This window comes from Hyla sarda, chromosome 1, assembly GCF_029499605.1.
Source record: "Hyla sarda isolate aHylSar1 chromosome 1, aHylSar1.hap1, whole genome shotgun sequence".
NCBI lineage: Eukaryota > Metazoa > Chordata > Amphibia > Anura > Hylidae > Hyla > Hyla sarda.
Genome location: NC_079189.1, coordinates 341,510,937 through 341,583,025, shown reverse-complemented (window position 1 = coordinate 341,583,025; position 72,089 = coordinate 341,510,937). Strand labels below are relative to the sequence as shown.

At 44.0% G+C, this 72,089-nt stretch overlaps 1 long non-coding RNA gene across 1 annotated transcript; it reads right to left on the bottom strand.

The window, feature by feature from the left end:
* Positions 1 to 16,640: 16,640 nt before the first annotated feature.
* LOC130307281 (uncharacterized) lies at positions 16,641 to 45,730 on the bottom strand. The gene is made up of 3 exons (XR_008856477.1): positions 45,536 to 45,730; positions 42,870 to 43,021; positions 16,641 to 16,973 (listed from the first exon to the last, which is right to left on the bottom strand). It is a non-coding gene; the product is annotated as an uncharacterized LOC130307281 (long non-coding RNA).
* Positions 45,731 to 72,089: the final 26,359 nt, after the last annotated feature.

The window sequence follows — 72,089 nt, the reverse complement described above, 5'->3', positions numbered from 1 at the left end:
GTTAAACATATTTGTAAATTACTTCTATTAAAAAATCCTAATCCTTCCAGTACTTATTAGCTGCTGAATGCTATAGAGGAAATTCCTTTCTTTTTTGAACACTGATGACATCACGAGCACAGTGCTCTCTGCTGACATCTCTGTCTATTTTAGCAACCATGCATAGCAGATGTTTGCTAAGGGCAGCATGGTGGCTCAGTGGTTGTCACTGCTGCCTTACAGTGCTGGGGACTTGGGTTCAAATCCCACTGACAACAATAAATAAAGTGTTATTATTATTATAATAATGTCAGCAGAGAGAACTGTGCTCGTGATGTCATCAGAGAGCATTCCAAAAAGAAAATAATTTCCTCTGTAGTATTCAGCAGCTAATAAGTACAGGAAGGATTAAGTAATTTACAAATATGTTTAACTTTCTGCCACCAGTTGATTTAAAAGAAAAAAGGTTTTCACTGGAGTACCCCTTTAAATGGAGTTTAACCCCTTAAGGACCCAGCCTAAATATACCTTAAGGACCCGGCCATTTTTTGAACATCTGACCACTGTCACTTTAAGCATTAATAACTCTGGGATGCTTTTACCTTTCATTCTCATTCCGAGACTGTTTTTTCATGCCATATTCTAGTTTATGTTAGTGGTAAAATTTTGTCGATACTTGCATCATTTCTTGGTGAAAAATTCCAAAATTTGATGAAAAACATGAAAATGTTACATTTTTTTTTAACTTTGAAGCTCTCTGCTTATAAGGAAAAGTGATATTCCAAATAAATTATATATTGATTCACATATACAATATGTCTACTTTTATGTTTCCATCATAAAGTTGACATGTTTTTACTTTTGGAAGACACCAGAGGGCTTCAAAATATAGCAGCAATTTTCCAGTTTTTCACAAAATTTTCAAAATCGGAATTTTTCAGGGACCACTTCAGTTTTGAAGTGAATTTCAAGGGCTTTCTTATTAAAAATACCCCATAAATGACCCCATTATAAAAACTGCACCCTCAAAGTATTCAAAAGGACCCTTTAGGTGTTTCAAAGGAATAGCAGCAAAGTGAAAGAGAAAATTTAAAATCTTCATTTTTTACACTCACATGTTCTTGTAGACCCAGTTTTTTAAGTTTTACAAGGGGTAATAGATGAAAAATCCCCCCAAAATTTGTAACCCAATTTCTCTCGAGTAAGGAAATGCCTCATATGTGGATGTCAAGTGTTCGGCGGGCGCAGTAGAGGGCTCAGAAGGGAAGGAGCGACAATAGGATTTTGGAGAGTGAATTTTGCTGAAATGGTTTTTGGGGGGCATGTCACATTTAGGAAGCCCCTATGGTGCCAGAACAGCAGAAAACCCCCACATGGCATACCATTTTGGAAACTACACCCCTCAAGGCACGTAACAAGGGGTCCAGTGAGCCTTAACACCCCACAGGTGTTTGACGACTTTTCGTTAAAGTCGGATGTGTAAATGAAAAAAAAAAATTTTTCACGAAAGTGCAGTTTTTTCCCCAAATTTATCATTTTTACAAAGGGTAATGGGAGGAAATGCCCCCCAAAATTTGTAACCCCATCTCTTCTGAGTATATTAATACCCCATGTTAGGATGTAAAATGCTCTGCGAGCAAACTACAATGCTCAGAAGAGAAGGAGTCACATTTAGCTTTTGGAAAGCAAATTTTGCTGAAATGGTGTTTGGGGGGCATGTCGCATTTAGGAAGCACCTAGGGTGCCAGAACAGCAAAAAAAAAAAAACACATGGCATACCATTTTGGAAACTACACCCATCAAAGAACGTAACAAGGGCTACCGTGAGCCTTAACACCTCACTGGTATTTCACGACTTTTTGTGAAAGTTGGATGTGTAAATGAAAAAATATTATTTTTTCACAAAAATGCTGTGTTTTCCCCAAATTTTACATTTTTACAAGGGGTAATAGGAGAAAATGACCACCAACATTTTTAACCCTATTTCTTCTGAGTATGGAAATACCCCATGTTTGGACGTCAATTGCTCTGCTGGCGCACTACAATGCTCAGAAGAGATGGAGCGCCATTGAGCTTTTTGAAAGAGAATTTGTTTGGAATGGAAGTTGGGGGGCATGTGCGTTTACAAAGCCCCCCGTGGTGCCAGAACAGTCGATCCCCGCACATGTGACCCCATTTTGGAAACTACACCCCTCACAGAATTCAATAAGTGGTGCAGTGAGTATTTACACCTCACTGGCGTTTGACAGATCTTTGGAACAGTGGGCTGTGCAAATTAAAAAAGTAATTTTTCATTTTCAAGGATCACTGTTCCAAAAATCTGTCAGACACCTGTGGGGCGTAAATGCTCACTGTACCCCTTATTACATTACGTGAGGGATGTAGTCTCCAAAATGGGATCACATGTGGGGGGGGTCCATTGTTCTGGCACTATTGGGGCTTTGTAAACACATGTGGCCTTAAATTCCAGACAAATTTTCTCTTCAAAATCCCAATGGCGCTCACTCTCTTCTGAGCATTGTAGTTTGCCCGTAGAGCACTTTACATGCACATATGGGGTATGTTCTTACTCAGAAGAAATGGGATTACAAATTTTGGGGGGCTTTTTCCTTTTTTCCCTTGTGAAAATGAAAAATTTAGGGTAACACCAGCATTTTAGCAAATTTTTTTTTTCTAATTTTCCCATCCAACTATTTTGTCAAACACCTGTGGGGTATTAAGGCGCACTATACCCCTTGTTACGTTCCGTGAGGGGTGTAGTTTCCAAAATGGGGTCACATGTGGGTATTTCTTTTTTTGTGTTTATGTCAGAACTGCTGTAAAATCAGCCACCCCTGTGCAAATCACCAATTTAGGCCTCAAATGTACACAGTGCGCTCTCACTCCTGAGCCTTGTTGTGCGTCCGCATTACATTTTACGCCCACATCTGGGGTATTTCCGTACTCAGGAGAAATTGCGTTACAAATTTTGGGGGTCTTTTTTTTGCTTTTACCGCTTGTGAAAATAAAAAGTATGGGGTAACACCAGCATGCTAGTTTAAAAAATAAAAAAAATGTTACACTAACAGGCTTGTGTAGACCCCAACTTTTCCTTTTCATAAGGGGTAAAAGGAAAAGGAGCCCCCCAAATTTGTAGTGCAATTTCTACCAAGTACGGCGATACCCCATATGTGACCCTAAACTGTTTCCTTGAAATACGACAGGGCTCTGAAGTGAGAGAGCACCATGCGCATTTGAGGACTAAATTAGGGATTGCATAGGGGTGGACATAGGGGTATTCTACGCCAGTGATTCCCAAACAGGGTGCCTCCAGCTGTTGCTAAACTCCCAGCATGCCTGGACAGTCAGTGGCTGTCCGGAAATGCTGGGAGTTGGTGATTTGCAACAGCTGGAGGCTCCATTTTGGAAATACTGCCTTACAATACGTTTTTCATTTTTATTGGGGGGGACAGTGTAAGGGGGTGTATATGTAGTGTTTTACCCTTTATTATATGTTAGTGTAGTGTAGTGTTTTTAGGATACATTCACACTGGCGAGCGTTTACAGTGAGTTTACCGCTAGGAGTTTGTGCTGCGGCGAAAAATTTGCCGCAGCCCAAACTTGAAGCAGAAAACTAACTGTAAACCTGCCCGTGGGGGGGCAAACCTCCAGCTGTTTCAAAACTACAACTCCCAGCATGTACTGACAGACCGTGCATGCTGGGAGTTGTACTTTTCCAACAGCTGGAGGCACACTGGTTGGAAAACCTTCAGTTACCTAACTCAGTATTTTACAACCAGTATGCCTCCAGCTGTTGCAAAACTACAACTCCCAGCATGTACTGATCGCCAAAGGGCATGCTGGGAGATGTAGTTATGCAACAGATGGAGGTACACAACTTCAACTCCCAGCATGCCCACATAGCAGTTTGCTGTTTGAGCATGCTGGGATTTGCAGTTTTGCAACATCTGGAGAGCTATAGTTTAGAGACCACTGCACAGTGATCTCCAAACTGTGGACCTCCAGATGTTGCAAAACTCCAAATCCCAGCATGCTCAGACAGCAAACTTTTATGTTGGCATGCTGGGAGTTGTAGTTTTGCAAGATCTGGAGAGCGACAGTATAGAGATCATTGTGCAGTGGTCTCAAACTGTAGCTCTCCAGCTGTTGCAAAACTACAAATCCCAGAATGCCTAAACAGCTCTTTGGGCATGCTGGGAGTTGTAGTTTTTCAACATCTGGAGGGCTGCATTTTAGAGACCACTCTATAGTGGTCTCAGACTGTAGCCCTCCAGATGTTACTAAGCAACTCACCGGCTTCCATAGGATCCACGGAGCTGCGTCGCCATCCTCTTCTTCCGTCGATCGTTGCCTGCTGCCGCTGTTCATCGTCGCCCACTGCCATCGCCGGTGGGTGAGTGGATCTTCGGCGCCGGTCCTGTGTCGTTTCCCCGTTCTGCCCCGCCTATTGTGGGTGGGCAGGACGGGGAAACAGAAAGTAAAGCCCCCCGCCCCCAATCTGCTATTGGTCATCGCGTCTTGATGACCAATAGCAGGGATAGGAGGGGTGGCACCCCTGCCACCTCACTCCTATCGGTTCAGGGGGATCGTGGGTGTCATGGACACCCGCGATCCCTCTTCTATTCCGGGTCATCGGGTCACCATAGACACGAATCGGCGCAAATCGTAAGTGTGAATTCACTTGCGATTTGCGCCAATTGCCGACATGGGGGGGGTCTGATGACCCCCTGGGCATTTGCGCGGGGTGCCTGCTGATCGATAGCAGCAGGCACCCCGGTCCGGTCCCCGCCCGGCGCGCGGGCGTATGGATACGTCCTGGGTCCTTAAGTACCAGAAAGCTAGGGCGTATCCATACGCCCTAGGTCCTTAACCCCTTAAGGACGCAGGACGTAAATGTACGTCCTGGTGAGGTGGTACTTAACGCACCAGGACGTACATTTACGTCCTAAGCATAACCGCGGGCATCGGAGCGATGCCCGTGTCATGCGCGGCTGATCCCGGCTGCTGATCGCAGCCAGGGACCCGCCGGCAATGGCCGACGCCCGCGATCTCGCGGGCGTCCGCCATTAACCCCTCAGGTGCCGGGATCAATACAGATCCCGGCATCTGCGGCAGTTCGCGATTAAAATGAACGATCGGATCGCCCGCAGCGCTGCTGCGGGCATCCGATCATTCATAACGCCGCACGGAGGTCCCCTCACCTTCCTCCGTGCGGCTCCCGGCGTCTCCTGCTCTGGTCTGTGATCGAGCAGACCAGAGCAGGAAATGACCGAAAACACTGATCTGTTCTATGTCCTATACATAGAACAGATCAGTATTAGCAATCATGGTATTGCTATGAATAGTCCCCTATGGGGACTATTCAAGTGTAAAAAAAAATGTAAAAAAATGTAAAAGTAAAAGTAAAAAAAAAGTGAAAAATACCCTCCCCCAATAAAAAAGTAAAACGTCCGTTTTTTCCTATTTTACCCCCAAAAAGCGTAAAAAACATTTTTTATAGACATATTTGGTATCGCCGCGTGCGTAAATGTCCGAACTATTAAAATAAAATGTTAATGATCCTGTACGGTGAACGGCGTGAACGAAAAAAAATTTAAAAAGTCCAAAATTCCTACTTTTTTAATACATTTTATTAAAAAAATAATTATAAAAAATGTATTAAAAGTTTTTTATATGCAAATGTGGTATAAAAAAAAAGTACAGATCATGGCGCAAAAAATGAGCCCCCATACCGCCGCTTATACGGAAAAATAAAAAAGTTATAGGTCATCAAAATAAAGGGATTATAAACGTACTAATTTGGTTAAAAAGTTTGTGATTTTTTTTAAGCGCAACAATAATATAAAAGTATATAATAATGGGTATCATTTTAATCGTATTGACCCTCAGAATAAAGAACACATGTCATTTTTACCAGAAATTGTACGGCGTGAAAACAAAATCTTCCAAAATTAGCAAAATTGCGTTTTTCGTTTTAATTTCCCCACAAAAATAGTATTTTTTGGTTGCGCAATACATTTTATGATATAATGAGTGATGTCATTACAAAGGACAACTGTTCGCGCAAAAAACAAGCCCTCATACTAGTCTGTGGATGGAAATATAAAAGAGTTATGATTTTTAGAAGGCGAGGAGGAAAAAATGAAAACGTAAAAATTAAATTGTCTGAGTCCTTAAGGCCAAAATGGGCTGAGTCCTTAAAGGGTTAAGGGGTTAAAGGGGTATTCCAGTTAAAACCTTTTTTTTATATATATCAACTGGCTCCGGAAAGTTAAACAGATTTGTAAATGACTTCTATTAAAAAATCTTAATCCTTCCAATAGTTATTAGCTTCTGAAGTTTTCTGTCTAACTGCTCAAAGATGATGTCACGTCCCGGGAACTGCACAGCTCCCGGGACGTGAGTCATCAGAGAGCAGTTAGGCAGAAAACAACAACTCAACTTCAGAAGCTAATAACTATTGGAAGGATTAAGATTTTTTTTATAGAAGTAATTTACAAATCTGTTTAACTTTCCGGAGCCAGTTGATATATATATAAAAAAGTTTTGGCCTGGAATACCCCTTTAATGAAACGATTTACATGATCAAATCCCACCGATACTCGCATTTGTTGCGAATCAAATTTTTCCTGAAATTCGTAACAAATTCGGATTTGGCAGATTCGATTCGCTCATCCCTATATATAGCAAGGGGGAAAGAAGTCAGCACCTGATCTAGACGTTCGGAAGTCCATCCAGACTGCCAGTCCTGATATAATACAAAAGAAGGAATAAGGCCACAGCACCAATCTGGAGACTCAGGGAGAGATTTATCAACACCTGTGCAACTTTTCCTCTGCATAGGTTGTGATAAATCTCCCCTTTATTGTCTTGTGCAAAAAGAGCTTTGAATTTTATTGGTTCCCAAAAAATACAAGCAACATTTCGGCTACATGTTAGTCTTTATCAAGCTTGTTAAAGGCTAACGTGTAGCTTATCAAGAGTACAAAGAGCATTTTCCATGTATTAGGGGTCATTATCTGGTGATTATTAGCTTATATTGTTGTTTTGTAAGAAATAGAAAGCTTTGCCTGACCAATAAGTTGTAAATTTTTTTTATGGTTTTCAATGGGTCATTCAATGTCTTTTTGAAATTAGAGTTTATCAAGCTAAACAAAAGCCATATTCAGAATCAATGCCTTGAAGTTACCCTATAAATGCTATAATGTAAATGCCAATAAAAGGGGTGTTGAGCAGTGTTATCAATTAATTTGTCTTTCTAACTTTTATGTATCATGCAAAGAGCAGATATGTCAGATACATTGCGGAAAGAGGAGTAGATAAAAACATTTACCACTAATGTTTCAATGGTGAAATTTGATCACAACACATAACAATGGTAGCTAAGTGTTCTGTAGTTTTTCAATTAACTGTATTTTGGATGTGGAGGTATACAGATACAGATCTTTTTCTCATTTAATGCCATGTGTGTCTATTATTATTTCAAGTTTGTACTGTTCACTTGGCTTTTTATCTATATATTATTCTCTTATTCTATAATGCTATATGATGTTTGACCCTGACCTCAACTTGTACATGTTCTATTTCATGAATGTTAATTCAACTTTGTGATCTTGATTTTTGCCTTCTATTTGACTATGTGCCTTGGTATGTTCTCTTGGTTTTCTAAAGTGTACTATTCACCACTAGTCATTAATGACGACTTTGACAAGATATTTCTGCAGTGTAAAAATATATAGCCTAGATTTGAACAGGGGTGGTTCTATAAACCTCATTTACCTGTATGGCACAGTCACAGAAGTCTCTGCTGCAAATGTGCGGTATAAACGCATATCCTAATATGCATAAGTACATCATGTACATGTGAAGAATCTTGACTTTTTAATATGTGTTCAGAACCGCTTCCAAATGTTGTTTCCATGGTTCTCATTGTTGCTTAATGTTTGTGAATAATAGGCCATACAATCTGTATAAACTGTGCCATTTAAAAGCAATCCCTTCTAAATAAAACCATTCATCTAATTCCCGGATTTTCTGTTTTGGATAAAAGTTCACAATACATTTCAATTGTCTTAAGTTCAAAGGCATGTCATTATTATATACTATTTTTGATCCATCAATACAATGGGGGAGATTTGTCAAAACTTGTCCAGAGTAAAAGTTGCTGAGTGGCCCATAGCAACCAATCAGATCACTTCTTTCATTTTTGAAAAGGCCTCTGAAAAATGAAAGAAGCGATCTGATTGGTTGCTATGGGCAACTCAGCAACTTTTGCTCTGGACAGGTTTTGATAAATCTCCCCCAATGTGTTTATACAGAAGAGGCAAAGAGACAAAGATATATCAAATTCATCACATTGTCCTTCTCCTTACCAAACTTAAAAGGGTTATCCAACATCCCTCTTTTCTGAGATAAGGCATATGGTGCTCCCTTACGCAGTGTGGCTAACCAGGAGGTGGGTAGGAGAATAAAGGAAGTTGACATCCAACAGCAGTATTAAGAAAGAGCAGATAAAGCACCTTGCTTGTATGCATATCCTGGAAGCCAGCCCTTTTTGTATTAACAGGGGGGGGGGGGGGGGGGGTTTAGCACTATCCCGTTTATGGGTTAATGCTAAGCCCCGGCTCAGTAATGGATGACATCTGTTAAAGGGCTTTCACTACTAAGCCAAAAATAAATGCAAAAAACATAAACCAGATACACACCAGGTTAAAGGGGTATTCCGGAGGAAAATGTTTTTTTATTTTTTTAAATCAACTGGTGCCAGAAAGTTAACTCCTTAACGACGCAGGACGTATATTTAATTCCTCCGCCAGCTCCCGCTATATGCCGCGGGATCACATGGTGTCCCCGCGTCATATCGGGTCAGTCCTGGCGGCTATCAACGGCCGGGACCCGCGGCTAATACAGGACATCACCGATCGTGGTGATGCCCTGTATTAACCCTTCAGACACGGCGATCAAAGCTGACCGCCGCGTCTGAAGTGAAAATGAAAGTATCCCGGCTGCTCAGTCGGGCTGTTCGGGACCGCCGCAGTGAAATCGCGGCGTCCCGAACAGCTTACAGGACACCGGGAGGGCCCTTACCTGCCTCCTAGGTGTCCGATCGACGAATGACTGCTCCGTGCCTGAGATCCAGGCAGGAGCAGTCAAGCGCCGATAACACTGATCACAGGCGTGTTAATATACGCCAGTGATCAGCATGAGATATCAGTGTGTGCAGTGTTATAGGTCCCTATGGGACCTATAACACTGCAAAAAAAAAGTGTTAATAAAGGTAATTTAACCCCTTCCCTAATAAAAGTTTGAATCACCCCCCTTTTCCCATAAAAAAATAAAACAGTGTAGATAAAAAAAAAAATAAACATATGTGGTATCGCCGCGTGCGTAAATGTCCGAACTATAAAAATATATAATTAATTAAACCGCACGGTCAATGGCGTACACGCAAAAAAAATTCCAAAGTCCAAAAATGTGTATTTTTGGTCACTTTTTATACCATTAAAAAATGAATAAAAAGTGATCAAAAAGTCCGATCAAAACAAAAATGGTACCGATAAAAACTTCAGATCACGGCGCAAAAAAATGATTCCGCCCTGTACGTGGAAAAATAAAAAAGTTATAGGGGTCAGAAGATGACATTTTTAAACGTATACATTTTCCTGCATGTAGTTATGATTTTTTCCAGAAGTACGACAAAATCAAACCTATATAAGTAGGGTATCATTTTAACCGTATGGACCTACAGAATAAAGATAAGGTGTCATTTTTATCGAAATATGCACTGCGTAGAAACGGAAGCCCCCAAAAGTTACAAAATGGCGTTTTTTCTTCGATTTTGTCGCACAATGATTTTTTTTTCCGTTCCGCCGTGAATTTTTGGGTAAAATTACTAATGTCACTGCAAAGTAGAATTGGTGATGCAAAAAAATAAGCCATAATATGGATTTTTAGGTGGAAAATTGAAAGGGTTATGATTTTTAAAAGGTAAGGAGGAAAAAACTAAAGTGCAAAAACTGAAAAACCCTGAGTCCTTAAGGGGTTAAACAGATTTGTAAATTAATGTACAAGTGTGGGAGCTCTACGTAAAATATAAGAGACCTAAACCGAGCAGCGTCCCCTTTTTCAATGGTGGATATGCAAAGATACAGTCTTTGCATATCCACCATTGAAAAAGGGGACGCTGCTCCCCAAAATGCGTCTGGTCCAAGACTGCCTTTGCACAAGAAGTCGGGACTGTTTGGATTATTTGTCCACCACTATTGGTCTTTTACTGCCCTCTCAGCTTCTCCCCGCGCCGTCGGGGTAGAGAGGGATCCCACACCAAAGACCTCCAGCGCTGCCATACGCTCCAGCGGACTACGCAATAACCATCTGTACCAGACATCTTCACCTCTCCTACACCTTCCCTGTGCTGCCGGGGCTGAGAGGCATCAATCCGTATCATCGTTAAGCGCTGCTATGTGCATATAACTGCTTTCGCCAGAGCCGGTAAGAGGCACTAAGTGCCTGACTTTGATCTATGTTCCCTCTTGTACTCTGTCCCCGTGCCGTCGGGGTATAGAGGATAGATCTTTAGCGCTATTGCACATACAAGTATTCTCAGTGGGCTCGTAACTGCGAGCCTCCAGCGCTGCAAAAACTGTTCATTGGACATATCCTATTACATACATTGGACTATAAACCCCCACCATTGTCCCACCGTTTAAGTGTAATACTATTTTAACTTCATGTTTTAAATGTTTATAACTAACTTTTACCATTCTATTTTAGTGAGCTGTCTGCGGCAAGGGCCCTGCCCCAGACCTCACAGTATTATTCAATAAATGTAATTGTATTTTATATCTTATTATCCTTTCCTTTCTTTCTTATTTATCTCTATTTATTCTGCCTTAAGCTACATTTTCTAAATTTTCTTCCTAGCCACTATAGTAGGACTGCTATTTTTCCATTTTTTTTATTAGATTTGTAAATTACTTCTATTAAAAAAAATCTTAATCCTTCCAGTACTTATTAGCGTTTGTATACTACAGAGGTAATTCTTTTCTTTTTGGATTTCTTTTCTGTCATGAACACAGTTACTCTCTGCTGACACTTCTGTTCATTTCAGGAGCAGTTAAGTGGCGATAACACTGATCAATGCCATGCTTTTGCATGGCAGTGATCAGTGTAGGAAATCAGTGGGGGCTATAACATTGCAAAATAAAGTGTTAATAAATGTGATTTAATCCCTAATAAAAGTTAGAATCACCCCCCCTTTTCCCATTAAAAAAAACAATGTAAATAAAAATAAATAAATAAAAATATGTGGTATTGCCGCATGCATAAATGTCCGTACTATAAAAATATAACAATAATTAAAAATTAAAAGTAAAAAAAATAATCCCAAAGTCCAAAATAGCGTATTTGTGATAACTTTTTATATCATAAAAAAGTCATATCAAAACAACATGGTACCGATAAAAACTTCAGATCACGGGCGCAAAAAATTAGTCCTCATATAGCCCCATATGTGGAAAAATAAAAAGTTATAGGCGTCAGAAGAGGACATTTTTAAACACATTAGTTTTTGTGCATGTAGTTTGTAAGTAGGGTACATTTTAAAACGTATGGACCTAGAGAATAAAGAGAAGGTGTCATTTTTACCAAAAAATGTACTGCTTAGAAACGGAAGTCCCAAAAGTTACAAAATGGCGTCTTTTTTTCAATTTTGTCGCACAATGATTTTTTTTGTTTCACTGTAGATTTTTTGGTAAAATGACTGATGTAATTACAAAGTAGATGATCCATCATATGGATTTTTAGGTGGAAATTGAAAGGGTTATGATTTTTAACCCCTTAAGGACCAGGCCATTTTACACCTTAAGGACCAGAGCGTTTTTTGCAAATCTGACCACTGTCACTTTAAACATTAATAACTCTGGAATGCTTTTTGTTATCATTCTAAATGCGAGATTGTTTTTTCGTGACATATTCTACTTTAACTTAGTGGTAAAATTTTATGGTAACTTGCATCCTTTCTTGGTGAAAAATCCCCAAATTTGATGAAAAAAATAAAAATTTAGCATTTTTCTAACTTTGAAGCTCTCTGCTTGTAAGGAAAATGGATATTCAAAATATTTTTATTTTAGGTTCACATATACAATATGTCTACTTTATGTTTGCATCATAGAATTTATGAGTTTTTACTTTTGGAAGACACCAGAGGGCTTCAATGTTCAGCAGCAATTTTGAAATTTTTCTCAAAATTTTCAAACTCACTATTTTTCAGGGACCAGTTCAGGTTTAAAGTGGATTTGAAGGGTCTTCATATTAGAAATACCCCATAAAAGACCCCATTATAAAAACTACACCCCCAAAGTATTCAAAATGACATTCAGTCGGTGTTTTAACCCTTTAGGTGTTTCACAGGAATAGCAGCAAAGTGAAGGAGAAAATTCAAAATCTTCATTTTTTACACTCGCATGTTCTTGTAGACCCAATTTTTGAATTTTTGCAAGGGGTAAAAAGGAGAACATTTTTATTTCTATTTGAAACCCAATTTCTCTTGAGTAAGGACATACCTCATATGTCTATGTTAATTGTTCAGCGGGTGTAGTAGAGGGCTCAGAAGGGAAGGAGTGACAAATGGTTTTTGGGGGGCATGCCGCATTTAGGAAGCCCCTATGGTGCCAGTACAGCAAAAAAACACCCACATGGCATACCATTTTGGAAACTAGACCCCTCGGGGAACGTAACAAGGGGTAATGTGAACCTTAATACCCTACAGGTGTTTCACGACTTTTGCATATGTGAATTTATTTTTTATTTTTACCTAAAATGCTTGGTTTCCCAAAATTTTTACATTTTTAAAAAGGGTAATAGCAGAAAATACCCCCCAAAATTTGAAGCCCAATTTCTCCCGATTCAGAAAACACCCCATATGGGGGTGAAAAGTGCTCTGCTGGCACACTACAGGTCTCAGAAGAGAAGGAATCACAATTGGCTTTTTGAAAGCAAATTTTGCTCTGGGGGCATGCCGCATTTAAAAAGCCCCTATGGTGCCAGAACAGCAAAAAAAAAAAAAAAAAAAAAAAAAAAAAAAAACACATGGCATACCATTTTGGAAACTAGACCCCTCGGGGAATGTAACAAGGGGTTAAGTGAACCTTTATACCCCACAGGTGTTTCATGACTTTTGTATATGTAAAAAAAAAAAATCAACCTAAAATGCTTGTTTTCCCAAAAATTTAACATTTTTAAAAAGGGTAATAGCAGAAAATACCCCCCAAAATTTGTAACACAATTTCTCCCGAGTACGGCCATACCCCATATGTGACCCTAAACTGTTGCCTTGAAATACGACAGGGCTCCAAAGTGAGAGTGCCATGCGCATTTGAGGCCTAAATTAGGGACTTGCATAGGGGTGGACATAGGGGTATTCTACGCCAGTGATTCCCAAACAGGGTGCCTCCAGCTGTTGTAAAACTCCCAGCATGCCTTGACAGTCAGTGGCTATCTGGCAATACTGGGAGTAGTTGTTTTGCAACAGCTGGAGGCTCCGTTTTGGAAACAGTGGCGTACCAGACGTTTTTAATTTTTATTGGGGAGGGGGGCTGTGTAGGGGCATGTGTATATGCAGGGTTTTTTACTTTTTATTTTATTGTGTGTTACTGTAGTGTAGTGTTTTTAGGGTACAGTCACACGGGCGGGGGTTCACAGTAGTTTCTCGCTGGCAGCTTGAGCTGCGGCAGAAAATTTGCCGCAGCTCAAATTTGCAGCCGGATACTTACTGTAAACCTCCGCCCATGTGAGTGTACCCTGTACATTCACATTGGGGGGGGGGGGGGGGGACATCCAGCTGTTGCAAAACTACAACTCCCAGCATGTACGGTCTATCAGTGCATGCTGGGAGTTGTAGTTTTGAAACCGCTGGAGGCTCCGTTTAGGAAACAGTGACGTACCAGACGTTTTTCATTTTTATTGGGGAGGGGGGCGGTGTAGGGGTATGTGCATATGTAGTGTTTTTTACTTTTTATTTTATTGTGTGTTAGTATAGTGTAGTGTTTTTAGGGTACAGTCACACGGGCGGGGGTTCACAGTAGTTTCTCGCTGGCAGTTTGAGCTGCGGCAGAAAATTTGCCGCAGCTCAAACTTGCAGCCGGATACTTACTATAATCCTCCGCCCATGTGAGTGTACCCTGTACGTTCACATTGGGGGGGGGGGGAACATCCATCTGTTGCAAAACTACAACTCCCAGCATGTACGGTCTATCAGTGCATGCTGGGGGTTGTAGTTTTGCAACAGCTGGAGGCACACTGGTTGTGAAACCCCGAGTTTGGTAACAAACTCAGTGTTTTGCAACCAGTGTTCCTTCAGCTGTTGCAAAAGCTACAACCCCCAGCATGTATGGACAGCGGAAGGGTGATGCTGGGTCTTGTAGTTATGTATCAGCCGGAGGCATACTACTTTGGCTGGGGATGCTGGGGATTGTAGTTATGCAAGAGCATGAGACACACTGGTTTGCTACTTAACTCAGTATGCCTTCAGCTGTTGCAAAACTACAACTCTCAGCAGTCACCGACAGCCAACGGGCATGCTGGGAGTTGTAGTTATGCAACCACCAGATGCACCACTACAACTCCCAGTATGCACTTTAGCTGATTGTGCAAGCTTGGAGTTGTAGTTATACAACAGCTGAAGGTACACTTTTCCATAGAAAAATGTGCCTCCAGCTGTTGCAAAACTACAAGTCCCAGCATGCCCATAAGGGAATGCTGGGAGTTGTGGTGGTCTGCCTCCTGCTGTTGCATAACTACAGCTCCCAGCATGCCCTTTTTGCATTCTGGGAGCTGTTGCTAAGCACTGTCACTCACCTCCAACGATCCACGCCGCATCAGGTCAGTCCCTCGCCGTCGCCGTCACCGCTGCTCCTGGGGCCCCGATCCCTACATTAACGCCGGGGATCGGGGTCCCCAGCTCCCAGGGTGCACGTCCCGCACCCGCTCACGTCCTCCTGAAGAGGGGCGGAGCGGGTTGCGGGAGTGACACTCGCAGCAGGCGCCCTGATTGGTCGGCCGGGAAACCGGCCGAGAATCAGGGCGATCATGAGGTGGCATCAGTGCCACCTCACCCCTGCTGGCAATGGCTGTTGGGGGCCATCTCTGATGGCCCCGATCAGCCAGTAATTCCGGGTCAACCGGGTCACTGGAGACCCGATTGACCCGGAATCCGCCTCAGATCGCTGGACTGAATTGTCCAGCGATCTGCGGCAATCGCCGACATGGGGGGACATAATGACCCCCCTGGGCGATATGCTGGGATGCCTGCTGAACGATTTCAGCAGGCATCCGGCACCGTCTCCGCTCCAGCTAGCGGCTGGGGCCGGAAATGCGCAGGGCGTATCCATACGCCCTGTGTCCTTAAGGACTTGGAAACGGGGGCGTATGGATATGCCCTGTGCCCTTAAGGGGTTAAAAGGTAAGGAGAAAAAAAAACGAAAATGCGAAAACTGAAAAACGCTGAGTCCTTAAGGGGTTAAAACATTACCCAATATATATAGTTTTCTATTATTGTATGATTAAAGCAATGCAGGTATTTACATGCATTTGAACAGAAAACAATAAGTTTATTTGTATTTCATGACGATGAAGTAGCCAAAAAACACATAATACTGACGCATAGAGAATGTGATTGTTTTCTCTAAGTCTGATAAAGAACCTTAAAGGGGTACTCTGTCCTGAGACATGTTACCGCCTATAGGGATTATGTGTTTCAAAAGGGTAGTCAGCCCCTAGACATGTTATCCCCTATCCAAAGGATCTCCGGGCTGGCGCTGTGGCATTATGGACACAGAAGCCCCCTCTCTCTATTCATGTCTGTGGGAGGGGGCATGACGGCTTTGTACTAGCAGTCATGTCCCTTCCCATAGACATGAAGGGAGGGGGCGTGGTGTGATATCACAATTACATGTCCACAACGCCACAGTGCCGGCCCAGAGATTGCGGGGGATCCCAGCAGCTGGACCCCCCGCAGTCAGACCTGTTATCCCTTATCCTTTGGATGGGGGATAACATATTAAGAGGTGGAGTACCCCTTTAAAACACATAACACTGACATATAAACTATTTTTTACCTTTCAGTTTGGTGTGGAACATAAAACTGCTTTCATTTCAAGAAGGTTTGCGCCGATATTACAGTGGTTTCTTGAAAAAAGAAAAAGAACAATAAAAAGAAACCTTCCCAGATAGAAGTCAATGAGTCATATCCCCTATGGTCCAAGTGGCTGCTGAAAATCATATGTTATTAAAAGCAGTTCAGGTAAGATGGCCACTTCCATAATCATGTACAGAAAATTGATTGTAAAAAATCCACAACCAGAAAATAAAATAAAAACAAGGTAAGAATATTTATCAGTATCTGGTTCTAATTAGTTGGTAAAGAAAATGTTGGTGATGCAATGTTCACAAATAATTCTAAATAGCGTCAAATAAGTATTGCTACATAGCTTCCAAATATTTAGCCATGTAGCAGTCAGATGTAAAATTACTCCATGTAACTTGCACAGAAGAACAGACTTTGTCAAAACAGATTTTTTCTATTCTTCTATTTTAAAAATAACTTTTTATTATTTAATTTTTTCTAGAAACAACAGACATAGAAAGTTTCATTACCTGGAAAGAAAATGTAGAATCCATTGGAAGAAAAAAACAACTATTGCTTCTTTTTATTTGAACACATTCTATCTTAAAAGGTAACATGTATATAAAATCTTCTAGGCCATTATATGGTTCTCCTTCTGTTGAGCTTCAAATGCTGTAGGTATCTTCGGGTTATATTTTGTGATCAATACTTGTTTAGTTGTGCATGACAGAGAAAAGATACAATCTATTTTCTTTGCAGTGGTCATTACTGTTCTTCTTTCTTCCAATTTTAGCCATTTAATTGTACTCTATTATATGTCAGCTGAGCTCGTTTCGAAACAAAATCCGATCAATCAGGTTATTTAGGCTTTCTGAAACGAAAAGAATCTATGAACATGTGTGGGTAAATGTGTCATTCTACATTTATAAAGGAAAATACATTTTAATCTCATTCTTTCTATTTACAGTAAAACTTCTTGGAGCTGGCCACTGTAGTTAGTTAAAAGAAGTGGCTCATCGATAGCTGGTGCTCCCCTCAAAAAAAGTGTCTAATGGAGTCAAAAAGCATGTTCAGCACACGAGCAAACAAATAATAATGAAAAAAATAATCCAAAAATATGTCTTATCTTGTGTAGAATTAGTTGTTGCCTGTATGGTACGGCTCTCACTGTTTCTCAGAATTACTCCCCATCTAATTCATAGTCCCCAGTAAGGCTACCTATCTCATCCCTTATCTCCAGCCTGACTTACCATTACATTCACAGTCCCCAGAATACGCCCCATCTCCTTCCCAGTCCACAAAAATGTTTACATCTCAGTCTTTGTAACAGAATGTCTCCCATTTCATACCTGATTTGCATTACTGGTCCGGCTTCTCATATCAGCATGGCTCCCCCTCTTACTCCTAGTTGCCAGCATGGCTCCCCTTCTGGTTCCTTGTCCTCAACATTGCTTCCCTTTTATTTTTAATCCTATGCTTGGCTCCTCCCCCCATTCCTGGTCCCCAGTATGCTCACCGCACTTCTTCCCAGTTTCTAGCATGAATCATCATCTCAGTATTGGTCCCCAGCATGGCTCCTTGCTTATTCCTTGTCCTCTGGATAACTCATCTCTCATTTGTTATTTTCAGCATGACTCCTCTCTGATAGCTGCTACCCAGTAGGTTTCTCACTCTTCTTTTTAGTCCCGAACATAGTCCCCTATTTTATTCTTAGTTTCAAGCATGGCAAATCAGCTCATACCTTGTTCCAATCATTGCTCATTTCCAGTACCTAGCATGGTTCACTGCATTATTCTTGGTTTACAGCATGGCTCCTCTCACCAGTGCAGCATGACAGAGTCTGTACCCTTTTCTATTTCTGGCAGCCAAACTTCTGCTTTTTATTGACTAGCCCTGCTGGGGATGAAAATGCTCCTTTTTCTGCTTTTTTGTGCCACAATGCTGGCAGCATCTCTCCCTTGATGTCCCTTGCAAGTCTCCTCTGTTTTGCTCCAATTTGATAATTCAATTTGGTGAGGATTTGCATCTAAATTATTCTGTGTGCTTATAATTGAAATGTGTGGTCTTTTTAAAGTGGTTTTGACTAAGAAATCTGCTAAAAATGGACTTTGGAAGAATAAGGACTGGTCTGCTTAAAGGGGCCCCTAGCATCTTATCTCCTATCCAAAGGATAGGGGATAAGATGTCAGATTGCGGGGGTCCCGCCGCTGCAGCGTCCCACTATCATTACTGTACAGAGCAATCTCACTCTGTGCGTAATGACCGGCGATACAGGGGCCAGAGCATCGTAACATCACGATGGGGGCATGGTGGCGTGATGGCCACCATGCCCCCTCCCATAGACTTGTACTACGGGGGCGGGCCGTGACATCACGAGGGGGCGGAGCCGTGTTGTCACGATGTTCCGGCCCCTTTATCGCTGGTCATTACGCACAGAGTGAGTTTGCTCTGTGCAGTAATGATAGCGGGGCGCTGCAGTGGAGATCCCGGGGGTCTGACATCTCATACCCTATCCTTTAGATAGGGGATAAGATGCTAGGGGTGGAGTAACCCTTTAAAGAGGAGCAGCTTTCATAGACCTTGGAATAGAAAATTTGTCACAGCAAAAGTTGCCTGAATGGCGGGTCTTCTCAAGGGGGTGGTTTTCTCAGGAAGCTTTACTGTATCTCTTTCAGAGGTGTCACTTTACTGTATCTCTTTCAGAGGTGTCATTAAACAACGCGCCCACACAAACAATACCAACCATGGCAAGTAATTGATCTGACAGAAGGAGGGATTTCCCTCTGTCACCATCAACACCCGCAATAGTTTCATGCCAGTTGTTACCATGGCAGCTGGAAGCTTTAAAGGGGTACTCAGCCCATAGACATCTTATCCCCTATCCAAAGGATAGGGGATGAGATGTCAGATCGCCGTGGTCCCGCTGCTGGGGACCCCCGGGATCGCTGCTGTGGCACCGCATTACTGCACAGAGCGAGTGCATAATGACGGGCAATGCAGGGGCAGGAGCATCGTTACATCATGGCTCTGCCCCTTGTGACACCACGGCCCGCCCCCTTAATGGAAGTCTATGACAGGGGGCATGACGACCGCCACGGCCCCTCCCATAGACTTGTATTGAGGGGGGCGGGCCGTGACATCACGAGGGGCAGAGCCGTGACATAACGATGCTCTGGCCCCGGTATTGCCGTCATTACGAACTCGCTCTGTGCAGTGATAATAGCACGGTGCCGCAGCGGCGATCCCGGGGGTCCCGGCGATCTGACATCTTATCCCCTATCCTTTGGATATGGGATAAGATATCTAGGGGCAGAGTACCCCTTTAACAGCGGCAAGAACTGCCATGACTATAATGTACATTATTAGAATGTGCCAGGGGAACAGCTTAAAGCAATATATTGCCTTAAGTTTAACACTAACAGGCAATAACTGACAGGCAGTATACCAAAGCATTAAATAAAGATAAGAATAAGAAATTACAAGTTATACAAAAAAAATAAAAAAGTAAAAATATAATTTGAAAATCGGAAATACAATATTTAGTGCTATTGATCAGTAGAAATATTTTTATTTCCTTCCAAAATTTTACATCTGCCCACCAATGCAAAATTTTGTACCTGAGACATGAAGGCGATTCCCAAGTTCCATGCTTTTTGATACTTTGAATATGTGTGAGTACAAATAGATAGCAGTCCTTCTTCTATCTTAACCTCTTAAAGGGGTACTCTGGTGAAAACCTTTTTTCTTTTAAATCAACTGGTGGCAGAAAGTTAAACATATTTGTAAATTACTTCTATTAAAAAATCTTAATCCTTCCAGTACTTATTAGCTGCTGAATGCTACAGAGGAAATTCCTTTCTTTTTGGAACACTGATGACATCATGAACACAGTGCTCTCTGCTGACATCTCTGTCCATTTTAGCAACCATGCATAGCAGATGCATAGCAGATGTATGCTAAGGGCAGCATGGTGGCTCAGTGGTTAGCACTGCTGCCTTGCAGTCCTGGGGACTTGGGTTCAAATCCCACTAAGGACAACAATAAATAAAGCGTTGTTATTATAATAACGTCAGCAGAGAGAACTGTGGTCGTGATGTCATCAGAGAGCATTCCAAAAAGAAAATAATTTCCTCTGTAGTATTCAGCAGCTAATAAGTACAGGAAGGATTAAGATTTTTTAATAGAAGTAATTTACAAATATGTTTAACTTTCTGCCACCAGTTGATTTAAAAGAAAAAAAGGTTTTCACCGGAGTACCCCTTTAAGAATGCAGGGTTTTTCCTTTTTTGGACTTTCGTTTTCTCCTCATCACCTTCTAAAAATCATAACACTTTCAATTTTGCCCATACAGACCCATCACAAAATTTATGGCGAAACCAGAAAAAAATATATTTGTTGGGCAAAATTGGTGGCTTTTGAACCTATTCAGTTCACTTTTCAGTAAAAATGACACCTGGAGGGAGACCTGTGCAGAGGAAAATTTGCCCAGTTGCCCATAGCAACTAATCAGCTTGCTTTCATTTTTAACAAGGCCTCTGCAAAATGAAAGAACCAATCTGATTGGTTGCTATGGGCAACTGGGCAACTTTTTCTTTGAACATGTTTTGATAAATCTCCCCCCATATCTTTATTCTGTAGGTCCATATGGTTACAAGGATACCTAATTTATATAGGTTTTATTTTATTTTACTACTTTAAAAAAATTATAACTACATGCACCAAAATTAGTACATGCACCAAAATTGTCATCTTCTGACCCCTATAACTTTTTTATTTTTCTATTTACGGGGCGGTATGAATTATTATCGGTATCATTTTTGTTTTGATGGGACTTTTTGATAGCTTTTCATGGTAAATCAGTTCATTGAAGTTTTACAAAGAAAAATAAAATAAAAAATAGTATAAACAACAGCATGGGTCACAAATGCAATAGGTGGTATACAGTTTGCATTGGATTAATCCCTTCATATTGCATTGCAATTGGATTAATCCCAACCATATTTTTGATCTGCTTACTTCTAGTGATTTTATGAAGATAGGCAAATGTAGAGTAGTATATATAAAGTCTGCTTTTCTTAAAATTTCACCTTAGAATGTGGAAGAGGGCTTTTTTGTTTTGAGTTAAACTTTTAGTCACAAATATGAATTTTTTTACTCTGACACAATTTGCTGAAAACTTGCATAAATGTGGTTGTTTGTATAAAGTGCCATTTAAAGGGTTACTCCGTTTTTTTTAAATTTTTTTTTATGTGCCCCTACTCGGTTTCTAATTGCCAGCTTACCTTCCCCTTTACTTTTGTTCTGTGCTGTACCTGCAGCACGCTTGTTCCTCCGTTCATTTCTTCTTTTGTTTAGTCCGGCGTAAATTTCTGTGTTCGGGGTTGTTTCCCAGGAGTGTTTGCGGCCACAGCGTCATTATTGCTTCCCCTTTTTTTTTTTTATCTAGCTCAGTCCTCTTTTCCACTATATCCTCACTTTTGTTCTGTTTCCTCATTTGCCTAAACTTGCCTCCTCAGCTCCTTAGTATGTGTCTGCTCCGCCCACGCTTGATTTTTCTCCCAGTGGTGCCTTGTGGCTGATGAGTGTCAGCCTTACATGCTAGGAGCAACGCATGCACTCCTTTGACCAATCAGCATTGACAAATACTGTACATGGAGCATAGAAGTTTTGCGCATGCGCATAAGCAACAGATCTGAGCAGCACACGGCAACCAAATTACTTAGCCCGGAAAAAAAAAAGTATCGCACAAAAACATCACAAAAGAAGCGTGATTGGCTAACAGGCATCCAATTATAAAACAGAAAAGAAAGAAAGCGACACCCGGATAGGTGGTGTCAAAGATCGATACACATGAATATTCATCAAGGGGGGGAAGCAAAAAAGATCACGCTGGGGGTCGGCGCATACACCGTCAGAAACAGGAAGAGACACGTTCCGACCGCAACATGGAGGCCAAAATGAAAAAAACGGTGGTTGACAGCAATGAGGGCACACAAAAACTACAGAACATCCGGCCAGACAAAAAAGGTAATTTAAAAACCTACAAATCCACAAGAGCGCAACCAAACACAAGCAAACACAGACCACTTTAACAAAGGACATATACAAAAAACATACAAGCAACGGAGTACCCTTTTAATGAATGTGCTAGTTTACTTTTACAAATAATATAGGTGTACAGTATATAGGTCTTTAGTTTGAAGGTATTTAGTGTTTTATTTTATAGTTTGGGTTTTATTGGTGTATGCTCAAATTGTGAAAATTGGGGACAGACCAGAGATCTTCTGCAAGATATTTTGCAGCTATTTAATACCTAATTTTTTATGGGGTGCATTCTCATGACCCGCAAAAGGACTGTAAGAATGGTTCCAAAGCCCCTGATAGCTTTCTTACTTGCCTGATGAGGAAACGTTCAGCCCCAGCCATTTTACTTTAGGAAATTCTCTAAAAGCAAAAATTGTTTCGTCTTCTCAAACCAAGAAGCAAGTGGTGAACCTTTTCACTCTGTATCACCATTCTCTTCATGTAGGGAGTACAAATGGCTGGTCACCACTATTAGATACTTCAGCAAGAACACCAGCGCATTTCACAAAATAATGCCATCATGCCTCAAATGACAAATGGCTTCTGCCTAAATTCTAAAAGAACTTAGCCATAAAAAGAAGGACCAAGCCAGGTAAGGATGGTCCACTACAAACTAGGAGGGGACCTAAACATTCCCCTTCACCAGATAATCCCCTATTAGATATTCCAACCTGTAACAGCCTGCATAAATCAAGCATATCATCCTGACACTAAGGGGCTCATTGCATATAGATCTATTTCTTTTAGATCCTGGTCGGGATCTCAGGATGGACCCCCCACACATCAATATTGGAGTATTAGGCTAGGTTCAGACTACTATTTCAAAGAGGAATTGCAGGCGGAAATTCCGTTTGCTAAAATGTACTGTATAGTGAATGGGTTTCCGTTGACAAATTCACACTTCGGAATTTGTGAAGCGGAATTTGTGAACGGAAAATCCGATTGGAAATTTCGGCCTGAAGAATGGGGTTGCTCTTTCTTCAGGCGGAAATCTGCGCGGAACACATTGCAGTGGAGACTGCACTGGCCGCACTCGGAATCTCCGGGCGGAAATTTTCTGCCCAGAGATTCCGTAGTCTGAACCTAGCCTTAATGTTTGCTTCTTATGTAGGATGTTATTCTTTTATTTGGGCGGATAAGTGACGTCAATCACTACAGAGAGGATTTTGCTCTGAGTTTTTTCCTTCTTGGCACCATTTTCCCTTTTACATATTTGCACATCACTCAGACATTAGTGCCCTAATTAGGGACCAGTGCTGACCTGCCCCCCACATTGAGGAATGGGTGGACACTGTCGTTATGTCTCTGCCAGCGTCTCTGAGGTGCTCGGTGAATGAGTGCACTGACTGTGACTGACACACAGTGTCTGCTAGGGGCGCTTTGTCTGGTTGTTGGCTGCAACAGCTACACTAGGTGCCCATACTTTTGCCATTACCTATTCTGGCGATCGTGCTATCTATTTTCAGTGTGCATGCATCGATACCATATGCCTACACTATTGCCCATACTTGATATGGTGTTTGCTTTGAGCTGATTCAGCACGCATGCACTGACATCCTCTGGTGCGCGACGTCACTTCCGCCTGAGACGTTTCTACGTTTCTAATATGCACATTCTGTATCCTATACTCCATGTGGGCGGTCGGAATGTCCTCCTCCTGACTCCAGGTATCGCTGTTTGTTTCACTTCTGTCTCGATCACGTGCGCACTGCATATAATGCTATGTATCTGAGTATTTGAATTATCACTGTATATATTTAACTATGGTATGTACTTGAATAGTTGATTGCACACTGTTCATACTAAATCATGGTACTTCTGTTCCCTTGTTTTATATAATGTTTATTTATGTATGTTAATTACATCATGATATCAGAGGAAACAACATCATCATGCACCTCGTATTTAAATCAGCCATGATGCTTATTGTATTGCTTGACAATGGTCACGTGAGGTGACGAAAACTTCGCACACCTGTTGATGAAAATAAAGCCACTTATTTGATTCACTGTTTGGAGTGCTACTGCGCATTTGTCTGCTGTATCTTGTGGGGGCTTAGGATCAGAACCTGACAGCAGTTAGCACCTGTTCACCTTCAAGTTTGCTGTCTTCTATTTCCCTACTGTGTGTGTGTATATATATATATATATATATATATATATATGTACAGGGCTGGTTTTAGGCTTAGCGTGGCCCTGGGCAAAATCAAAAGTGGGGCCCCAAAAGTCGTAATAATGTACTAACCAGATTTGCATATTTATGGTCACTTCAAATACCATAAAAAAAATCTAAAAAGCTATTGAAAAGTCCCATCAAAACAAAAATGGTACCAATAAAAACAACAAATCACAGCGCAAAAAATTACCCTCATACACAAAAATAAAAGAGTTATAGGGATCAGAATAATACAATTTAATATTTTTGCATAGTTCCCCCACATTAGGTTGGCAGCATAGTTTCCCCACATTAGGATGGCAGCATAGTTCTCCCACATTAGGTTGGCAGTATAGTTCCCCCACATTAGTTAGGCAGTGTAGTTCCCCCATATTAGGTTGTAGTTCCCCCACATTAGATTGGCAGTATAGGTCCGCCATATTAGGTTGGCAGCATAGTTCCCCCACATTAGGTAGGCAGTATAGTTCCCCCACATTAGTTAGGCAGTATAGTTCCCCCACATCAGGTTGTAGTTCCCCCACATTAGGTTGGCAGTATAGTTCCCCCACATTAGGTTGGCAGTATCGTTCCCCCACATTAGGTTGGCAGTATAGTTTTCCCACATTAGGCTGTAGTTCCCCCACATTAGGTTGTAGTTCCCCACATTAGGTTGGCAGTATTGTTCCCCCACATACGGTTGGCAGTATAGTTCCCCCACATTAGGTTGGCAGTATAGTTCCCCCACATTAGGCTGTAGTTCCCCCACATTAGGTTGTAGTTCCCCCACATTAGGTTGGTAGTATAGTTCCCCCACATTAGGTTGTAATTCCCCCACATTAGGTTTTCAGCATAGTTCCCCCACATTAGGTTGTAGTTCCCCAACATTAGCTTGTAGTTCCCCCATATTAGATTGGCAGAACAGTTCCCCACACATTAGGCTGGCAGTATAAGTCCCCCCACATTAGGTTGCAGTTCCTCCACATTAGGTTGTAGTTCCCCCATATTAGGTTGTCAGTATAGTTCCCCACATTAGGTTGTCAGTATAGTTCCCCCACATTAGGTGCAGTATAATTACCCACATTAGGTGCAGTAGAGTTCCCCCACATTAGGAAAAGTATAGTTCCCCCCACATTAGGTGCAGTATAGTTCCCCACAATAGGTTGTAGTTCCCCCACATTAGGTGCAGTATCGTTCCCCCACATTAGGTGCAGTACAGTTCCCCCACATTAGGTGCAGTATAGTTCCCCCACATTAGGTGCAGTATAGTTCCCCACATTAGATGCATTATAGTTCCCCACATTAGGTGCAGTGTAGTTCCCCCACATTAGGTGCTGTATAGTTCCCCCACATTAGGTGCAGTATAGTTCCCCCACCTTAGGTACAGTATAGTTCCCCCACATTAGGTACAGTATAGTTCCCTCCCACATTAGGTGCAGTATAGTTCCCACCACATTAGGTGCAGTATAGGTCCCGCACATTAGGTGCAGTATAGTTCCCTCACATTAAGTGCAGTATAGTTCCCCCACATTAGGTGCAGTATAGTTCACCCACATTAGGTGCAGTATAGTTCCCCACATTAGGTGCAGTATAGTTCCCCCCACATTAGGTGCAGTATAGGTCCCGCACATTAGGTGCAGTATAGTTCCCTCACATTAGGTGCAGTATAGTTCCCCCACATTAGGTGCAGTATAGTTCACCCACATTAGGTGCAGTATAGTTCCCCACATTAGGTGCTGTATAGTTCCCCCACAGACATACAGCCTTCAGCCATATACAGTGTATGGCTGGACACTGTATGCCTGTGTACTGCCCCACTTCAGTGTTCCGTCCACCACTCCTCCAGTCAGGGGTCACAACCTATAGGCCATAGAAGTTGGTCCTGGGACCGGAGGAGCGGTGGTCAGAGCACTGAAGTGGACCACTTTAAACCATATTAAAAAAAAAATAAAATCTGACTGTTCTCGGGAAGATGGCCATCACAGAGGACAGGAACCTAAAAAATGTTAAGGTCCGGTGTATCATGTATTTACCTGAAAATTTGTAAAGCACAACCTCAGTGTTCTTCTATTTATGCCCTCCAAAAAATACACTGAGTAGGTATTTCACCATAATGATTATTTTGAAGATGTAAGTGAAAGATTTCTTTGTCTGGTTTGCAAAATGATCTCTTTTCGCCTCTTTCTGCTACAGAGATCTATCCCAAGACATGACAGAACAACCCTTTCTTAATAAATCTCTCAATGTATAACAATGAAATCCAATCTTACATAAAGAGCTATGTTTTGTTGTAACTCCCCAGAGGTACAGTAGATCCAGTTTTCTTATAGAACGCTTACAAGGCCACTTTTAGAAATCATCAAAAAGGTTCTTACAAACACCAAAGGCATTCTGAATCTCACTCTATTCTATCCCAAATTAAATTTATGCTATTACAATCTCTTGCCTTGTTTTTTACATGATTGTCATACGAATATACCCTATTGTTTAAATCAAGTTTTTATGTTAAACTTAAATTTTGTAACTTTTTGCAGATTTTATTTGACTATATTCAAAATAATCCCCAAATCTTGTAGTTTTAATTCTGTAAACTAGGTCTAATAATAGGATGACACTTCCTGTTCTTCACTTTTCATCAGTCTTGTGTTATTATCACCCAAGCCAACATAACAATGAAAGGTAACACCTATGTTTATATACAGTATATAGTGGATAAGAGGATAAAATCCGTCTTCGAGGTGCTGCACAGAACTGGCATTAACACGACCACATGACGACAATGATTTTATTGGGTATACAGCTGGACAACCGGTTTTAGCACTTTCATGTGCCTTCCACAGGTCCACTGGAATGACTGATGCAGCGTCCTGATGCATGGCTGTTCTTTGTTGAACTGCCAGCTCCTCTAAGGCTGGATTCACACTACGTTTTTAGGATACGGGAACTGGATCCGACTGGGGGGAATGAAAACTGGGAGCTCCCGTATCCCAGCTGGACCCAGCCCATATCTCATTCATTTCAATGAGCCGACTGGAGTTACTATATGACTCCACTCGGCTCATTGAAATGAATGAGATATGCAAGGGATCAACACCTTCTCTCTTTTTTTATCCCCACAATTGATTTCCATGCTATATAACAGTGGATCACATCAATAACAATAGGTGTATGGTCTCAGCTCCCTTTCATCTCCCTCACTGTAGAATGACCTCTGCACTGGTCACAGAGCATGCCTAGAAAATTCTCCTATAGAAGTCAATGAGAGCTCCTATTGTTTTTTACAGTTCATGTGCTGCTGTAAATGATATCTCTACATTCTGTCAACAGTGTAGAGCAAAAACATGGCTCTAAATATGGCTCGATAATATTGTACAGAACTGAAACAAATTTCCACCCTTCCTATTTCTTTCCCTTCTCTCCTTATTCCTCTCACCAGCTAAATTTTCCTCATGTTTGTTATTTCTTGGACAATTAAAAATATAAAATGTTCTCCAGTTGTCCACATAAGGTTACATTTTTTGTACCTTCTTGATTTCATATATTACTGCAACTTTGTCCCTGCATTCTTTAAAAACACAGTAAATCCATAAATAAAGATTTTTAAAGAAAAGAAAATAGAAACAGGGAATGTGTCAGTATCTGGCTCAGATATTTTATACTTGGAGGTGTGTAAACTCCAAAATTAATGCGCCTTGAATATCTTCAAGGCAGCATTAAGGTAGCACCTGTGAGGCAATGCACCTATATTAGCCAACTCAGGTGGGGCTTGCAGCTTGCCTCCCTCCTCCCATTGCATGTGTGCTCAGTCACGCTGGAGGGTATCTGGGAGGAAGTTGTGAGTCGACCGAATGCTGCAGTAATTGCCCACTGGCCCCTGTTTTGCTTATCAAGCACAGGTAGGATTAGCGTAGGTCCCGCACCATCTTGAGAAACCTTGGCGTTGGTGTGCGGGCTCTGGTGTGTCCTTCATATAAGGATACACTGGCGAATGTCTCAATTTTAACATCAGTGTTGAGGGATAGCCAATGTCATTGTATACATCTACCACAGTAGTGCACCCATATTCCTGTATTGTATTCTAATTGTTACACATCCACACCGTTTATCTGGTGTAGGATTCTATTGTGGCACTTGTAGTCCGCTGCAGGCATCCTCCATTGTATGCATTTTTATGCTGGGGATCGCCCTTAGCAACGGACTACAAGGGCAGGATCTGCTCCCCCAGTATAAATGCACAACCACATTTGGGGTTGAGCACCTCCAGCCATTTGAGACCACGTTTTTTTTTTTTGTTTGTTTAAATTTTATACTTGGAGGTGTGTAAACTCCAAAATTAATGCGCCTTGAATATCTTCAAGGCAGCATTAAGGTAGCACCTGTGAGGCCAGGCACCCATATTAGCCAACTCAGGTGGGGCTTGCAGCTTGCCTCCCTCCTCCCATTGCATGTGTGCTCAGTCACGCTGGAGGGTATCTGGGAGGAAGTTGTGAGTCGACCGAATGCTGCCGTAATTGCCCACTGGCCCCTATTTTGCTTATCAAGCACAGGTAGGATTAGCGTAGGTCCCGCACCATCTTGAGAAACCTTGGCGTTGGTGTGCGGGCTCTGGTGTGTCCTTCATATAAGGATACACTGGCGAATGTCTCAATTTTAACATCAGTGTTGAGGGATAGCCAATGTCATTGTATACATCTACCACAGTAGTGCACCCATATTCCTGTATTGTATTCTAATTGTTACACATCCACACCGTTTATCTGGTGTAGGATTCTATTGTGGCACTTGTAGTCCGCTGCAGGCATCCTCCATTGTATGCATTTTTATGCTGGGGATCGCCCTTAGCAACGGACTACAAGGGCAGGATCTGCTCCCCCAGTATAAATGCACAACCGCATTTGGGGTTGAGCACCTCCAGCCATTTGAGACCACGTTTTTTTTTTTTTTTGTATATATATATATATATATATATATATTTATATATATATACATATATATATATATATATATATATATATATATACATACATACATGCCTAGTAACAAGCCGCCAAGTTGCTCTCTTTCATTCATAGAAATCTGTACTTCTTTGTTTCACTGAAATTATGAGCTATGAAAAAGAGATAATGACTACAGAGAATAGCTCTTTGTTTAAGCTGGCAGTAAAAGAATATGCCTGTTTATATAGAAAATCAGTGTTATAATCTAACATGGAAGTTTTGCGAATGAAATCTGCTTCTGAATACCATATTGATCTTTTTTTCTTGAGACAGAGCATCTGTCACCTGAATGGCTCTATCATCAGACTGTAAAAGAATAAAGGATTTCATGCCAGGAGAATAGTAAATACCGATATTTCTGCACAGGATGGCATGTGTATAAATAATGGTAGAAGCATACTTCTTGTTACTGTGTGCCATGAATTATCAAGCTTCTACAATATCTGTTATCATTCCACGTCCTGTTTGATCTTCCTTGATAAACGTGTCTTGTCCCTTCTGCCTTTTCAGGCAATACAGATTGAAAATAACAAATGAGTATCCACAATGATAGCTGACACTAATTCAATGAAAGGAAACCTAAACCTAATCATAATATCCTAATTAATGGAAAAAGCAAGAGTATGTAGAACACTAAATAGACAATGGAATAGAGAAACATACCTTTCACTAGTGTGTAGGAAACAACCCACATCAACTCATGCTGGGGAAAGGGATTGTCTGGTCACTTTACTCTTTCCTGCCTTGCAAGTTAGCGCAACTGGATAAATGCATACGTCCTAGCGATCTTCTTCACAGCGCGATGCGCTGCAGGAGATCGCCAGCAGGACCTGCCTGTCAATCACAGCCCGGGTTCTGCCTCAGTCCTGATCTTGGAATCAATGGGGTTGACAGGGGGAGGGGGCTCCTCCTGTCCACCAACGACGATCACAAGATCCTGTTGGTTGCCATGGCAGAAGGAGGCCAGCTGATGGCCTCCTATCTGCCTAGTGTGGTAGCCTGTGAGGTCCAGCAACAGGCTGGATAGCACAGGCTGTTGTTAGTCAGTTTAGTACTGACTGCTATGCTGTGCTGCAGTACAGATGTACTGCAGCAAAGGAAGTAGGTGTAAGCTTACATGGGGCAGGGTGCACGGTCTTACTCTGGGGGAATGGAAGAAATTAACTGGAAGCACTGGCACTCATTAAAACTCCAAATTTATTGCATCCATAAAATCACCATGATATACAAAGCAATCATAGGATCAAGGAGTCAACATGCATGGTTGACACGTTTTGGGTTCATGAAATGGATCATGTACTTGAAACGCATCAACTGTGCATGTTGACTGTTTGATCCTATCATTGTTTTGTATATCCTGATGATTTTATGGCTGCAATTGATTTGGAGTTTTATTGAGTGCCGGTGCTTCCAGTATATTTCTTACAGATGTACTGCAGCATAGTATAACCTGTAAAAAGTGAAAGCTAAAAAAGTAAAAGGTTTTTAAATAAATAAAAGTGTAAAAAAAAAACACATAAAATAAATGCCCCTTTCTCAATAAAACCCTATATTATCACCGCAAAAATTTTAAACAGCCAAACCTATACATAATAGGGGAGATTTTTCAAAAAATGTGCAAAGGAAAAGCTGCCCATAGCAACCAATCAGATCGCTTCTTTCACTTTTCAGTGGCCTTGTTAAATATGAAAGAAGCGATCTGATTGGTTGCTATGGGCAACTGGGCAACTTTTCCTCTGGACAGGTTTTGATAAATCTCCCCCAATAGGTATTGCCACATCCGTAATGACTTGTACAATAAAACAATAATAGTATTTATCCCGCACAGTGAAAACAGTAAAAAAGAAACAAAAAAAACAAAAACAAATTTTGGTCCAAATCAAGGAATACAAAAGATCAAAAGGTAGCATAGATTGAAAAATGGTGCCTGTCAGGATCCGGACTAGTAGCTGGAAGCGGTACAGGAGGTGAATCCTCTATGCCAGAGATGGATTGGCGTGGACCGTACCGGAGGATCGGTTCTAAGCAGTTACTGGTTTTCACTAGAGCCCGCCGCAAAGCGGGATGGACTTGATGCGGCGGTAACGACCAGGTCGTATCCTCCGATAGCGGCTCAACCTCACTGGCAGTTGAGACAGGCGAAGTACAGAAGGGGCAGGCAGAGACGTAGGCAGACGTAGCAAAGGTCAGGGCAGGCAGCATGGGTTCTCAGGCAGTAGTCGTTAGCAACGGGATCGGCAACAGGCAAGGATATACACAAAAACGCTTTCTCTAGGGCACTGAGGCAACAAAGATCCGGCAAGGGCAGGAAGGGGCAGGATACCTTTATAGGAGTGACAATAAACAGATTGGGCGAGGCACCAATCAATGGTGCACTGGCCCTTTAAATCTTACACTGCCGGTGCGCGCGCGTCCTATAGTGCAGGGACGTGTGCGCCAGGAGTCACGTGAGCGGGGAGCAGAGTAGAGGGCCGCAGCTGGCACGGGTAAGTGGCGCTGGGATGCGGGACGCGCGATGGGACATCCCGCAGCGCGGACCGCGTCCCTGACAGGGGCAGAGACGGAGTGTCCCCGGTCAGAGAGTCCGACCGGGGCACCCCGCTGGGACAAACGCTGCGAGCGCTTCGGTCCAGGAGCAGGGACCGGAGCGCTCAGCGTTACAGTACCCCCCCTTTGGTCTCCCCCTCCTCTTGGTACCCAGGAACCTGAGGATGAGGTTGCGGTCCAAGATGTTCTCCTCTGGCTCCCGTGATCTCTCCTCAGGACCGCAACCCTCCCAGTCAACCAGAAAAAATCTTCTCCCCCTGACCAACTTAGAGTCCAATATCTCCCGAACGGAGAAGACATCCGAGGTACCGGATACAGGTGTGGGAGGAAGACTCTTGGGGGAAAAGCGATTAAAGACAGCAGGCTTGAGGAGGGAGACATGAAAACAGTTGGGAATTCTAAGAGAGGAAGGGAGATGAAGCTGATAACACACAGGATTGATCCTTTTCTTGACTCTGTAGGGTCCCAAGTATCGAGGACCAAGCTTGTAACTAGGGACCCTGAAGCGGATGTACCTGGAGGAAAGCCAAACTCTGTCCCCAGGAACCAGGACAGGAGGAGGCCAACGTTTCTTGTCCGCTTGGATTTTCATTCGGGATAAGGCCTGTATTAGGGAGAGCCGCGTTTCGCGCCAGATGGAGGAAAAGTCCTGCACCAGGTCGTCCACTGCAGGTACACCGGAGGTGGAGGATAAAGGCTGAGGAGGTAGGGGATGACGACCGTAAACCACAAAGAAGGGAGACTTGTTGGTGGCGGAAGAGTCCTTGTGGTTATACGAGAACTCTGCCCATGGGAGGAAGTCGACCCAGTCATCTTGGCGGGAGGAGACGAAGTGGCGAAGGTAGTCACCCAAAATTTGATTTACCCGCTCCACTTGACCGTTGGTTTGGGGGTGGTAAGATGAAGAGAAGTCCAGCTTGATTTTAAGCTGCCCACAAAGGGCCCTCCAGAATTTGGACACAAATTGGACCCCTCTGTCGGAGACAATATGTGAAGGAAGGCCGTGTAACCGGAAAATGTGTCGCAAGAAATGCTTGGCCAACTGTGGCGCAGATGGTAAGGCTGGCAATGGGATGAAGTGCGCCATCTTAGAGAAGCTGTCCACGACGACCCGAATAACTGTTTTCCCTTGAGAGGGTGGTAGATCTGTAACGAAGTCCATAGCGATATGGGACCAAGGGGTCTCCAGTACAGGAAGTGGCTGGAGAAAGCCAGCGGGTCTCTGGCGAGGGGTCTTGTCTCTAACGCACACAGAACAGGACTGCACAAACCCAGAGATGTCCTTTTCTAAGGATGGCCACCAATATCTTCTGGAGATAAGTTGTACAGTTTTTCGGACGCCAGGATGCCCTGCGAGTAGAGAAGAATGCCCCCACTTAAGAATTTTCAGACGAAGACGGGGAGAAACATAGGTCTTCCCTGGAGGGAGATTGCGCAAGTCTACAGGTGCCACGGTGACAAGACATTCCGGCGGCACAATGTGCTGTGGCTTGGCCTCATCTCCTGAGACATCAGAGGAACGAGAGAGGGCATCAGCCCTGAAGTTCTTACTCGCTGGACGAAAGTGGATCAGGAAATTAAATCTGGCAAAAAACTAGAGACCAGCCAGCTTGGCGGGGGTTTAATCTCTGAGCAGACTGAAGGTATGATAGATTTTTATGATCCATGTAGATATTCACGGGATGTACAGAACCTTCTAGTAAATGCCGCCACTCCTCCAAAGCCAACTTGATGGTGAGTAATTCTCTATCTCCAATGGAATAATTTCTCTCAGCGGGAGAGACAGTTTTAGAGAATAACCCACAAGTAATCGACTTGCCTTTCGGAGTCCTTTGCATGAGCAGAGCACCAGCACCCACGGAGGAGGCGTCTACCTCCAGGTAGAAAGGCTTTGTGGGGTCCAGCCAGGACAGAACTGGAGCAGTGGCAAAGGCAGACTTGAGAGCGCAGAAGGCCTCCTCAGCCTGAGGAAGCCAGGATTTCGGATTAGCCCCCTTCTTGGTTAAGGCCACAATTGGTGCCACAAGGATGGAACAATGCGGGATGAACTGCCTATAGTAATTAGCGAATCCGCAAAATTGCTGAATGGCCTTGAGGCCAGAAGGACGAGGCCATTTCAGGACGGCAGAGAGCTTGGTAAGGTCCATTTGAAGCCCCTTGGCGGAAATGATGTAGCCCAAGAAGGGAAGACTGGTGCGGTCGAATAAGCACTTTTTGAATTTGGCATAGAGGCGGTTCTTCCTGAGACGGGAGAGCACCAAGCGGACATGAGTTCAGTGTTGATCCAAGTTAGAGGAGGAGATGAGGATGTCGTCCAAATAGACTACGGCACAGGTATAGAGCAGGTCTCTGAAAATGTTGTTAACAAACTCCTGGAAGACAGCTGGGGCATTACAGAGTCCAAAGGGCATGACTAAGTACTCGAAATAACCGTCTCGGGTATTAAAAGCCGTCTTCCACTCATCCCCCTCTCGGATACGAATGAGATTATAGGCCCCCCTGAGATCCAACTTGGTAAAATACTTGGTGCTTTGTAAGCGGTCAAAGAGTTCAGCAATCAGGGGAAGAGGGTGACGGTTCTTAATAGAAATGCTGTTAAGTCCTCGATAGTCTATGCAAGGTCTGAGGGTGCCGTCCTTTTTAGAAACAAAGAAGAATCCTGCTCCGGCAGGGGAAGAGGATTTCCTGATAAACCCTCTCTGCAGATTCTCCTGGATATACTCTGACATGGCAAGAGTCTCTGGAGGAGAAAGAGGGTAGATTCTTCCTCTAGGTGGCGAAGAACCAGGTTGCAAGTCAATGGGGCAATGGAGGCAACACCTCCGCTTGTTTCTTGCAAAAAACGTCCGAAAAATCCACATAGGGTTCAGGCAGACCAGGAGGAGGAGGAACGACAGGTGCAGACTTGACTTGTACCGGCTTGAGGCATCTGCCAAGACAAGCCGAACCCCAGCTTCGGATCTCTCCGGAGGTCCAATCCAGAACCGGACAATGGTGCTGGAGCCAGGGCAGACCCAAGAGGAGTTCAGAGGTGCAATGGGATAACACAAAAAGCTCAAATCGCTCGAAATGCAGGGCTCCGATGTCCATCTGGAGGGGGTGCGTACAGAACTGCACCATGCCGTCGAGTCTCTCTCTCCGTTGACTGTGGAGATTAAGAAGGACTTTTGCAAGCGAATCACAGGGAGGTTGAACTTGTTTACCAGCGAGGCGTCGATGAAGTTACCGGCAGAACCGGAATCCAGAAAAGCTGTGGCAGCAAAGGATGTCTTGGCGGGTACTGAGATCCGCACGGATACTGTAATGCGTGGAGAGGAGATATTCACACCTAGTAACGCCTCTCCAACGTTGACTAGGTGTGGGCGTTTCCCTGACGTGGTGGACGAAGAGGACAGTCCCTTAGGAAATGCTCAGTACTAGCACAGTACATACAGAGATTCTCGTCTCTACGGCGGTTCCTTTCTTGCGTGGTCAGGCGAGACCGATCCACCTGCATGGCTTCCTCAGCGGAAGGCCCAGTAGAGGGTTGCGGTGGATGCTGGAAGATAGGAGCCAGACGAGGAAAACGTCTGGGGTGAGCACTTCCCTTTTCCTGCAGCAGTTCCTCTCGTCTCTCAGCAAAACGCAGGTAAATCCTGGTGGCCAAGTGGATGAGGTCACTCAGGTTGGTAGGCACATCTCCTGCAGCCAGGACATCCTTTATGGCGCTGGACAAGCCTTTCTTGAAAGTAGCACAGAGCGCCTCGTTATTCCATGAGAGTTCTGAAGCAAGGGTACGGAAACGAATAGCATAGTCTCCCACAGATGAACACCCCTGGGACAAGTTCAGTAAAGCAGAGGAAGCCCGGGCTGGCTCCTCAAAGACACTCCGGAATTCCTGGAAGAAACTCTGGACACTTGCAGTGGCTGGATCGTTGCGGTCCCAAAGCGGTGTAGCCCAGGCCAGGGCCTTCCAAAAAAGCAGGCTAACAACGAAGGCCACCTTGGCTCGCTCAGAGGGGAACTGGTCCACCAACATCTAAAGATGGAGAGAACATTGAGACAGGAATCCGCGGCACAACTTGGGATCACCGTCGTACTTGGCCAGCATGGACAAACGGACTCTAGAAGAGGAGGCGGCTACAGGCTGCGGTGGTGAAGCTGGTGCAGGCGGAGGTAGCGGCTGCTGCTGCGCAGGTAGAAGTTGCTGCAACATGGCGGTCAAGTGTGCAAGCTGCTCACCTTGCTGGGCGATCTGCTGCGACTGCTGGGCCACAATCGTAGAAAGGTCGGCAACACTTCGCAAAGGCACCTCAGCAGGATCCATGGCCGGATCTTACTGTCAGGATCCGGACTAGTAGCGGGAAGAGGAACAGGAGGTGGATCCTCTATGCCAGAGAGGGATTGGCGTGGACCGTACCGGAGGATTGGTTCTAAGCAGTTACTGGTTTTCACCAGAGCCCGCCGCAAAGCGGGATGGACTTGCTGTGGCGGTAACTACCAGGTCGTATCCTCCGATAGCGGCTCAACCTCACTGGCAGCTGAGACAGGCGAAGTACAGAAGGGGCAGGCAGAGGCGTAGTCAGACGTAGCAAAGGTCAGGGCAGGCAGCACAGGTTCTCAGGTGGTAGTCGTTAGCAACGGGATCGGCAACAGGCAAGGATATTCACAAAAACGCTTTCTCTAGGGGACTGAGGCAACAAAGATCCGGCAAGGGCAGGAAGGGGCAGGATACCTTTATAGGAGTGACAATAAACGGATTGGGCCAGGCACCAATCAATGGTGCACTGGCTCTTTAAATCTTACACTGCCGGCGCGCGCGCGTCCTATAGTGCAGGGATGCGCGTCGGGAGTCACGTGAGCGGGGAGCAGAAGAGAGGGCCGGAGCGGACACGGGTAAGTGGCGCTGGGACGCGGGACGCGTGCGGGGACATCCCACAGCGCGGACCGCGTCCCCGACAGAGGCAGAGATGGAGTGTCCCCGGTCAGAGAGTCCGACCGGGGCACCCCGCTGGGACAGACGCTGCGAGCACTCCGGTCCAGGAGCAGGGACCGGAGAGCTCAGCGTTACAGTGCCAATACAAAGTACAGCCTGTTCTGCAAAAAAATAAGCCCTTACACCATGGACAAAAAATTTAATTATGGCTGTCGGAACAAGACAACACGAAAAAGGGGAAAAAAGGATTTTGTTCAGAAAAGGAAAAAGAACATAAAAAACTATTTAAATTTGGTATCACCATAATCGTACTGACCCACAAAATAAAAATAACATAGTTTTTACCATACAGCCATAAAAAATTATTTTAAAAAACGCCAGAAATATTCCAATTATTCACAATACTTTTTAGTTTTTCACAAAAAATGCTGCATGAATCAACAAAGATTTACCATTAATATAAAGTACAATATGTCACGAAAAAAAAATACTCCAAATCGTGTCTCTAAAGTAAAAGCATGGGTTTGTTCATTAAGGTAAAAACAGGCGGAGTAAAGTAGTTATAAAGACCAGTTCACCTTTGGATTGATAAGCACTTCCTTGCACAGACTGGACATGGGAACACCAATGGCAATATAAACAAATTAAATCCATTGAAGACTAGTGTGCTGCTTTAGAGATTTATTATGATCCATAAATACACATATTGCACAGAACAAAAAATGAAACATGTTTTGAGCTGATTATAGCTCTTAGTCATACTTATCACTAAGGGCTATAACTAGCACAACAGGTGTCTAGTTTGTTCTCCTGTAGGTGATTTTATGGACTATAATAAATCTCTCAAGCAGCATACCAGTCTTTGTTGGACTTTGTTTGTTTCTATAGACCAACAGCTTATACGGACTATAATAATTTGCTGGATGATGACTCCATGTACTAAAAAAAAAAACAAAGAAGTAAGATACAATGGGACAGACCAAATATTCATCTTGAAGATAAAGAATCCAAGATCTTCACATTTTGTCCACATTTTCTAGAAGAGCATACTGAATGAAAATGGTTAATTACTTCATACTGCATACTAAATATTGTAAGGGTTTCTCCCTGGGCATAGCTCTGGGATCGTCCTTGACACCGCCACAGGACAAATTTTCCCTTCAAACAGCAGGCAAACAACAGTACTTTATGCAAGTCCGGCCCCTCGCCAACTTTATTAGACAGGTTGCAGGATAAATAAAAACATAAGACAATCCAGCATGCCCTGACTATCAACTGGTGGGCTTTTCCCGGCCAGTTAAACTTATGCCCCCTGCAACCTTCTACTCACTGTTCACACACAGCGTTTGCAACCTCTTTCTGTGTGTCTCATCCACACTTGGGGCCATTCCTAGCTCTGCCTGTGTGTTCCTCAACAGTACCCCTGCCTCCTCCCTACAGCCACCTTGCTGTCTTCTGGGGAGGGCCCCAACTATTCGGTCTGACTTCCTTTCAAACACACTTCCCCTTTCTGCTACCTCATTAATTAGGCCACAGGTGGAGGTTTCTCCAAGGTTAGCTAGGGAAATATACCCTTCCCTTTCCACAGTGTCACAATATGCATAAAATTTTTTAGGGTTTAGGACTATACCTTATATCCATTTTTTAAAACAAAGTAATTACAAGTCTTTATATAGGGCTCGCATTTTACTGATCAAAGTCTATCCATATAAGCCCCAACAGGAAATAAACTGGGTACCTTCTAAGTAGCGTCAGCAATGTAGAAGAGTATACGAGTATTGTGCACAGTGACAAGCTATTAAATACTTAAAGAAAATCTGTCATCAGAATCACCCGCACTAAACCTGTTACACAGGCTTGTAGTGCGGGTGATCCTGATTAAAATGCTCCTTACCTGGTTAAAAACGGTTCAGCGGTTCTTCAGATATCTTTATTTTTAGTTTTCTGTTATTCCCTGCTTGGGACTCAGTGGGAGGTGTTATCATCTGGGACTCGGCCACACGTCATTCTAGCTGGGCGGAGCTGCTGCTCGGCTCATGAATATTCATGAATTTATCATTGTAGTCTAATTCCTTTTTCTAGGTCTGGTGGGGAGGGCCGCGAGGATAAGTTCATGAATATTCATGAGCCGGGCAGCAGCTCCGCCCAGCTAGAATGACGTATGGCCGAGTCCCAGATGTTAACACCTCCCACTGAGTCCCAAGCCAGGGAATAACAGAAAACTAAAAATAAAGATATCTGAAGAACCACTGAACCGTTTTTAACCAGGTAAGAAGCGTTTTAATCAGGATCACCCGCACTACAAGCCTGTGTAACAGGTTTAGTGCGGGTGATTCTGATGACAGATTTCCTTTAATTGTCACTACATATTTAGACAAATGAAGTCTTTGCTGTAAAACTGTCTTCTTTCCTATGAGATTATTATATTATTATTTATAATAGTAATACTATTATCATTATCATTGTTATTATTAACTACAAAAATAATGTTTGATATCATGAACATCCTTGTGATTTCAGTGCACCTTTAATATTACAATATAAGATATAAATTGTCTACTAATACATATATATTAGTCCATGGGATAACATTAATGCAGCATTCTAAAATAGCTACTCTGATTTTCATGCAGTTATTTTAAGGCATCTGATATTCCTCTTTTAGCTTAGAAGCCAATGACCCAACTGAAACTGTTTCTTGTACAGACAATGCGTACAGATACATATTCAACTGTGAATATAAATGTAATTTCTTTGTCCTTCCAAATTTAATAGAGAACAAAAGAACTTAAAAATTGCATTCTCCCATTTGAAGAATACAGACTTTGTTTTAATACAATGTGTTTCCTGTAGTAGTTTTAAGCAATACATTTCATCTGCTTTATTTTTCTTTCTTTCTTTTTTTTATATTGAATCTTTTGATTTACAAATTAAAAATTATGTGGACATTTAAAATGTTGTCATTGATATAAGTAAATTCCAAAATGAATCGCCAACATGAAGAAACCAGCCTGTAACAGTAATATGGCACGAACAATACATATAATTATTCAAAATGCTTGGACTTTTTATGGGTCAAAATTATTGGTGCCCCTAAAAAATTAAAAAAGAAGCAAAAGACAAAACAAAGGAACCTGCATGTTTCAACAAAAATGTGTCCTTGCTTGAAAAATATTTTTAAAATATTGTTGGCTTTGCACCATAGCACATTGCTGACTTTGGTCCAAGGCTTTTCAATAACTGTTTTCCAACCTTGTAAAGCATTACAAAATGTTACTACTTAATAATAAAATAGGGCTCTGATATTTTTGAGTTCAGAAAATATGAGGGAATATGTATAAATAATATCATCAATTTATACAAAAAAAAAACAACCATCATGAAGAATGGTGTCACTCAACAAAAATGTGTTTGACATTTTTTTTTTTTTTTTAATCATCATAATGCTTACGAAATCATTAAAAAATAAATAAAAAAAAGGTGTTCTACTACAGGGGTAAAGAATTGCAATACCCCATCATCATATGATTAAACTACCCAGGCCCACATATATAATGAATTATGTATATGCTGCATAGGCAGTCCCTCATTACTATCAAAAAGGCCAGGGCATTAATGCCTTATACATATAGGGGGAAATTTATCAAAACCTGTGCAGAGCAAGAGTGGTACAGTTGCCCATGGCAACCAAACAGATTGCTTATTTCATTTTTCACAGGTCTCTTTAAAAATGAAAAAAGCAATCTGATTGGTTGCCATAGGCAACTACACCACTCTTCCTCTGCACAGTGTTTGATAAATCTCCCCCATGGTGTCATTTTTAATGAAAAGTGTACTGCATAGAATCAGAAGCCCCCAAAATTTACAAAATGGCATTTTTTTTTAAATTGTGCTACACAAATATTTTTTTTCTGGTTTTGCCGTAAATTTTGTGGTGAAATGATTGATGTCATTATAAAGTACAATTGGTGGTGCAAAAAATAAGCCCTTATATGGGTCTGCAGGTGCAAAATTGAAAGTGTTATGATTTTTATAAGGTGATGAAAAAAAAATGAAAATGCAAAAACTGAAAAACCCTGCATCCTTAAGGAGTTAAATATATATTTATGTGTTTGTGTGTGTATTATAGATTTCCAACAACTAGGAGTGTAATTTATTCCATCCCAAGCAGTGTTCACAAAGAGCAACATTTCAGCTACCTCATGCTGCCTTTCTCAAGCAAGGCTATATTCACACTGCAGAATTTCTAGCTGAACGTCCCGCTGGAAAAATTTACTGCACTTTGGGAATGCGGAATCCAGATTCAATTCATTCACATGGCTACATTTACGCTAAGGGTGACTTTAGGTCCTTAGTCCCCAATCATTATGTCCTTCCCTGCCTCATCCTATAGGTTAGGTTACTCTGTCCCAGAGAGATTTATATAATAACAAACTTTTGTATATTTCATTCTATTCCAAATGCCCTACATGCTTATTGTGCTTTCTCTTGGTTGTAAGTTATCTCCTTTTTATCTTATTATAGTTTTTTAGTGTTCTAGTGTATTATATCCCTATTCCTCATTCCATTGTTACACGTGAAAAATTGAGAAAATACGGTCTTAGAGGCGCTGCACACAAACTTGGTCACAAATGGGAGGACTCGAGCCAGCACAGGACAATAAATATTTTTATTTGAAACAATGGACGACGCTTATCGGCACACAGAGAATGCCTTCCTCAGGTCCAAACATACAGTGCAAATTAAGGGGTGGATCAGATGCAAGATTGCACTCGAGGGGTTAAAGAGGCTTGTTTCTCCACTGCCGCTTGCTGTCTTATGTTGACTGGGATGATGTTGTATGTCCGCTTGTAATGATTGTACACAGCAACAGCAAGCACTTTCTTTGCAAAAGACTGGCCCACCACATACTTATCGAGGTAGTTAAAGATCTTTTTGGGTGGTGGGGGAGTGTCTTTGGTGGCAAAATATACAGTTGTCTCAGAAAAGGCTCTAAATGGTAACTTCCTCCTTACAGGAGCCTCAAGAGTTCCAGGTCTTCTAAAAACTGACAGATGTCCCCGACTGCAAGCAACTCTGCTTTTTCTTCCCGACAGGAGTAAAAATGGCGTCACGTCACATCAGCAGGCTGCCATTTTTACTCCTGTCGGGAAGAAAAAGCAGAGTTGCTTGCAGTCGGGGACATCTGTCAGTTTTTAGAAGACCTGGAACCCTTGAGGCTCCTGTAAGGAGGAAGATACCATTTAGAGCCTTTTCTGAGACAACTGTATACTTTGCCTCTAAAGACGGTGCCAGCAAAGATGGATCAGGGGATGGAAAGAAGTCTGTGAGTGAAGGAAGCGGCAAGAAGACCTCTGGCAGACCTCTGATCTCTGCAGAGACCTTTGTCTCCTCTACCTGTTTTGTAAAATGTGAGAAATGCCACCACTTCTTCGTTGTGCTGTCTGAGGCAGAGTCAAAGAAATCTATAAACCATGAACCCGAGACTGCTGCTGAAGCTGTGAAACTAGCGTTTCAACAGAAACCTCCCCCACCAAAAAAAAAGATCTTTAACTACCTCGATAAGTATGTGGTGGGCCAGTCTTTTGCAAAGAAAGTGCTTGCTGTTGCTGTGTACAATCATTACAAGCGGATATACAACAACATCCCAGTCAACATAAGACAGCAAGCGGAAGTGGAGAAACAAGCCTCTTTAACCCCTCGAGTGCAATCTTGCATCTTATCCACCCCTTAATTTGCACGAAACGCGTCATCCATTGTTTCAAATAAAAATATTTGTTGTCCTGTGACGGTTCGAGTCCTCCCATTTGTGACCAGGTTTGTGCGCAGCGCCTCTAAGACCGTATTTTCTAAATTTTTCATGTGTTGCTCAAACTGGCCCTTGCGCAAGAGTCCAGTCCCGGTCAGAGTGCAATAGCCATTACCTACTAAAACCATACCCCCACCAGTCCACTGCAAGCATTGGTCCCAGGAACCCTGGGATTAAGGCTTGCCATCAGATCTGGTGAGTATATCACCTAGGTGTGGTGGAGGGTCACACCAACTCGGTATACGTAAACTAAGGGTTTATTACCTCTTTTCCTATGTCTTTCATCCTATTGTTAGGATCTGTCTGTCCTTAAGTCACTATAAATATTTCACATGCCAGCATCCTCGTCCCTCTTGCTTCAATATCTTACATTCACTCTGTGCAAATTCCTCGGTTGAAATTCTGATTTCCAGATTCTGCAAAAACATTAAAGATGCCATTAAAATTTTGCTGAATTCCATGTTGAATCCCATTAAACTCAATGGGGCTTTGAATTTCGGCAGAATTTATTGTTTTGAGCACATATAAATTCTGACGAAATTCTGCTCAAGTTCTGCAAAACTGCAAAAATTCCACAGCAGGCTTTACAGAATGGAATTTGAATGGAAATGGCAGAATTTCCCCTGGGCGAACATAGCCTGACAGAGAGTACAACTTTAAATAGACATACATACATTACAAAGTAGTGAATTAATAATATGAATTATATAAATCAAAATTCATGAATATACATAGTGTACATAAACTATACATGACCTGCAATATCATTGCTTTCCATATTATCTATATATATCTATATATATATTAAACTCAACGTGTGTGTGTATGTATGTGTGTATGTATGAGTGTATGTTCCAGCATCACGTCCAAACGGCTAAAGATATTAACATGAAACTTGGCACACATGTTACTTATATGTCAACAACAAACATAGGCTAGGTGATTTAACCCTTACTCTCCCCCATTTGCCAGGGGCAGCGTTTATGTTTAAAGTCCCATACAATTCAATGGGAAATATATGTTACTGCATAACTTCCAAACGGCTGGAAATATTTCAATAACTGGTACACATATTATGGGTCGGGATAGGAGGTCGGGATAGGAGGACGAGATAGGAGGACGGGATAGGAGGTCGTGATAGGAGGTCGGGATAGGAGGACGGGATAGATGGACGGGATAAGAGGACGGAAAAGGAGGACGGGAAAGGAGGATGGGAAAGGAGGACAGGAAAGGAGGTCGAGATATGAGGACGGAAAAGGAGGACAGGAAAGGAGGATGGGAAAGGAGGACGTGAAAGAAGAACAGATAGGAGGATGGGATAGGAGGACGGGATAGATGGACGAGATGGGAGGACGGGATAGGAGGACGGGAAAGGAGGATGGGAAAGGAGGTCGAGATAGGAGGACGGGAAAGGAGGACGGGAAAGGAGGTCGAGATAAGAGGACGGGATAGGAGGACAGGATATAAGGATGGGATACGAGGACGGGATAGGAGGTCAAGATAGGAGGATGGGATAGGAGGACCGGATTGGAGGACGGGATAGGAGGACAGGATAGGAAGTCGGAATAGGAGGTCGAGTTAGGAGGTCGAGATAGGAGGTCGGGATAGGAGGACGGGATAGAAGGTCAAGATAGAAGGACGGGATAGGAAGTCGGAATAGGAGGTCGAGATAGGAGGTCGGGATATGAGGTCGGGATATGAGGTCGGGATATGAGGTCGGGATATGAGGACGAGATATGGGGTTGGGATATGACAACAATATATGAGTACGGGATATGAAGTCAAAAGCTTCCTCTGTTGATTTTCCTCCACAACAAGGATTAGAAAGGAAAAAATGGGCAACGCCAGGTACTCTGCTAGTTTACTATAAAGTGCCTGAGCATATAAAGAGCATAAGCCTCCGTGTTGTTAAATAATTAGTGATAAATTAATTAATCCTCAAATATTGGAGACACATGCAGGACATTCGCCGATATTATCGGTATATGAGTTCACAGTATGTATAATTCTAATGCGGAGTGAAATGAACACACGGGGAGATTTATCAAAACCTGTCCAGAGGAAAAGTTGCCCAGTTGCCCATAGCAACCAATAAGGCTACTTCTTTCATTTTGCGGAGATCTTGTAAGAAATGAAAGAAGAAATCTGATTGGTTGCTATGGGCAACTCAGCAACTTTTCCTCTGGACAGGTTTTGATAAATCTCCCCCATAGAGAGTATACATTCTGCAAGTTTCTTTTTATGTACTTACTGGGTATTAATGAATATCATGACCATGTCTCCAATATCGGAGGATTAATTGAATTATAGATAATTATTTTACAACATGGATGATATTACACTTTATGCCTACTTTATGTACATTGTGTATCTTGATTAAATTTGATAGTTTATATAATAAAATGTGTATTTATTTATTAATTGATTTCTAATGTATATATGGCTATTTAATGTCGCACTTATTTATTCTGGAGGGAGGCAGTGTAAGGCTGCTGAAATGTGTAGCTCTTTGTGAACACTGCATGGCATGGAATAAATTTCACTTCTGGTTGCTGGAAATCGTATGTGCTGCAGTACTTTGTGGTATTGATATCAGGAGTCCCTGACCATGGCCCATATAAATGCAAGCACATCTACCATTGCTCTCCAGCTATGGATGGATGAATGTGCTGCTAGTTTTCTAATTCTCTAGCAGGTCCTTTATTCGCCATGTCTATCCTGCTTGTGATTTAAACATTCATTTATTTTTTTGTGCAAGCACAAACGGTTCAAAACTGGCACTACTATGTTCTGGCTTACGTCTGGAGGTCCAAGCTTTCTCAGGTGTGTAGATGGGGTAAACAGACACTGTGTGGAGGTGCTATAAGCCCAAGCAAAGTTCATCCAAGTGACATTTATGCAATCGCAGGTAAGAATAAGACTACACTCACCACACTTCTTCCAATAGTGCTATAGTTAAAACACCCATCCATGGTGGTACATACAAAGGGTGCTTTCAATAATAGTAACAAGTTTCACGCTACCTGCGCATCATCTGGCTCATCTGAGCTGCAAATCTGCTGCAGACAGCCTTAGGAGTGCCCGCCCTCATTCAAACTTGAAGTGGTAAACATGCTGCTAGTTTGCTATGAAATCTGCCCGTGTGAATGAGCCCTAACTGCTGTCTTTATATATCTCCTGTACTTCACTAACGGTAGGGAGAAAGATGAAGGATTTCTCATTAACAACCAAGCAGATTCCAGCTCTCATTTGTCATTTGACACTTTAGACAATAAAAGCGGTCATTTCACTTGACACAAGTCTTTATGACTTAATGAGTCTTTTCTTTTTCAATAATTTTCATAAAATGCTTATATTAGACAAAGAGACCGTGGCATGTGCCTGTCTGGTTAACTTTTAAAGTAACTATTATTTTTGGGATATCTATTCATGATGACTATTTTGTGAGTATTTTTATGTTCTACAGTAGATTACTATACTTGAGGTAGGTCTTATACAATTCATACATTTTAGAATACAGAAAAATACGTAGAAGCCCACAAAAAGAAACCCTTTAGTCTAAACTACAATTACTTCATCCACAGTCCTCATAATTTGATTTGTTCAGAGAGAAGTGTCTTTCTCTTCAGCAGAATGTTCTGTAATAATGCATAGTGGACCAGTTACAGCACCATTTGTTTTAACATCTGTAGCATAAAGATGCTAATTACATGTTCCCTTGAGAGATCCTTTCTGTGGTCCGCTGTTGAGCTAACAAGGAGTAGCAGCTGTGTCCTTTGTTATAGCTGACTGTAATATGTCTAATAGACAAGATGACATAATAAGCCTTGAACTTCTATGGTAAGATAGGTATAGATGCTCTTATTTTAATAGTGATATTTCTGTACAACCATTGATATAGAAGAATGCTGGGGGAAGGCCATATATGAATACAAGGTGGACAGCTGTGTAGACCTCTTTTCCAAAACCAGTTTAAGATCTAATGTTCTGTGAAGATTTGTGTTTGGTTTGGTGTTTGTCTCGTTTTTTTTTTTTTCCTTCATGGAAAATATGACTATATCGATTCCTTCATGAAGGTCACGGTTTTATTAGTTAATTAAATACTTGTATTATTATTTATTTATTTATTTTTAAAAACAATGGCATTGTCTTGTTTTTTTTTTAATAGAGTATTTTAGGGTGGTAAAATATTTTAAATGGAGTTTGAGTGCTTTAAAAATTGAAAACAAGGCATATTCACCTGCCCCGATTCCCTGCAGCTGGTAATCCAATGGCTTCCAGTCCCACCTTCTCTCACTGCTGCTTCCTATGCCATCTCATTTGTCGATACTGTGAAATTCCTGTTCAGGTCACTCGTCCAAACTGAGCTAGGGATTGGCTGAGTGGGTATTTTCTGTAGGGTCAACATGGCAGGGGACACAGGAAGCAGCGGGGACCAAAAGCCATTAAATAGCAGTTGCAGTGAATTGGGTAGTTGGTTATGTTTTCTTTCCTATTTTAAAGCACCCTAACTTTGAAAACATTAGCAATTCTGGAATGCACCTTTAAAGGGGTACTCCGGTGGAAAACAATTGGTGCCAGAAAGTTAAACAGATTTGTAGATGACTTCTATTTAAAATCTTAATCCTTCCAGTACTTATCATCTGCTATATAATACATAAGTTCTTTTCTTTCTGAATTTCTTTTCTGTCTGTCCACAGTGCTTTCTGCACCTCTGTTCATGTCAGGAACTGTCCAGAGCAGGATAGGTTTGCTATGGAGATTTTCTCCTACTCTGAACAGTTCCTGACATGGACAGAGGAGTCAGCACAAAGCACTGTGGACAGAAAGAAAATAAATTCAAAAAGAAGATAACTTCCTCTGTATTATACAGCAGCTGATAAGTACTAGAAGGATTAAGTAATTTACAAATCTGTTTAACTTTCTGGCACCAGTTGATTTAAAAAAAAAATGTTAGCCACCGGAGTACCTCTTCAAGATGTGAAGGAATTTTCCTCTGTCATTAAGTCCTTTGCCTCAGTCTTATGGGGATTTTTACCTTCCTCTGGATCAACACAGTAGAGTTATAGGTTGAACTTTAGGAGTTTTTTTTTTCAACCTTACAAACTATGTAAAGTATTCCTATAGGCAGCAACGTCACAGCATAGTCATTAGAGATGAGCGAACTTTTGAAAACTTCGATTTGGCCGAAAAAGTTAGGTTTGGTCTGAATTTATTCACGGCAAATCTGTATTAAAAACGGCTATTTCTGGCCTAAAGAGAGCCTCAATTGGGGTGTAGAACACTTTTCTTTGTTCTAACACGTATAGGGAGATTACAGGCATCACTATTAGAATCACTGCCAAAGAGCGTCTGGATGTGGCAGATTTTTTATGTAATTTTTATTTATTTAATCTGAATTTATTTTAATTTTTTGATTACCCATGCTGGTGAGCATCGAGCTGGCGGTCTGCCGTGAGGCAAGCCACCACCTGTTCCAGCCCCTGCCTCTCATCGCACCCCCATACTCTGAGTGTCCATATGAAAAGGGAAGGACTGCAGTACCAGCAACTTGTACAGGAGCACATTCAGCTTCTGCACCGTTGGATAAGTGGGCGCATAAAGCTAGAAGTGGCTCCAGTGAAAAAGCTTGTACTTGTATCTTAAAATCGAGCTGGCGGTCTTCCGCCAGGTGAGATACCACTTGTTCCAGCCCCTGCCTCTCAGAACCCTCCTGACTGTGAAAGTGCAAATGTTTCATTTAATTAGTTATGGTTCATGTTACGCCTAGCGCTCCGGGTCCCCGCTCCTCCCCGGAGCGCTTACGGCGTCTCTCTCTCCGCAGCGCCCCGGTCGGTCCCGCTGACCGGGAGCGCTGCACTGTCATGGCCGTCGGCGATCGGATTCGCACAGCGGGACGCGCCCGCTCACGAATCGCATCCCAGGTCACTTACCCGTCCCGGTCCCCTGCTGTCGTGTGCTGGCGCGCGCGGCTCCGCTCTCTAGGGCGCGCGCGCCAGCTCCCTGAGACTTAAAGGGCCAGTGCACCAATGATTGGTGCCTGGCCCAATTAGCTTAATTGGCTTCCACCTGCTCCCAGACTATATCTGTTCACTGCCCCTGCACTCCCCTGCCGGATCTTGTTGCCTTAGAGCCTAGTGAAAGCGTTACTGTGTTTGTCCATACTGTGTACTTGACCTCCTGCTATTACCTTATTGACTACGACCCTTGCTGCCTGCCCCGACCTTCTGCTACGTCCGACCTTGCTTCTGTCTACTCCCTTGTACCGCGCCTATCTTCAGCAGTCAGAGAGGTTGAGCCGTTGCTAGTGGATACGACCTGGTCACTACCGCCGCAGCAAGACCATCCCGCTTTGCGGCGGGCTCTGGTGAACACCAGTAGTGACTTAGAACCGGTCCACTAGCACGGTCCACGCCAATCCCTCTCTGGCACAGAGGATCCACCTCCTGCCAGCCGGCATCGTGACAGTAGATCCGGCCATGGATCCCGCTGAGGTTCCCCTGCCTTATATCTCTGATCTCACCACGGTGGTCGCCCAGCAATCCCGACAGATCGCCCATCTAACCCACCAGCTGTCGGAAGTGTCCACCACGGTGCAGCAACTTCAGTCGCAACTTCTGCCTCTGCTACAGCAGCAACCATCTCCTCCGCCAGCTCCTGCACCCCTTCCGCAGCGAGTGGCCACTCCTAGCCTCCGCTTGTCCTTGCCGGACAAATTTAATGGGGACTCTAAGTTTTGCCGTGGCTTTCTTTCGCAATGTTCCCTGCACTTGGAGATGATGTCGGACCAGTTTCCTACTGAAAGGTCTAAGGTGGCTTTCGTAGTCAGCCTTCTGTCTGGAAAAGCCCTGTCATGGGCCACACCGCTCTGGGACCGCAATGACCCCGTCACTGCCTCTGTACACTCCTTCTTCTCGGAAATTCGAAGTGTCTTTGAGGAACCTGCCCGAGCCTCTTCTGCTGAGACTGCCCTGCTGAACCTGGTCCAGGGTAATTCTTCCGTTGGCGAGTACGCCATACAATTCCGTACTCTTGCTTCTGAACTATCCTGGAATAATGAGGCCCTCTGCGCGACCTTTAAAAAAGGCCTATCCAGCAACATTAAAGATGTTCTGGCTGCACGAGAAACTCCTGCTAACTTGCATGAACTCATTCATCTAGCCACTCGCATTGACATGCATTTTTCTGAGAGGCATCAAGAGCTCCGCCAGGAAAAAGACTTAGATCTCTGGACACCTCTTCCACAGTCTCCATTGCAATCTGCGCCTAGGCCTCCCGCCGAGGAGGCCATGCAAGTGGATCGGTCTCGCCTGACCCTGGAAGAGAGGAATCGCCGTAGGGAAGAGAATCTTTGTCTGTACTGTGCCAGTACCGAACATTTTTTGGTGGATTGCCCTATCCGTCCTCCACGTCTGGGAAACGCACGCTCGCACCCAGCTCTCGTGGGTGTGGCGTCTCTTGATGCTAAGTCGGCTTTTCCACGTCTCACGGTGCCTGTACGGATTTCTCCTTCAGCCAACTCTTCCCTCTCAGCCGTGGCCTGCCTGGACTCTGGTGCCTCTGGGAATTTTATTCGGGAGTCCTTGGTGAATAAATTCCGCATCCCGGTGACCCGTCTCGTCAAGCCACTCCACATTTCCGCGGTCAACGGAGTCAGGTTGGATTGCACCGTGCGTTACCGCACGGAGCCCCTCCTAATGTGCATCGGACCTCATCACGAAAGAATTGAGTTTTTGGTCCTCTCCAATTGCACTTCCGAAATTCTCCTTGGACTACCCTGGCTTCAACACCATTCCCCAACCCTGGATTGGTCCACAGGGGAGATCAAGAGCTGGGGTACCTCTTGTTTCAAGGACTGCCTTAAACCGGTTCCCAGTACTCCCTGCCGTGACCCTGTGTGTTCCCCTGTATCCGGTCTCCCTAAAGTCTTTATGGACTCTGCCTGCCATAAGAAGTGCCTCTCCCCCCCTCCCAGTCCAGTCAGGCAAGCCTCGGTGCCTCCTCATGGCCCCCGTCCTGGTGTCACACTGCCCCGTGCCAGGCCTCGCCCTCTGCCCTCCCTCCCCATTCCCACTCCTGCTGTACTGCCTGTTGTTGAGGAATCCCTCCATTCTTTCCCGGTGTCCTCATCCCAGGGGAGGCAGTTACCGGACAAAGAGAAGGGGAGACCTAAGGGGGGGGGTACTGTTACGCCTAGCGCTCCGGGTCCCCGCTCCTCCCCGGAGCGCTTACGGCGTCTCTCTCTCCGCAGCGCCCCGGTCGGTCCCGCTGACCGGGAGCGCTGCACTGTCATGGCCGTCGGCGATGCGATTCGCACAGCGGGACGTGCCCGCTCGCGAATCGCATCCCAGGTCACTTACCCGTCCCGGTCCCCTGCTGTCGTGTGCTGGCGCGCGCGGCTCCGCTCTCTAGGGCGCGCGCGCGCCAGCTCCCTGAGACTTAAAGGGCCAGTGCACCAATGATTGGTGCCTGGCCCAATTAGCTTAATTGGCTTCCACCTGCTCCCAGACTATATCTGTTCACTGCCCCTGCACTCCCCTGCCGGATCTTGTTGCCTTAGAGCCTAGTGAAAGCGTTACTGTGTTTGTCCATACTGTGTACTTGACCTCCTGCTATTACCTTATTGACTACGACCCTTGCTGCCTGCCCCGACCTTCTGCTACGTCCGACCTTGCTTCTGTCTACTCCCTTGTACCGCGCCTATCTTCAGCAGTCAGAGAGGTTGAGCCGTTGCTAGTGGATACGACCTGGTCACTACCGCCGCAGCAAGACCATCCCGCTTTGCGGCGGGCTCTGGTGAACACCAGTAGTGACTTAGAACCGGTCCACTAGCACGGTCCACGCCAATCCCTCTCTGGCACAGAGGATCCACCTCCTGCCAGCCGGCATCGTGACAGTTCATTGTTATCGCTCCAAGCTGTTTCATTGGATTCTTGTGATAATTTCACAGGTAATATGACTGCGACAACCATAGGGCCTCAGTCTTGAAAAGAGTACATCAATTTTTAAAATTTTTAATTTAAGATATATATTAGATTGCCAAATGAATGTCCTGGTGTTTACTTTGAACTAATACTGTATGACCACAAAACCCAAACTAACAAGGAGTCACACGGCGGCACATTGACAGAGCATAGAGATAGTGGCAGCATGAGGAAACCATAATCTGGTAGAATGACACAGCCTGGAATTGGTAGCAGCAAGAGGAGACCATATAGTGGCTGAATGACACAGCTTGCAGATCGCGGCAGCATGAGGAGACCATAGGGCTTCACAATCCCTAAGATTTAACCCCTTAAGGACTCAGGGTGTACCTGTATGTCCTGAGTCCGTTCCCATTCCACAACGTAGCTAATAGCGCGTTGCACTGATCGCGGTGCCGCACGCTATTAACCCTTTAATGCGAAAGTAAAACATTGCCAGTTAGCTCAGGGGGCTGTTCTGGATCACCGGGGGAAGGGGGGGGGGGGAGGAAATAGCTGTAAGACACGAGGAGGGTCTTCTACCTTGCCTTCTGGTGTCCGATCGCCGAATGACTGCTCAGTGCCTGAGATCCAGGGATGAGCAGTCAAGCGGCAGAATCATTGATCAATGGTTTCCTATGAGAAACCATTGAACAATGTAAGAGATCAGGGCATGGAGTTTTATAGCCACTAGAGGGGGCTATAACTCTGCAAAAAAAAAGTGAAAAAAAAAAAGTGAATAAAGATCATTTAACCACTTCCCTAATTAAAGTTTGAATCACCCCCCTTTTCTCATTTAAAAAAAGTGTAAATAAACATATGTGATATTGCCGCATCCGGAAATGTCCGAATTATAAAAATATATTGTTAATTAAACCACACGGTCAATGGCGTGCGCGCAAAAAAATTCCAAATTCCAAAATAGCGTATTTTTGGTCACTTTTTTTATCATAAAAAAATGAATAAAAAGCGATCAAAAAGTCTGATCAATACAAAAATGATACCGCTAAAAACTTCAGATCACGGCGCAAAAAATGAGCCCTTATACCGCCCCATAAACGGTAAAATAAAAAAGTTATAGGTTTCAGAAAATGACAATTTTAAAGGTATAAATTTTCCTGCATGTAGTTATGATTTTTTCCAGAAGTACGCAAAATCAAACCTATATAAGTAGTATAAATAGTGAATCATTTTAATCATATGGACCTACAGAATAAAGATAAGGTGTTCTTTTTACTGAAAAATGTACTGCGCAGAAATGGAAGCCCCCAAAAGTTCCAAAATGGCATTTTTTCTTCAATTTGGTCGCACAATGATTTTTTTTCCGTTTCGCCATAGATGTTTGGGTAAAATGACTGATGTCATTTCAAAGTAGAATTGGTGGCGCAAAAAATAAGCCATCATTGCGGCAGCATGAGAAGAACATGTTGTGGCTGAATGGCACAGCCTGGAGTTGGCAGAAAAAGGAGGAGACCATATAGTTGCTGAATGGCACAGCCTGGAGTTGGCGGCAGCATAACTAGAACATATTGTGGCTGAATGGCACAGCCTGGAGTTGGCGGCATGAGGAGACTATATTGTGGCTGAATGGCACAGCCTGGAGTTGGCAGAAGCATGAGGAGATGATATAGTGGCTGAATCAGAAAGCCTGGAGGTGGCAGCAGCAGTATCAGCAGTCCTGAAAGTGACCTGGTGACAGAGTGGTGTGGTGGTTGGCAATACAAGCACCCAGTGACAAAGGTGGGTGAAAAAAGGTCTGATGCAGAGGAATGTTTGTAACTTGGGAGCAGTGCCTTAAATCTGTTTGGCACCATCCATATTTGTGAAGTGTTGGTGTGGCACTATGGTCAATCTACTCTGATGCATCAGGCATTGGTGGGTGGAAATCCTGGCTGTTCCATGCCTGATTCATCCTCACAAAGGTCAGTCCCTCCATATTTTTCGTGGACAGACGAGTTCTCCTTGGGGTGACTATGGCCCCCGTCTCAATAAACACCCGCTCTGATGGTACACTACTGGCCGGGCAGGACAGGTTTTCCGACAAGTTTGGCTGCCCAGAAGTCCAGCAAATCTTCAAGGTGTGTTGGCATGGGCATGTCACCATCCGATGGCTCACGTCCGGCTCCAGGTCTACCTGCTGCTGATGAGTTGCTTCACTATGCGGGTGAAAAAAGGTACTCATCAGCAACTGTAGACTCAGGCTGCTGCTGATGGAGCTGGTACTGCTCCTGCCACCCCACCTCTCCCCAGCAGCCATGGCAGTGGAAGGTGAGCACAGAGAGCCCCCCGAGTCAGACCTGCGGGAGGATGTATGATGGCGCCGATGGGCATCAGCCAACTGACTACATAGGATGTCTCTGTAGTAGGTCAGTTTGTCCTCCCTCTCAATGGGTGTAACAAAGGCCCCCATTTTGTGTTGGTAGCGAGGGTCCAATAAGGTGGAGAGACAGAAGTCATCCTGCTGCCGAATGGTGACAATTTGGCGGCCACTACGCAAGCAATTGAGCATGCATCGTGCCATTTGTGCAAGTGACTCGGAGGAACTCCCTGCCTCCATCTCCACTGCATACTGCCACAGTGCGTCTGGGTCCTCTGTCTTGCCTTCCTCATAACCCTCTGGCTCCCCTTGCTGCTCCTGCGAAACCTAAACTGTGCTTCACTGTGCCCCTGCCCCTCCTCCTCATCCTCCAGTTCAGCCCCCACAGGGCTCATGTGGCAGTGAGATGTAGGCACCACATCTCCATTGCACTGACCAGCCATGGTTTTCAACATACTTTGTAGGAAATGAAGCAGTGGAATGACATTGTTCATTCCGTAATCCTGGCAACTTACTAATAATGTGGCTTCCTCAAAGGGCTTGAGCAAACGGCAGGTGTCATGTAGTGATAAGCGGCATTGCCCATATTTGAATTCGCGATATTTCGCGAATATATAGACGAATATTTGTCCTATATTCGCGAATTTTGCATATTTGTTATATTCACATATTCGCATAATCACGTATTCAAGGAAGAAAATAGTGAGGGGGTGGGCAACTTTACTATTGGTTGCTAGGGATGTTGTTCATAACCTCTGAAAAGGTTGCATCATTCTAATTGGCCCACAAGTGAAATGAAGGAATATGCAAATATTCCCATGAGAATATGCGCATATGCAAACTGTCACGATCCCGGCTGGTAGGAGGTGGATCCTCTGTGCCAGAGAGGGATTGGCGTGGACCGTGCTAGTGGACCGGTTCTAAGTCACTACTGGTTTTCACCAGAGCCCGCCGCAAAGCGGGATGGTCTTGCTGCGGCGGTAGTGACCAGGTCGTATCCACTAGCAACGGCTCAACCTCTCTGACTGCTGAAGATAGGCGCGGTACAAGGGAGTAGACAAGGGCAAGGTCGGACGTAGCAGAAGGTCGGGGCAGGCAGCAAGGATCGTAGTCAGGGGCAACGGCAGGAGGTCTGGAACACGGGCTAGGAACAAACAAGGGAACGCTTTCACTAGGCACAAGGGCAACAAGATCCGGCAATGGAGTGCAGGGGAAGTGAGGTATAAGTAGGGAGTGCACAGGTGGAAACTAATCAAGGTAATTGGAAGATTGGACCAGGCACCATCATTGGTGCACTGGCCCTTTAAATCGCAGAGACCCGGCGCGCGCGCGCCCTAGGGAGCGGGGCCGCGCACGCCGGGACAGGACCGACGGAGAGCGAGTCAGGTACGGGAGCCGGGGTGCGCATCGCGAGCGGGCGCCACCCGCATCGCGAATCGCATCTCGGCTGGAGGCGGTACCTCAGCGCACCCGGTCAGGAGATCTGACCGGGGCGCTGCAGCAACGAGGATGAGGCGAGCGCTCCGGGGAGGAACGGGGACCCGGAGCGCTCGGCGTAACAGTACCCCCCCCCTTGGGTCTCCCCCTCTTCTTGGGTCCAAAGAACCTGAGGAACAAAAACTCAATTCTTTCGTGATGAGGTCCGATGCACATTAGGAGGGGTTCCGTGCGGTAACGCACGGCACAGTCCAAACTTTCATTGTTAACACAATTGATGTAGAGGGGTCTGGCGAGACTGGTCACAGGGATGTTGAACCTATTGATGAGAGAGGCCAAAAAAAAATTTCCTGCAGATCCGGAATCCAAGAAGGCCATAGTAGAGAAGGAGAAGGTAGAGGCAGATATCCGCACAGGCACAGTAAGACGTGGAGAAGCAGAGTTGACATCAAGAACTGTCTCACCTTTGTGCGGAGTCAGCGTACGTCTTTCCAGGCGGGGAGGACGGATAGGACAATCCTTCAGGAAGTGTTCGGTACCGGCATAGTACAGGCAAAGATTCTCCATGCGGCGTCGTGTCCTCTCTTGAAGTGTCAAGCGAGACCGGTCAACTTGCATAGCCTCCACGGCGGGAGGCACAGGAACGGATTGCAGAGGACCAGAGGAGAGAGGAGCCGGGGAGAAAAAACGCCTCGTGCGAACAAAGTCCATATCCAGGCGGAGCTCCAGACGCCATCCGGAAAAACGCATGTCAATGCGAGTGGCAAGATGAATGAGTTCATGTAGGTTAGCAGGAGTTTCTCGTGCGGCCAGAACATCTTTAATGTTGCTGGATAGGCCTTTTTTAAAGGTCGCGCAGAGAGCCTCACTATTCCAGGACAACTCGGAAGCAAGAGCACGGAACTGAATGGCGTACTCGCCAACGGAAGAAACACCCTGGGCCAGGTTCAGCAGGGCAGTCTCGGCAGAAGAAGCTCGGGCAGGCTCCTCGAAGACACCACGGACCTCAGCGAAGAAGGACTGGACTGTGGCTGTGGCAGGATCATTGCGGTCCCAGAGCGGTGTGGCCCCAGACAAGGCCTTTCCAGAAAGGAGACCATGGCAGAGTCTAGAGTCCTCATCAAATTTGTCCGGCAGGGAGAAGCAGGGGTTAGGAGCGGCCGGTTGCTGCGGAGGAGTTGCAGGAGCCGGCGGAGGAGATGGTTGTTGCAGCTGTAGCTGTGACTGAAATTGTGACTGAAGCTGCTGTATCTGTGACTGAAGTTGCAGTGTCACGGTGGTCAAGTAAGCCAGCTGGTGATTTCGTTGGGCAATCTGTCGGGCTTGCTGGGCGACCAGTGTGGGGAGGTCGGCGACAACAGGCAGAGGAACTTCAGCGGGATCCATGGCCGGATCTACTGTCACGATCCCGGCTGGTAGGAGGTGGATCCTCTGTGCCAGAGAGGGATTGGCGTGGACCGTGCTAGTGGACCGGTTCTAAGTCACTACTGGTTTTCACCAGAGCCCGCCGCAAAGCGGGATGGTCTTGCTGCGGCGGTAGTGACCAGGTCGTATCCACTAGCAACGGCTCAACCTCTCTGACTGCTGAAGATAGGCGCGGTACAAGGGAGTAGACAAGGGCAAGGTCGGACGTAGCAGAAGGTCGGGGCAGGCAGCAAGGATCGTAGTCAGGGGCAACGGCAGGAGGTCTGGAACACGGGCTAGGAACAAACAAGGGAACGCTTTCACTAGGCACAAGGGCAACAAGATCCGGCAAGGGAGTGCAGGGGAAGTGAGGTATAAGTAGGGAGTGCACAGGTGGAAACTAATCAAGGTAATTGGAAGATTGGACCAGGCACCATCATTGGTGCACTGGCCCTTTAAATCGCAGAGACCCGGCGCGCGCGCGCCCTAGGGAGCGGGGCCGCGCACGCCGGGACAGGACCGACGGAGAGCGAGTCAGGTACGGGAGCCGGGGTGCGCATCGCGAGCGGGCGCCACCCGCATCGCGAATCGCATCCCGGCTGGAGGCGGTACCGCAGCGCACCCGGTCAGGAGATCTGACCGGGGCGCTGCAGCAACGAGGATGAGGCGAGCGCTCCGAGGAGGAACGGGGACCCGGAGCGCTCGGCGTAACACAAACATTCACATATGCGAATATATTCGCATATGCACATATGCAGGAGAAAAGCGAATATTCGCAATTTTGAATATATAGCGAATATATTCACAATATTCGCGAATTCGTGAATGTGCGATATTCATAACAAAAATGCGAAATGCGAATATTCGCGCCCAACAGTAGTGTCAGGTATGAGCTGCCACTGGTGGACATTGAAGTAACACAGGGGAGTACCCCTATCCGCTTGGATCATCAAGAGATTGGTGATGGCTTTTCTCTGTTCGTATAGTCGGTCCAACATATGGAGGGTGGTATTCCAACATCTGGAAACGTCGTAAATCAGACTATGTTGTTAGGATGTCTTGCAAATGGGGGGAACACTTCAGGAACTGCTTGACAACCAGATTGAACAGGTGTGCCATGCAGGGCGCATAGCTCAGCCTTCCCTGTTGCAGCGCAGACAAGATGTTCTTCTCGTTGTCGGTCACTTGGTTCCCATTTCCAGTTTTGGTGGACTAAGCCATGCTTCGATTTCTTTATGAATGACTTTTAGCAGTTCCTCCCCTGTGTGACTCGCCAAGGCAAACCATGTGAACAACAGCATGACACCGCCGTGCCCTGCACACATGGTTTGCTGAAGGAGCACTGAGACTTGTCTGGGCAGTGGAGGATGAGGAGGCGGAGTCACCCACTGTCACAGGACCAATGGCCTGAGAGCGTGGAGGAGAAAGCGGCCTGACCTGTCCAAGTTGGTGTTGTGGCTGTGCAGGAACCACATTCACCCAGTGAGCCGTAAAGGACATGTATTCTCTCACCATAGTTAAAGCTCCAGACGTCAGCGCTGCCATGCACTTTGGTACACACACCGACAGGCTCAAGGACTGGCCCACCTTCTCTTCCACAAAATTGTGCAGGGCTGGTACTGCCTTTTTCGCAAAGAAATTACGGCTTGTCACACAGCTCCCTTCGGCTGAGGTGGTGGAGCCTTGGCTGGCTGAAAGAGGGAGCTGCATGCCACTGGGTGATGCAGCAGGCTGGACCACTAAATCGAAGCTATAGTTCTCCCAGGCCGCTTTATGGTGACAGCATATGTTGACACAGGGCCGTGGTGCCAACATTGGGACCCTGGCTACACTTCATTTTCTGCCGACACATTTTGCATGTGGCTATGTTAACCTCCTCCGGATGCTTGATGAAAAATAGTCCGCACTAATTGACTGCTACTTCCGCCGTCTCCAGGAACCCCCTTTCCATTACCTCCTAGGAAGGTAGGGTGTCGCGAGGTAGGTGGTCTCCCCCTGGGCAAGTTTGGCTCCAGAATTTCCACTTCTGCCACCATGCTGACTGCCAGCCATGATACCACCTTGCTGCCTCACGGGTAACCTGCAACCCTCTTCTCCTGATGATGATGAAGCCCCTTCTGCACCCGTCTCCCAATTGCGATCGGCTTCATCATCATCAAGTTGTGTCTGCACGTCACTGATGTCTTCGTCAGGTTCCTCAACAGTGTCTGCTTCAGGAGCCTAAATGCTGGCAATACCACCTCCAACGTCACTCTCCTCATCACTACTTGCCTCCCTAGTTGAGGAATCGGCAGATTTCTCCTCCCCTTCTTGGCTGGGCAGTAGCTGCTGACTGTCCTCTATTCGATTGTCCTCACTGAATAGTGGAGCTGAAGCCACAGCATAAGATGCTTCTGTAGGGGAGGGAACAGCAGAGGACAGAAGCAATGGGAGGACAGGGACTGCTCCCGGGCCATGCCAACTGAGGGATGTGTCTGAGGAACCCACCGACTGTTGACTGGGGGTAACAGATGTTACTTGTGATGAAGTGGATGACCGTGTTAACCAATCGATGATGGCAGAAGGGTTTCTGGTCGAGACATGACCGCTAGCTGATATTGGGAGATCATGCCTCTCGCTGCGACTCCTGCTGTCACTTGCCCCTAGTCTGCTGCAACCTCTGCCTGTGCCTTATGAATTTAGGCCTCTGCCACTCCTCTGTGCGCGTTTTGGCACTTCTCTGTCTGACATACTTAGTGCGTATATGAGGGGAGTACAATACGCTTCACTACGCTTAAAACAGTATTTGTCCAGAACAGCAGTAGGTGTGTACTTTTGGCTGTCCTTTCACAGTATCTAGACCCTTGACAGATTAACAGGCACAAAATAGTACACTACTTAGATGTAGGTATGTGGTATGCACTTATGAGGGCAGAAAAATGTGTTACAGTAGGCTTTAAAAAATGTATTGGAGTAAAACACCAGCTGCTGTTTACTTTTGCCTGGACTTTCACAGTATCTAGGCCCTTGATAGATTAACAGGTACAAAATAGTACACTATTTAGGTGTAAGTATGTGGTATGCACTTATGAGGGAAGAAAAATGCGCTACTGTACGCTTAAAATGTTTATTTCTGCACAACACCAGCAGTAACCAACAGTGCTGCAGCACACAGTCGCTGTGTACTAAACCCAAAATTGTGTGTTCTTTCTCTCTGCAGTGTAATGAATTAAGTGACTAGTTGGAATATGGCTGTAGATTATATAGGGCTGTGACATCACAGGGGTGACTGGCTGCTGATATGCTGCATCCTGCATGTGATTCAGGGTCATCCCACCGACCCGCCTTCCAAAATTTCCTTGCCCCATGTCCTCACATGTGGATCCACCATTTTACATGCCCTTGAGCCTGGACTGCACTAAATGGAGTTTAATGAAGCAATTTGCGCGATAGAATCGCGGTGATATTTGGATTCATAGCAAATCGAATTTTCCATGAAATTGGTAATGAATTTGGATTCGTCAGCTTCGATTCGCTCATTTCCCTATCATCAAATAAGTCTATTTCAGCAATATCACAGTATTTTGTCTTTCAATCCATATACAGCAGGATCTCAGCATCAAATATTTTAGTCCACATACAGCAGAATCTCAGTATCATAGTCACTTTGCTTCAGCATCTCTTGTTCTTTATTGTTGTGTGTCTGTGTGTTTAAATTAAAGGATAGGGGATAAGTTTTAGATTATGGGCGTCCGAGTGCTGCCCCCCCCCCCCGTGATCTCCTGTTTGGAGCCCGGTTCTCCTTCACAGCGGCGCTTCATGACCCCCACCCTAAGCGGGGGCCACCACGCCCCCTCCATATAGCTCTAAAGGAGAGCCATTCGGCAATCTTCGGCTCTCCCATAGAGCTATATAGAGGCGGTGTGGAGGGCTCCGCTTTGGGCGGGGGTCATGACACGCCACTGTGACGGAGAGCCAGGGCTCCAAACAGGAGATTGTGGGGGGCCCAGCACTCGGACCCACCGTGATCTAAAATTTATCCTCTATCCTTCGGATAGGGGATACGTTTCTTACATCATACTTCTTCAATACCATCATGGCAACATTGCACAGGACTAGTCAGTGATCTTTACCATTGTACTGTGCTGCTAAGGATCAACTTTGTTGGTTATAGTTCCATATAAAAAAAAAATTATGATTTCTGTTAAATTAACTGAAATACCTCTATATGTTATGCAGTTAATTATTTCTGCTATAATGTATTCTTGATTTCTTTACAATTATAAAGATTTGTGCTTTCAATTATAGACTCATACTATTTGCAGTATGTTACCATGGACACACATTTGTAGATGTAAAACGTTAAGAACTATTTGTAAAGTTATTTTTTTACGTATTTAAGTTATTTCTTTCTTAATTTAGAACCATTGAAACAATTAAAAAGTCAGTGTTCATAACCTCTAATGCTTTCTTATATATGATTCCACAATCTGTTTAGTCTTTTAGATTGCATGCGACAAGAAAATCCAAATCCAGCAAGATGAAAGGTCTTAATTTTTATTTTAGGTGTATAATGGACAATACTCATGCAAAGAAGCGGTAACGCCACAGTGGCCCTGATTTACTGTTGTAAACCCAGCATGTTTTGTCGAGTTGTGCGCTAGATTATGTACCAGAATTTTAAAAAACCAGACCAACTCTCCATTTTACTGGAAAAAAAACTGTAAAGGATTGTGTCTGTCGGGGGGGAAAGGGGGCATGGTTGCTGAAGAGGGGGCATGTGCCCATAATTTTTTGAAAAATCCCAACATATTTACTAAGGTTTCCACAGAAAATGTGATCAATTTGAGCTGAGGAAAACCCCACAGCTCAGAGCATGTGTTAAAAAAGCAAAACGTAGGCAAAAGTGCAAAATGTAGGGAAACCTTAGTAAATACCGTGGAAAAATATCTGTTGTGAAAAAAAACGAAGAAAAAGAAATCTACACTCCACTTTTAATAAATCAGGGCCAGTGTGTTTTTGGTAGCACTAGCAATTAGAATAACCATGAAATCAGCAACAGTATTGCATTTTTACTTGGCCACAGACTGAAGTATAAAGTTGCTCTATTTGTTGCAGAACAATATCATTTTTTGATGGTACTAACGATTAGGTGTAAAATACTGGCTACAGGATTTAACTTGTCACTTGGAGACAGGCTAAAATGAGACAGGCTAATGCAAAACACTATAATTTTTGATGCCACTAGCGATTATATGCAAAACGCTGACTGCACATTGCAACTAGCAACTATTTGCACATTGCAACTAGCAACTATTTTTCTTCAAATAGTCACTTGGAAGCAAGATGAAATATAATGAAACTATATATTTGATCAACACACAACAATAGCATTTTGGAGGCAGTAACTATTGGGTGGAGAACACTGTCTGCACATTGCTATGAGTCTGAAGTAAAATAAAGCAGTATAAATGCTCGAGTGATGCTATCCATTTTTTTATTGAATAAGATTATTGTTTCATATGTGAAGTGTATGCTTCAGTCACAGCAGTGGCTACATATGCCTGCCTAGGTAACACACTTAAGACTGACTCCACTCTTTTTCTGAAATTAATTTTGAATTTTTTCCTTTGTCCTTACACTGACTGATACTAATTCACTACTGTCTATCTGTAACGTTTCTTGCTAACTCTATTTTAGGACCTCTTTCTGCAATCTCTATCCCTAAAAATGCTCTGGTTGGTCTTTTTCATAGTTGGTATGAATCATCTAGTAAATCAGGACTGTGAGAATGTTTCTAACCCATATAATCCCTCAAGACTGGCAGTCTTAAAAGGCTGCAAAGAACTACGGGGAAGTAATAGACAAGTATCTTTAATATTTATATGTATATACACACACACACACACACATATATATATATATATATATATATATATATATATATAATTTTAATCAAATGTAAAATTTGCTAGCATTATGTCAAAAAATTACCCAGCATACTTGTAAACATGTTAGCATGGTTCCAGCGCACACTCTTAACCCCTTAACGACCAATGTAGCTGAGGGTAGCCACTAATGGCCAGCATGTGGCAATCACATGGCTCGCTATTAACTCTTTAGATCTCTGCTGTCAAATCTGACAGCGGCGTCTAAAGGAATCTGGTAGATGCGTTAAAGATCCTCTGGAGCAACACAGTAGGGTTTTAGGTTGAACTTGATGGACTCTTGTCTTTTTTCAACCTTACAAACTATGTTACTATGATATAGTATAGAGGTCAGAAAATGGCAATTACCTTTTTTAAAATTAGTAAAACATGATGTAAATAATACAAACTAGGTATTGTTTTAATCGAGCCAACTTAAAGTATCAAGATTATATGTCATTTTGACCACACAGTGAATTGCGTAAAAAAAAAACATGCAAAACAGAATTTTTTTTTACCTGTCTTTGAGCATATGTTATGGAAAAATTTATGAAAACATTACAAAGTACAATTTGTCCCGCAAAAAAAAAAAAAAAAAAAAAACAGCCCTTATATGGATGTGTAGATGAAAAGATAAGAGTTCTTGCTATTAAAGGGCAGGGGGGAAAAATTGAAGGGCAAAAGCCAAAATTGGCCTGGTCTTTAGGGGCACACTTTTTAAACCTAATACCGTTTCCAGTTTGGTGCCTAGGAATGTTCCATAGGCACACAAACTTTTTGTAAGCATGTATTTACACATATAGGCCCTGATTTACTATTGTAAACCTGACATGCTTGTCGGGTCGGGTTGTGCGCAAGATTCTGTCTGCACCAGTATGTGCGCCAGAATTTCCGCCAGAATTGAAAAAATCCAACTAACTCTTTTACTGAGAAAACCCGTAAAGGGGCGTGTCCCAACAGTTCCACAAAAAAACAACATATTTACTAAGGTTTCCACAGAAAATTTTGTGAATTTGAGCTGAAGAAAACCCCTACAGATCAGAGCATGTGTAATAAAAGCAAAATGTAGGGAATAGGGCAAAATGTAGGGAAACCTTAATAAATATAGTGGGGGAAAAAATTGTAGGGAATTAAAACCCACAAAGAAACACAACACTCTTAGAAAATCAGGGCCATGGTGTGTGCCTCTATGCAGCCAAACACTCCTCAATTAAGATTTCCCTCAATTAATTTTAAAATAGAAATAATAATAATTAAGAGGCTCAGCTGACCATGAGATAAAGATCCTGGGCTTCATGTACTGTTGGAGTTCCATATACATTTTGGTATAAAAAACTGTGGGGAAATGTATTTCACTCTATGTGCCAAAATTTTCCTGCTTTTTCAATCTGTTTGGGCATGGTTTGAACAATTTCATAAATCACTTGAATTGTGAAAAAAGTTTACACTGTTTTTTTGGTGATTTTTCGCATTTAGCGGGGGGGGGGGGGGGGTTAAATAAATGAAGGTATCACGTATTAACACATTTATGCATATAACGGCTATTCAAGAAAGTAACATGCAGACGTACATCAATAAGAGATAATGTCAAACTCAAATGATGCAATCTATTAAAAAATTTGTATATAATACCAGAAAAGTGATAAACCTAAAATCTTTTAAAAATAAAGATGCATTTCACAGCCAACCTTATTCTGCTTCCTCATTAACAAATATGGTGTAACTGCCTTTCACTTTCTATTTATAGTAAATGAGACATTATGTAAAACCAGATGTGGATAACTAAACAACCTTGAAGAACATGTAAAAAACCTGAACCTGTTCTATAAATGCAGGACAAACCACTAAAACTCCCCTGAATAGTATATTGTATAGCTTGTGTAGATGAAAAACCTTGAAGAGATTAAAAAAAAATACCTATATACAAAAATATGAATCTAAAAAAATTATAATAATTTACAAAAACGTAAAAAATGTAAAACGTAAAAATGTATAAAACATAATGGTGTTTTTGATGTGTCAAAGCTTGTGCACCACAGATTGTGTTTTATTGCAAAACCAAGAAAATGAAACTGTTAAATTTGCGATCTTCGGACAGGGAATCTAAAACCGCTTGTTGGGAATATTGTCTATGTAGAAACTGGTAGGTTAATTTAAAGGCCACCTTTTTTAAATTGGCTAGTCGGTACACTGCTATGTTCGTCTTGACCTGTCGCATCTTATTTTGTAGACTTGCCTAATAAAGATGTCTGAGCCTTCTTTCAGCAGTGATGTAATAAGTTCTCAAAGCCAAATCTCCTACTTGAGCTCGGTTTTCTTCATTAAAGGGGTACTCCGGCCCTGAGACATCTTATCTTATGGGTTAAGATGTCTCACCACGGGGGTCCTGCCGATGGGGACCCCCTGCAATCTTGTATTCACCACCCACCTGTTTAAGCTGCACGCCGCGGTGCCAGCTCACAAACAGCCGGGTGGCGACCACGGGGCAGGAGTATCGTGACGTCTTGACTCCTCCCCCGTGGTCACCACCCGGCTGTTTGTGAGCTGGCACTGCGGCGTGCAGCTCAAACAGGTGGGTGGCGAATACAAGATTGCGGGGGTCCCCAGCGGTAGGACCCCAGCGGTGAGACATCTTATCCCCTATGCTTTGGATAGGGGATAAGATGTCTCAGGGCCAGAGTACACCTTTAAGCATGTCTGCAGAATGAGATGGGAAAGGTCTATGCATGCATTGGGCTGCCTAAGGGGTTAAACTAATGCCCCCAGTGCACCAAACGCCATACTCGCATATTTTCATCACTGAACCGACATCAATCCTCTTCTTTTGATAGGATTTTTGGCTACCATTGTATTATCAGCCTTTCACTGATTTCAGGTGAAAGTGTTTTTCAGGTCACTTGTCAATTTTTTTTTTTGTAATTGGAATTTTAACTCCAAATTGGAAAAATCCAGCCTGGTTTGAACATTGACACATCTTTCATGTTAAAGTCAATGGGGGAGATATTAAAAAACTACTGTAATTTCTGTTACAGTGATATTAATCACACTTTTTTTCTCCTCACATTATTAAAGGTCTATTTGAAAATATGAAAATGTGAGTGTTCATTTTCATGCCAATTAACTTTTTTTTTTTTACCAAAATTGGCGATTTTGGCACCAACATTTTTTTTCTGCCATTATTTTTTGCCACATCTCACATAATAATTCATGATTACTAGTGCTAATACAAGCGATAACTGTATAAATATAACATGTCCAGGGGATAAATGTGGGTGCAGGTGCAGTGACCATGAAAAAAATATTTATATATATTTTTTTGATTAACATTTTCCAATAATAATTATTTATTTTTCAATAATTGGTTGAAGGGGTTCTCTGCCCCTAGACATCTTATCTAGAGATGAGCGAACTTTTCAAAAATTCAATTTGGCCGATTCGCCAAATTTTTCCAAAAAGTTTGTTTCGATCCAAATTTTTTCGCGGCGAATCTATATTAAAAAAGGCTATTTCTAGCCTACATACAGCCTTTATAGGGGTATAGAACACTTTGCTGTGTTCTAAAACGCATATGGAGTGTGCTGGGTGTGCTGCTTGTAAAATAATACTGTTATTCAGAATAACATGCAGATTACCGGCATCGCTTTTAGAATCACTGCCGCACAGCAGCACAATGACAGAGCCTGGTGGTGGCATCAATGTCAGGAGACCATATAGTGACTGAATGACATAGCGTGGAGGTGTTGGCAGCATGAAGAGACCATTTAGTGGCTGAATGGCACAGCGTAGAGGTGTTGGCTGCATGAGGAGACCATATAGTGGCTGAATGACACAGCATGAACATATTGGCAGCATGAGGAGACCATATAGTGGCTGAATAACACAGCATGGAGGTGTTGGCAGCATGAGGAGACCATATAGTGGCTGAATGGCACAGCGTGGAGACCATATAGTGGATGAGGAGACCATATAGTGGATGAATGGCACAGCCCGGAGTTGCCAGCAGCATGAGTAGGCACTAGGCCTTCACAATCCCTAAGATTAAAAGATGAATTAAGAAATTTAAACCAAAGATTTTGGATAGCGGGTGCTACCTATGAGAAAGATTAAAATTCCCAGACCCAGGCCCCACAGCTTCATCAGTAAACCATATATTGCCTGAACGACACAGCCTGGAGTTTGCTGATGCACGAGTGTCACGATTCGGCTGGCTGGAGGTGGATCCTCTGTGCCAGAGAGGGATTGGCGTGGACCGTGTCAGTGGACCGGTTCTAAGTTGCTACTGGTATTCACCATAGCCCGCCGCAAAGCGTTTTTTTTTTTTGTAGGAGAACTGCTCCAGCTCCCACCGAGGAGGCATCTACCTCCAATGAGAAGGGTTTAGATAGGTCAGGTCTGGTGAGTACGGGAGCAGAAGAAAAGGCAGTCTTGAGATGTTTGAATGCGTCTTCCGCTTAAGGATGCAAGGACTTAGGATTGGCGTTTTTCTTGGTTAGAGCCACGATAGGAGCCACAATAGTGGAAAAGTGTGGGATAAATTGTCTGTAATAATTGGCGAACCCCAAAAAACGTTGGATAGCACGGAGTCCGGAGGGGCGTGGCCAATCCAATAAGGCAGATAGTTTATCTGGGTCCATTTGTAGTCCCTGGCCAGAGACTAAGTATCCTAGGAAGGGAAGAGACTGACATTCAAAGAGACATTTTTCCATTTTGGCATACAATTGATTGTCCCGAAGTCTCTGAAGAACCATGCGGACATGCTGGCGGTGTTCTTCTAGGTTAGCAGAAAAAATCAGAATATCGTCTAGGTAAACCGCAACACAGGTATATAGAAGATCACGAAAAATTTCATTTACAAAGTCTTGGAAGACGGCAGGGACGTTGCAAAGGCCAAAGGGCATAACCAGATATTCAAAGTGTCCATCTCTGGTGTTAAATGCAGTCTTCCATTCGTCCCCCTCCCTGATGCGGATGAGATTATAAGCACCTCTTAAATCCAGCTTGGTAAAGATGTGGGCGCCTCGTAGGCGGTCAAAGAGTTCCGAGATAAGAGGTAGGGGGTAGCGTTTTTTTACAGTGATTTTATTAAGTCCGCGGTAATCAATGCAAGGGCATAGGGAGCCGTCTTTTTTGGAAACAAAAAAAAATCCAGCTCCGGCAGGGGAGGAGGACGTGCGGATAAACCCCTTTTTTAAGTTCTCTTGGATGTACTCCGACATGGCTTGAGTTTCTGGAGCAGACAGAGGATAGATTCTGCCCCGGGGTGGAGTAGTACCAGGGAGGAGGTCAATAGGACAGTCATAAGGCCTGTGAGGAGGCAAAGTCTCTGCTTGTTTTTTGCAAAAAACATCAGCATAATCCAGATAGGCCTTGGGAAGACCAGATACCGGGGGAACCACAGGGTCTTGACTGAGAGTACAGGGAGCCGGTTTAAGACAGTCCTTGTGGCAAGAAGTACCCCAGTTCTTGATTTCCCCGGTGGTCCAATCAAGGGTTGGGGAATGGCGTTGAAGCCACGGTAATCCAAGAAGAATTTCTGAAGTGCAGTTAGAGAGGACCAAAAATTCAATTTTTTCGTGATGGGGTCCGATGCACATTAAGAGAGGTTCCATGCGGTAACGCACAGTACAGTCCAATCTTTCATTATTAACAGAGTCGATGTAGAGGGGTCTGGCGAGACTGGTCACCGGGATGTTGAACCTGTTGATGAGAGAGGCCAAAATAAAATTTCCTGCAGATCCGGAATCCAAGAAGGCCATAGCTGAGAAGGAGAAGGTAAAAGAAGAAATCCGCACAGGCGAAGTAAGACGTGGAGAAGCAGAATTCACATCAAGAGCTGTCTCACCTTTGTGCGGAGTCAGCGTGCGTCTTTCCTGGCGAGGAGGTCGAATAGGACAATCCTTCAAGAAATGTTCGGTACTGGCACAGTACAGGCAAAGGTTCTCCATGCGGCGTCGTGTCCTCTCTTGAGGTGTCAAGCGAGACCGGTCAACTTGCATAGCCTCCACGGCGGAAGGCACAGGAACGGATTGCAGTGGACCAGAGGAGAGAGGAGCCGGGGAGAGAAACCGCCTCGTGCGAACAAAGTCCATATCCTGGCGGAGCTCCTGACGCCTTTCGGAAAAACGCATGTCAATGCGGGTGGCAAGATGAATAAGTTCATGCAGGTTAGCAGGAATTTCGCGTGCGGCCAGCACATCTTTAATGTTACTGGATAGGCCTTTTTTAAAGGTCGCACAGAGGGCCTCGTTATTCCAGGACAATTCGGAGGCGAGAGTACGGAATTGGATGGCGTACTAGCCAACAGAAGAATTACCCTGAACCAGGTTCAGCAGGGCAGTCTCGGCAGAAGAGGCTCGGGCAGGTTCCTCAAAGACACTTTGAATCTCCGTGAAGAAGGAGTGTACAGAGGCAGTGACAGGATCATTGCGGTCCCAGAGCGGTGTGGCCCATGACAGGGCTTTCCCAGACAGAAGGCTGACTACGAAAGCCACCTTTGACCTTTCAGTTGAAAACTGGTCCGACATCATCTCCAAATGCAGGGAACATTGTGAAAGAAAACCACGGCAAAATTTAGAGTCCCCATCAAATTTATCCGGCAAAGATAATCGGAGGCTGGATGCGGCCACTCGCTGCGGAGGAGGTGCAGGAGCTGGCAGAGGAGATGATTGTTGAAGCTGTGGTAGTAGCTGCTGTAGCATCACGGTCAGTTGAGACAGCTGGTGGCCTTGTTGCGCATCTGTTGTGACTGCTGGGCGACCACCGTGGTGAGGTCGGCGACAACTGGCAGCGGGACCTCAGCGGGATCCATGGCCGGATCTACTGTCACGATTCGGCTGGCTGGAGGTGGATCCTCTGTGCCAGAGAGGGATTGGCGTGGACCGTGTCGGTGGACCGGTTCTAAGTTGCTACTGGTATTCACCAGAGCCCGCCGCAAAGCGGGATGGTCTTGCAGCGGTGGTAGCAACCAGGTCGTATACACCGGCAACGGCTCAACCTCTCTGACTGCTGAGATAAGCGCGGTACGAGGGAGTAGACAAGAGCAAGGTCGGACGTAGCAGAAGGTCAGGGCAGGCAGCAAGAATCGTAGTCAAGGGCAACGGCAGGAGGTCTGGAACACAGGCTAGGAACACACAAGGAAACGCTTTCACTGGCACAATGGCAACAAGATCCGGCGAGGGAGTGCAGGGGAAGTGAGGTATAAGTAGGGAGTGCACAGGTGAAGGTACTGGTTAAAACCTGCTGCGCCAATCAGTGGCGCACCGGCCCTTTAAATCGCAAAGACCCTGCGCGCGCGCGCCCTAAGGAGCGGGGCCGCGCGCGCCGGGACAGCACAGACGGGGAACGGGTCTGGTAAGGGAATCGAGATGCGCATCGCGAGCGGGCGCGTCCCGCATCGCGAATCGCATCCCGGCTGGGAGCATTATCGCAGCGCACCCGGTCGGCAGGTCTGACCGGGGCGCTGTGAATAAGAGAACGCTGTGAGCGCTCCGGGGAGGAGCGGGGACCCGGAGCGCTCGGCGTAACAACGAGTACACACCAGGGCTTCACAATCCCCCCAAAAAACAACACAATTTTAGAAATTTTTGAAAAAGATTTTGGATAGTGGGTGCTACCTGTGAGAAAATTTGAAATTACCAGACCCAGGCCCAGCAGCGCCATCATTTTTTTATTTGAAAATTAAAACAAACTTTGAATGTCCCGGACCCCATCATGTGGGTACGAAGGACCAAATCCAACAAGCCCCCACAGCAACATCAGTAAAGCATATATTGCCTGAATGACACAGCCTGGAGTTGGCTGATTCACAAGTACACAGCAGGGCTTCACAATTTCCCCCCAAAAACACCACAATTTTTTTACATTTTTTAAAAAAGATTTTGGATAGCGGGTGCTACCTATGAGAAAATTTGAAATTCCCAGCCCCAGCAGTGCCATCATTTTTTGATTTGAAATTTAAAACAACCTTTGCGTGTCCCAGATCCCAAATCCAATAAGCCCCCACAGGGCTCATGTGGCCGTGAGATGTAGGCGCAACGTCCCCATTGCCCTGACCGGCCATTGTTCCCAAGACTTCTCGCCAAGGCAAACCATGTGAAGAACAGCGTGACACCGCCGTGCCCTGCACACATGGTATGCTGAAGGGCCACTGAGACTTGTCCGGGCAGTGGAGGCTTAAGACACAGTGGAGGATGTGGAGGCGGAGTATCACACTGTCACTGGACCAACGGGCTGAGTGTAGCAGGATGCAGCATTGAGTACACACCAGGGCTTCAGAATCCCAAAGAAAAAAACAACCATTTAAAAAAAAAAATGTTAAGAATATTTAGGACAGCGTGTGCTACCTTTATATTGCCTGAATGACACAGCCTGGAGTTGGCTGATGCATGAGTACACACTAGGGCTTCACAATCCCCCCCAAAAAAACACAGCAATTGTAGAAATTTATGAAGAAGACTTTTGGATAGCGGGTGCTGCCTATGAGAAAATTTGAAATTCCCAGACCCAGGCCCAGCAGCGCTATCAATAAACCATATATTGCCTGAATGACACAGGCTGGAGTTGGCTGATGCATGAGTGCGCACCAAAGCTTCACAATCCCTAATAAAAAAGACAAACATTTTTGATGAAAAATTTTTATGAAAATTTGGAACAACGAGTACTCTCTATATATTACCAGAATGATGCAGCCTGGAGTTGGCTGCAGCATGAGGAGACCATTGAAATGTGTGATTTTTTTATTTGAAATTTAAATCAAAATTTGTGTCCCCGCCCCCGCCGTGTGGGTACAAAGGACCTAATCTCACAAGCACCCACAGGGCTCATGTGGCCGTAAGATGTCGGCGCAACGTCTCCATAGCCCTTACCAGCCATTTTTGTTTTTTGTACCTTTGTTTAAGAGCAAGCGCATATCCAAGAGTCCAGAAGACTCTATAATGCAGGACGGTGGACCACCTAAAGACATTCGTATATAAAATAATTTTTTTTATGAAATAAAGAAGCAGAGTTCATCCCTCTCCGTATTATTTTTGGAAATTTTTCTTTAAAAAATCACACGCAACAAGCGTTCAATGGTGTGATAGTTATTATTCTGGAAAATTCAAGTTTATTACTGTGATAATTATCGGAAAATTTGAAAAAAACACTACGCAAGAGTGTTTAATAACCCATACATTGAATCATAAATGTTGAAATTTTAATTAAGCATGTATGTATTTCAAAAATCCTAAATTTAAAGGCCCAAGCCCAGAAGCATCATGAAGTCAAGTAGTTCCAGAAAGACACAGGAGCAGTCAGGAGTAGGCATCAGCAGTTCCCAAGAGGCCTCAATAACCCCTTACATTGCACGATCAATTGAGAGATCTAGCAATAACACGTGTGTTATGCCCTCAGATGTCCTGGGCTGCACGCGCAAAACACTGAACGGACCAGCGTGTGTCTATCTTTCACTGTTCGCGAT